Consider the following 71734-nt stretch of genomic DNA (forward strand, 5'->3'; position numbering starts at 1 on the left):
ATCCCACTTACCCGGAAAAATTCGTCGGAGAACTCGATGAATTCCGGAGTCTCTTTGCTTTACACACTTCTCGAGACCTTTAGCACGTCCTGAAGCATCGAGAAAACTAAAATCCGAAGTTAAAACTTCGTTAGTTATTGGATTCGAAACTACTTGAAAAGATAAGGTTCGTTGTCGGGACTAGATTCGAGTCGGTTCGGAATTCGAGAATTTAATTTACTATTCTCCGGTTTTTCGGAAGTCGTTTTATTCAAGACTCGCGTATTTTCGTATTGAGAATAATACGAAATAAAATCCAATAATATGATTATGAGTCTTAAATAAATTGATCCGAATTAAACGTAACCGAGAATTCCAAAGCGAATAATTAAATTAAATTCTTAAACGTTGTTAAATAAATAATCATAAATTATTTATTTAAAGACAGGAAATACATTACATAATCAAATCCAAGAGTATTTAAACGCTATAAGCGATTAAAAGACTCACGAGTTAATCAAGCTCTAATTTCGATAACACTTTTTCTTAAAATCTTCAAAACCCGGCTTCATCGCCTTCGACTCGTCCGGTTCCTGCTCGTTCGTCTAGATCTGTAATTGAATCGCGGAATCCGATAACAAGTCAATTTCATGATTCCAAACTCATAATCAATCCTGAAATTCAAATCCCGACATCCCGACCCAAAACCCGAACTAAACCAAATCAAATCCACACTAACCAAAACTCCAACATAAAGCTCAAAACACTCTAACCAACTCCAAACCAAACAAACACTTAACCAGCCCCGGCTGAACACACAAGAAAGGAACGCTCGACAAACATAAACAAGTCAAAAGAATATCCCGACAGCCTGACCCACTAGCGCTTAAGTCATCATAACTCGAGCTACAAAACTTCAAATCGATTAATTCTAGCGGCAAATGAAAGTAGACTCACGTAGCTTTCTAACGAGATATTACAGCATATATACGACAAGAATAGCTATCTCAAAAACAGCCTGTAATTCACTGTTACAATTCTGGAAATCCTGTATTTACTGCTGCAAAACACAATCTTTGAAAATTCATAACTCATTCAATACTCAATGGATTTACATGTTCTTGGTCATTTTAGAAAACTCATACAGTCTATTATCTATGAAAAATATCCAAAAATAAGAACTCAGATCATACCAGTCCGTCCACGGTGATTTACAGAGGCTGTACAAACAGTTTCTCTTTTTTCAAATTTCGGCCAAATTCAAACGACAACCAAGAAATTCCGAGTTCAATGAACAAAATCAAGCCATAACTATCAATAACCAAGCTCAATAAACAACTTAAACCAAACAATTTCTCAGAATTCTCACGGAATCCAAAAACCCCCAATTTTGGAATCTATGAACCCTAGAAACAAAAATCCATCCGGGACCGTCCGGACACGGCCGGATGGCGCACCACGGGACTGTCCAGACACAGCCAGACGGCTCGATAGGAGGCCCAGTCGACCATGGCTGTATGGCCGAACGGCTGGATGAAGAACCAACCGGCCATGGCCGGGCGGCTAGGCGACCAACCGGCGATGGGCGGACGGCTGAGCGACCAGCCGGCCATGGCCGGATGGTCATGCTGCTGACCCAGTCGGCCACCTCTCCCATGCAGTCCACACTCCATCTATAAATAGAGGCACTGACTCTATTTCCAAGGTAATCCGAATTTGAGCCCTGAAACGCTGCCGAACCTCTGAGTCACTCGTTTCACTCATCTTTGGCCTCTCAACCCCTAAACATCTTTCTTCTACCTCAATCCTTCTATTGTTGAGCGTCCGAGAGGTAAACAGAGGCAACCCCTCTGTTTTCCCTTTGTAGTTCACCATTTCCCTTTCTTGCAGGATCAACGGAGGATGAGAGAGACCAATCATAGCTAGGGAGAACTCGGGACACCGAGTTCAGGACACTCAAGCTCGAATGCGACTACTTGGTCCGGCCTTGGATCGAACCGTTTGGGGCTTCTAAATAGTTGTCCGAAGACACACGTGGCGGCCCCTCTGGCGCAGCCGCTTGGGCCAACGAGCCGATCTCATTCGAGGAGGCAGATCAGATGGTTTGCCGGAAAGCTGCACTGATGGAGACACTCCGGTTGTACCCCTCCGTACAGGAAGATTCAAAGCATGCTCTCCGAGACGATGTTCTTCCCGACAAAACCTTCGTCTCGGCCGGATCCGTTGTGACGTACTTGATCTACACCGCCGGAAGGATGAGGTCATCGTGGGGCAAAGATTGTTTGGAGTTTTGGTCGGAGCGATGGCTTTCGCCGGATCGGAAGACTTTTTTTTCGTCGGAGGGTTTCAAGTTCGTGGCTTTCAATTCGAGGCCATAGGATTTGCCTCGGGAAGGATGAAGTCGATTGCGACGGTGATGCTTCTCCGACACCAGCTAACAATGGTTGCTGATCATAGTGGGGAGGAGAAGATGTAATTTCATGGGCTTAGGGTTTTGGTTCGGCGTAGGGATTTGGAAGGAGTTTTGCGGAGCATGACTCAGAATTCTTCTTATTCTTCCGTCTTTGGTTTGAGTGTTTTTTTATACAAAGTGGATTAAATATTTTGACACTTTGTTGCACTCTCGTTGCTGATGACTAAGTCAAAAAAATACTTCAAACATTTTATTATCATTTTGTTGCTTGTTGGGGGATTCAAACTTAACTTTTAGCTAGATTTTTTTATGCTATAGAAGTGAATTAATTTTTTGAAGGTATGATTAAATATAACATGTATCTTGACTAAAATCATGTACCTTGTTTGTGTACTTTGAAACTGGATTAACAAAATTGAAGACATGACTAAATTTTTTGAAATTTTGTTGTGTAATTTTAGCGATGGAATTAATTTTAAAACTATTTGGTATATATAGAAAGTGCATTAAAAAATAGATGATTAAAATTTTTGACACCTTGATTAATTAGTTTGAAATCCTGAGAAAACGAGTTTTACCCAAACATAAAAGAGGATATCTTTATTTTTACACTATAAGTGACTACAATTGTCGAACGTTTTCGAAAATTATTAAATTCCTTGTGACTTTCATGGAATTTCAAGTCAAAGCCCAAGAAAGGCCCACAAAGAAGCCCGATCTGGGACCACAGAGGCGAAAAAGCCAAAAAGAAATGAAACGCGCCAAGGCACCAGCGCGACGTGCACATAGCGTAGGCGCGACATGCCAAGGCTCCAGCGTGATGCGTCAATGCGCACAAAGCGCTGGCACGACGCTCCAAGGCACCAGTGCGACGCGCCGATGCGGACGAGGGCATACGCGCTTGTATTTTCATGCACTCGCCACAAGCCTTCCTCGCGCCTTGCCTTCGCCCAATCCGAATTTCAGGGCTTTTTTCAGCCCCCAACTACTATAAATACCTCTCTCCTCAACGTGAAAAAGGTACACAACTCTCTTAAATACAATCACTCGATTCCAGAGTCATGAAACGCTTCTGAAGACCCTCCGCACGGACTTTCACGCTGATCAAGCCTGATTCTCTTAAATATTCTCAAAGAACGGAACACTCACCTCACACACATAACAATCAGACTCATGTTGATTGTCGGAGCGCGCGCTAGAGGCACCGCTTCTGCGTCTTTCTAGCTTAATATCGTCTTATTATTATTTTCAGATCTCCGCGACGAACGAAAAATGTTCTTGAGCAAAAAGAGGGAACTCGTAACTTTCGAGTTTCTACAAATCAAACTCGGTGCAGTCATTTGATTCGGCTTTGGGTCGAACCGTCAACTACTATGCAATGCATATAAAATTTTGACTATTTTGTTAAAGAGTAAGTTTAAATTAGCTACTTCATATAATTTTTTTTTAAAAAGAATCTTCTTAATTTTCTTTGGATTATTTCAATCCTTTCTATTTTTCTACCATGCATAGGGAGGAAGCATAGATGGTTCATAGGATGCACATTGCAATATATATATTAAAATCAAAGTAATATTATTATTAAAAAAATCAATGATTATTAAAAAAAAAATAAATAAATAAATAGACACTGACTGAGTCGGTTAAAAATACAGAAGAGAAGCTTAAATCAGTTAGTTATATTTATATAGATAAAATTAACACTACTTTGAACTACTCACTCAAGTGTTGACACGTGGACAGATTTGTCTATGTGTCAACAGTTGAGTAGATAGTTCAAAGTAGTGAGTAGTGTCAAATAGCATTGCTCTAAAATTAATTATAAGAAAGACGTGCCCGCACTTTTGTTTTTGTCTCTCTCTTTTCCAAAAAAAAAAAAAATAAACTTAAATAAAAAGAGCTTATGAAACCAATATATATATATTTAAGGTGGAAAGAAAGAGTCTGCGTCTTCTCTCTCCATATACTTACATGTTATTATATAGTATAACATAGCGCATATAATATATACATATTTGGGTGTTATTTGACCCAACTATATCACCCGACACGAAGAGCTCTACGGAGAGAGAGATGTATATGCATTACATACAAACACGGAGAATACATCAAGATAGAGAGAGAGAGAGAGAGCCTGGCTCTGGAATCGAGCCCGGATCCGGCATTGTCGGACCACAAACCTATCTCCATTGTTGCGTCGTCTTAGCTCTCTCTCTCTAAAATTGCATTTTCGATTTCTTAGGTTCGGTTTGGTTCCGAGATCTGTCTATTAAAGAGGTACGAATTCATCTGCTTCGTGATGTTGATTCTCTTCGTTACGTCATTTTCATACATTTATAAATATGTGTTTCTTTTTGTATTTGTTTGTGTGTGTATAAAGTGTCTGATACTTGTCTTCGTTTCGTTTCGTGTACGTTTTCATCCGTTTCTATTTTTCGTAAAGCTTTCACTTGTTCTTTTGACTAAATTGATTAATAATCAAGTGTATCCTCGTTTTTCTTTTTTTATTATTAGTTTGTTTACGCGTAATTTGTTTCTTCGAGCGTTGATTAACAGTTAAGAACGTGTATTTATTTTCTTAAAAAAAAAAAAAAAAAAAAAAGCGCGTAGGAGTGTTGTTCATCTTTTGTCTTCTTTAACCTCTTTTGATACGGTCCATTCTTTTCCAAGCTTAATTTTTTACTTTTTTAAAAGTTAAATTTGTATTTTTCTCATTGATGAATGACACAATAGCTATCCGGTAACTGTACTTACAGATACAGTCTCTCCTCTCCTGATCTCTAGCTCGGTTTAGATTTCTGTAAGAAATCATACAAAGCCTCCATTTTTTAGTCTTACAAGTATACATAAATCTTAAGGCGATCAATGTTTCTGTTTCTCGTTGTACTTGTGTTCTGGGTGTAGCACTAATATCTGAGTTCTTCATAGTATTATTAGAGTGGATTAGAATGATCCTTCTCTTAATAATTTTGTTTTAAATTTTTAAAGTTTAAACTGATTTTTCTTTCTTGTTTCTTTTGATCCCACCAGTCACACTGCCTAAATGATTAGTTTTCACACAAAGATAATCTCCTTGTTAATGTCAAGGTTCGCTCATCTTGGGCCGAATCCCATAATTTTTGGACCGATGTTCATCTCGAAACCAATTGGCAGTGAGAGGATTAGCCCATGACCTTATAAATATTTATAGGTTCAATGATTGGTAGAACCTAATGTTTCTGATGATAATTTTTTTTTTTTGGTTATCAGGGCCTGTGCTGTAATATCTTGAACAATGGGCGGGTGTGTGTCTACTCATTCGAACAAGGTCAAGCCGAGAAGAAGAAGAAAGTGTGTTTGCCGATTCGGGAAACGCAATGTGAAGATCTCGAGCTCATCAGTGGTCACCGAAGGAGGCAAGAGAGCGAGCGGCGATATAGTAGGAACTAATATAACGGACTACGCCGTCAGCGAGTTCGTTCAGATGGAGTTCGAGGAGAGCGAGACGACAACCACTTGCAGGAGATCCGAGCTCTCAAACTCGAAGTACCACCTGACTCAGTTGCAGTGGCACCGAAGCCAGTGTGACTCGAACGGTGAGACCGAGTGTCCGTTTTCAAATCATAAATTATAGCTCGTGAATCTTAAACTATGATAAACTTGTGTTACTTTGTCTTGATTTTTTTTTTAATGACCATGTGGTCCCATCAAACAGATATTTTGTTTTTTTGGTCAACAGGGAAATTGGAAGTCACTTTCTTAGGAGTTTCATACGTGCCAAATTGTAGCATCTTGATCTGATCTGACTAGTTGAACTATTAATTTGCCTTTTCAGTGATTTGCCAAGAAGAATCTTGGTATGACTCGGTCAGCATTTTGGAGTCTGACTCGGATGAAGAGTTTAGCAGTGTACAAGGAGGTGAGAAAAACATCAAGCCTCATATTTACTAACTGTTCATAACTTAGAGTCTCACTCACACAAGTAATCTAGAACAGAAAAAAGGAGTCCCTGGCGGCTTAAATATTAAGATCTTTACCATTTGAAAGCATGCTTGATATCTTATTTATCTTATGCCATTTATGATATTTTGACTCACTTTTAATTTTTTATTTTTCTTGCTGCTTCCCCACTCTGCAGATGGTTTTCCGATAGTGGCTAATCCAATCGGAAACATCCCATCAAGTCAAGTTCTTCAGTATGAAAGATCGGCGTGCTTTCTAGATAACGGCTGCAAATACGAAGAATACCAGAGCTTTGTCAAGATCAATGGAGGTATATAACAAAAAAAAAAAAATAACTACTCAAAGTTGTTACATAGAAAGAATGAATTTATTTATTGTTATTTTATTTTTTTGCTTATCAAGACCTTGGGATTTTAATTTTCTTGCTTAGGGAAGGCTGATGAAGTGTTTAGCAAGAAAAATAAGATATTAGACAACCCTCTTCAAAGCTTCAAAAGTTTCAAGGAGGACCGAATCGATTCCGATGAAAGAGTTTTTCGAGGAAGCAGCCGAAAATCAGGCCTAAGCAAGTTATTGCCCGCTGTGAGTTTCAACGACAAACTTATTCATCCATCGTCTTTGGTCTCACAGCAACAAAAAAAGTCTTCAACGGTTTTCAGACTCTCTTTCAAGAGGCGATCTTGTGAACGAGAAGAAACAATTGAAAAAAGTAGGTTTCTTTTCTTATTGCATTACGATGAGTGAACGAGCATAGCTTCTTGATAATCATATTTTTTTTGTTTTTGTTTTTTTGTTGAAACAAATTTAGGCCAATCGAAAAAGTATCTGTACCGTCCACGAGCAGGGCTTATCATACCACGCTGCACTGGGGATGATAAGCTGAACGCTGGAAGTTGGTCTGAGATTCCTCCATCAATATTCAAACTTCGTGGTGAAAGCTATTTCAAGTATGTATAAATATGATTCATTAAAGTAGGGTTTTTTTATTTTAACTCTCTTTGCTTTGTGCAGAATGTGATTAATCGCCTGTTAATTCTTTACTCCGTACAGAGATAAGAAAAAATCACCTGCTTCTAATTGCTGTCCATACACGCCGATCGGCGTTGATTTATTTTTCTGCCCAAAAAAGATTGATCACATTGCTCAACACCTCGAGCTCCCGAACCTCAAAGCAGAAGGAACAGTCCCTCAGCTCCTCATTGTTAATATTCAGGTACTATTTGCTCTTCAAAAAACCTTTTTATTTTTTACATTTTTCGACCGAGTTAGCTCTAAAGAAGGATTAAAAATGTCCCTCAATATTGGATTATGGATACTTATTTGCAGTTGCCCACTTACCCTGCTGCAATGTTTCTCGGCGATACCGATGGTGAGGGAATGAGTCTCGTACTTTATTTCAGAGTCTCTGACACGTTCAACAAAGACGTTTCTCCCCAATGCAAAGATAACATCAGGGTATTCTCTTTTCCTTACGACTATGTTTGGAGCCCGAATTTTACGATGGAAAATAAAAATTTGAAGGAAAATGCAAGGGGAAAAAAATCGATTTTGTTTGGAAGTCGAGGAAACTCTTAGCGAAAAAAGAATGGAAAGAGATCACACATGTGACACATGAAGAAACCAAAAGATTTCACACACGTGGCACATGTGGAAACCAAAAGATTTCCATCTTCAACACAAGTTTCCAAGGAAAATGAGATCTCAGTTTTAGTTAAAAAATTTCCCTGAAATTTTATTTCTCTCGAACATTACTCGATTTAAACAGAAGTAAAATACAATTTATTCTAATTTTACCCCCTCAGATTTTCCAGGTTCCAAACATACCTTGCATATTTGTATTTGTATATTTTTTGCTTGTTATTCTGTATTGGTTATTATATTCAAGTTCTGGTGACTCTACAGAAATTGATTGAGGATGAGATGGAGAAGGTAAAAGGGTTTGCGAAAGACTCGATGGTTCCATTTAGAGAAAGGTTAAAGATCATGGCGGGTGTGGTTAATCCCGAGGATCTTCAGTTGAGCTCTACCGAAAAGAAGCTTATAAGCGCTTATAACGAGAAACCGGTCCTTTCTCGACCACAACACAACTTTTATAAGGTTAATATATTGCAATGTAAATATGATTCTTAGAATCATCAGCATTGACTCTGTGGAACACTGGTGTCTACTTGCAGGGTCCGAATTACTTTGAGATCGATCTGGACATTCACCGTTTCAGCTACATAGCAAGGAAAGGACTCGAGTCCTTCAGAGAACGTTTGAAAAACGGGGTGCTTGATCTCGGTTTAACTATTCAGGTACCTTGAAAATCACGTTACCTAAAAAGGCTTGTTTACAAGTTTGGTGAAAGCCTTGTATTTAAACCAACACTCTCGTGCTTTGTGTTGTGAAACAGGCACAGAAACCAGAAGAACTTCCAGAAAAAATACTCTGTTGTGTGAGGTTGAGCAAGCTTGATTTTGTAAATCATGATCATAGCCAAATACCTACTCTTGTGACTCTTGATGATGATTGAGTAAAGAAAAAAGCCGATTTTTTTTTTTTTTTTTAATCGCGTTGAAACAAGTTCTTTATTTATTCCTGTCCGATCCAGCGCAGCCTTTTGTAAATTCAAAGAAAATGAATGAATATTTTCTGTGTTTAATAACGTATGTTGTGGTTCCCTTCAATGGCTTGTATGGTTTTAATGATCGGTTGGTTGCTTTCTCTTCGTAGATAATGCCTATGAAAAAACTGTTGATTTTTTTTTTTTTTTTTTTTAATTCATTTTCAGTGCTGGTCCTGATCACAATTAGAATTGCCTAAGCCTCGATCTTTGTTTGTTGTCAAATCAATGCTATTGTAGTAGTATAAAATTATATTAAACTGTGGAGCATTAATATATAAGAAATACATGAAAGAGTATAAAAGTCTATCATTCTAAAAAAAACATTTCTTTTCAAATATATCGTTTAGTGAAAATAAAGTAGTTACGTCTATAAAGTTTTGACATTAAACTCTGAAATAGAGGAAACGGCGTGCGCATGAAGTTACTTCAACGACTTTAACAGTCTAAGTGTTTTGACTAGTTTGGGAGGCTGTAAATGACTTGATGACTTGTTTATAAAGTCTCAAGTCATGAAGCTTAGATGTGTGAGTCCTCTTATATAAATACTTGGTCTTGGGAAGGGTTTTGATTATCAAAATGCAAGCTTATTATAATCAGGGAAACACGAGTGAAAAGATTGAGAGAAGTGATTCTTGAACTAGGTTATAAAGTCAAGAACACTGAGAGAAAAATCATTGAGAGTGTGAGTGATTGAATGAGAGATGTATTGTGTAAGAAAGATTAGAGATTGAGGGATTGTCGACTAGTGAAGCCACAGCTGAATTAGGTCTCGTTAACGACTGAACCAGGATAAATTCTCTTGTGTCTTTCTCTTCTTCTTCTTCTCTGATTGTTGATCTGTGTGGTCAATTCATTTTCTTGATTCCTAAGACATTGTTGTTAAGTCTTTTTTCGTGTAGGCTAAGCGTTTGAAACTCTACAATTGGTATCAGAGCTTCATAGTTAATAACAATGGGTTTCTCCATGATCGAGATCAAGAATTTCGATGGCCAAGGAGATTTCTCGCTGTGGAGACAAAGAATGAAAGTCATCCTTGTCCAAATGAAGGTGGCGAAAGTTTTGATGAGAAAAAGCCCTTACCAAACGCAATGAAGCCTGAAGAGATTTAAGAAATTCAAGGATTGGCGTACATCACCATAATTCTCTACAAAGTTCTTCGAGAAGTTTCAAAAGAGATCACCGCATCAAGCTTGTGGAAAAAGCTAGAGAAGTTGTATCTCACGAAGACTCTCTCCAGCAGAATCTACTTGAAAGAGAGGTTGTTTGGCTTCCAAATGAGCTCCTAGAAGACGATTGAAGAGCACCTCGCTGACTTCGCCATAATCGTCACTTGACCTAGAAAATGTGGGCAGGAAGGTAGACGATGAAGACCGGGAGGTTTTGATTCTCAAAGCTTTGCCTAAAGCGTACAACAATTTCGTCGATACTATCAAGTACGCGATAGAGAAATTGATGCATGAAGAATTCTTGGTAGCCCGTAAGTCAAAGCCGATCGAAAGTCAATCCATCGCTGAAGTCACAGAAGGCCTTGTGGCGAGAGGAAGATCGGATCATCGCGTTTCAAATAAAGACTAAAGGCTTGGAAGATCGAAGAGTGGCAACAAGTCAAAGTTGCTAGGGCCAAATGCCAAAGACCAGACAAAGTACAATTGTTTCCAATGCCACAAAGAAGGGCATTTTCTTATAAATTTCTGTAAAAGAAAGCATGAAGATCCAAAAGAGGCTGCTCTCGTCGAAGAAGGACATGAGAGCGCTTAAGTTTTGGGGTTATCAAAGAAAGACTCCACATCAAATTAGATCATGGATAGTGTATGTTCGTTTCACACGACTCCTAACCACTCTTGGTTTGAGGAGTTCAAAGAAGAAGATGGTGGCAAAGTTCTTCTTGGAAACAATAAGGCGTGTAAAGTGCTGGGGATAGGCACTATTAGATTCAAGATGTTCAATGGTCAAGAAAAGATCCTAGGGAAAGTGAGATTCGTCCCTAAAATGAAAAGAATCTCATTTCCCTCGGATTGCTTGATCAACAAGGCTGCTCGTTCAAAGCTGAAAATGTTAGCATTGATGCCCACAAGAAGAGTAGTAGTTGTTGCTTATATGCATTTGATATAATAAAGTCTCACAAAGACTCTTGCTTGTAACTGCTGAATAATTAATAAAGAGTTGAAACTTTCATTCATTCTTCTTTGTTTGTTTGAAGCTTTATGATAATCCTTAGTCTTTAGTCCTTAAACAAACCTAACAACAAATGAACAGTCAAATACAGATTTGTTGTCAATCGTGCCCACAAGAAGAGTTGTAGTGTGTATTTATGTACATTTGATGTAATAAAGTCTCATGAAGACTCTTGCTTGTAATTGCCTATTCATTCATTAATAAAGTTGAAACGTTCATTCATTCTTTCTTTGTTTGAAGCTTTATGATAAAACCTTAGTCTTTTAGTCCATAAACAAACTTAACAACTTACGAAGAGACAAATGTAGATTTGCATGAACAAACTCTTCGTAGTTTGCTTAAAATGATATATTCGCAATCTTAGGGTCAAAGGACTATTGACCTCAGTACGATTGTTAGAAGAATCTATGATGTCTGGTTATGAGGCATTGAGAGTTGGAGACTCTATAGTTCTTCTAGGTATCTTTCGAAGGTACTGAATTGACCAGTGCACTTCTAGAGACAAGATAAGAACAAACCATTTAACTTCTTATGTCTCGAAGTCACTATGTATGAATTACATCATGCTTACCTTAATCCTGAAATGAGACATGCCATTTCACAGCTTAGTATTCTCATTTGAGAAAGTCAGAGTTCGGACTCACTATGTGATTCCGAACAGGGCCTATTGGTGAAGTACTAAGTTGTGAGAATGTCATGAGTAACTTTGTGAAGTTCTCATAGATATGGAATTCATGTACAAGATTGCTGAAATGCAATGTATGTCACCTCATGCTTTGTTCCTTGGAGTGTGAATAAATGAACTGGCCAGTGTCCAAATCGAGTCCTGACTCTTTTGGATGAAACAATGTGACTTGTTAGGTCCTCGTCAATACATTGTTTCTAACTTATTCACAAGCGACAAAGGAGTTGAGGAAATAACAGCTAGAAGGGTAAAATGGTAATTTAGTAAATCCCGACTAGCTGATGACATTCATGAAGGGTAAACATAGATAATATTCAGTGGATCCGCTCATCATAATTAGGTTGAATTCTTGAGTAGAAAATAAATTCATTTGAACAGAGAGATTTTCAGTGTCAACTCTTTAGTGGAGTCAGTTGGCATTAAGCTAAACTTGGAAAAGGTTTGTGAACTTTTGAGTCCAAGTGTTTAGCTCAAGTTTTGTTCATTTGGGTCCATGAGGTCACTGTCACGAATCACATCGATAGGAATAGTTAAACTGGAAGCTAAGTCAAAACAAGAACGAAAATTGTCAAAAGGGTATTTTTGTCTTTTGAGACATAGGATGAAATGGATGTCAATAAATTTTGACAAGTTCATTTGATGACTTAATGTCACTCGGCCATATTGAAATAATTGGGCCTGGTGAATTAATTTCATTTCATAAGAATTTTATTGAAAATTCTTAATGGGCCTTTTTCATGTTGTCATGAACAAATGGAAAAGCTTCTAGAAGCCTTTTCTAGAAGGCTATAGGCGCCCAACATACCCAAGAGATAGAGAGAATATTTTGTGCATAAATGTATGAAGATACTTGCCAAAAGAAAAAGAGGAAACAAATTTCCTCTAAGGGAAATATGAGGTAGGCGCCCAAGTTGAGAAAGAAGCAAGGCAAGGAACAAAAAAGGAAACAAATCCAAGGCTTAATGAAGCCCACCTTGGCCGAGTGCATCATAGAGGAAAAGAGGAAGTTGGCTCATGAATATGTGATATTCTATAGAAGAGGAAACTACCTTATTGAAGGTGAGACCTCTCCTATAAATAGGAGCCTCATTCTTCTCATTTTTCTCATTCCACATAAGTTAGAGATTGAGAGCTTCTCTCTCTAGAACTTGTGGTTGCCGCCCCTCTTCTCTCTCTCTCTAGTTTATTTTCGATTTTTCTTGTTTTGGCACCTAGGTCCTCACTCGACCTAGTGTTTAGCTCTGCGACTTCAAGACTCGTTCTTAAGTCGTAGTGTTTAAAAGTGCCCACTCACTAATTCCTTTATTTCGAGTGATTTAGTGATAGAAACTTTCGTGGTTGCTCGAGGTGCCGAGGAAAGAAAGAGAGACGTGCTGCGAGGGGAGACGAGCGTTGCAAACTTTCCAAAAGCTTCTTCAAAGTTCAAGCTTCAAGAAAGGTTAGTGAACTTCTATGCTCATATTGGTTTTTAATTACATGTACTTGCTCTTTGTCTAGGTTAGTAAAAACTGTTTTTACTTGTAAAGAAATTTTTTAAAATTCCGCCGCTTCCCGAAGCGTTTAATCTTTTTCTTAAACCCTAGATCAATTCCAACAAATGGTATCAGAGCTATGGTCAAAGATTAGCATGTACATGTTTTTAAAATTATGAGCTTGAAAATCGTTTTCGAAAGTTTACTAATTTTGTGACAAGTTTGAATTGTTATCTTAGATTTTTTTTTAATTTATTGCTCTTGCCTTTAAATTAAAAAAAAACATGTTGATTTTCTATGAGTTTGGGATGTTTTTAAAAAACACATTAGAATCAGTTCTAAAAGTTTTTAATTTTTTATATTGAAAAACGTGTTTTAAAGGTTTGAGAAATTTCGAGTAAAATTTTGTGACTAGTTTTCTTGTCTTACTAGTTTCTTATTTTTACTTGAATCGTTTTGTGCTTGTTGTTATTTCTTTTATGCCTTGTTATTACCTTGCTAATAAAACACAAATAAAAGCTTTAACAACCTTCGTAAAACGTTCCGTTACACTCGATTCTTTTTCGCACCTAAAAAGGACCAAGCTTTAATTATTTCTTTTTCTTCGAGCTGGAGTAAACCCGCATTAAAAGTGGCATAACTCTCGGCTCAGAAATCTAAATTTAATGATTCTTGAATCAAATTAAAGCTCTGTCCGTCCTCTGTCCAATGCCACCGGTTTCGGCTCAAAAGGACATTGGAGCCTCCAGATATAGCGATTTTACTCTGAGGTGCGCGGCTGTGCTGAAACTCCAGTTTTTTAGAAATCCGGATTTTCAAACCCCACTACCATGAGTTATAGAACTCTAATGAGAAAATTTTCTTGAGAAAAATTGTTTTTTATAAGATTATAAACATGATGTGTAAGATTAAAAAGTTTTGATTTTTGAAAGATTAATTGAAATTGAGTTTTTACAAAACTAGTTTGAATTTTGAAAAACCGTTTTCACTTTCAAACTTGAAAATATTTTGTCATCCAAATCAAATAAGTTTTCAAAATGTTTTCAAAACTATATCTATATCACATATGTTCAAAATCTATATGCTCTTGAAAATTTGAGTGGGAGGTCTCTTTGTAGACAAGCCGAAAAATAAAAAGATGTGTAATCTCAAACTTTCAAGTGTTCGAGTGAGTTGAAGTTCACACTTCCCTCAAGCACTTTCCCGAAATAGAAAATAGGAAAAGATCGAGTATGTACCTTGTTCCTTTATGCACTAATACTACTCTGAACATGTCGATCTAGGATTCTCTTCTAGTTGTCCGCTCTGTCGCTCTCTAACTAGGAAATCTGTTTCCGAACTTATAAGAGTCGATGAACCAACTCCAAAAACTAAGTGGGAGGGTTACTTGTTGTTTGTAACCCACGATCCCCAACACTAATGAAAAGTGCAAGTGTCGCCGGACTAAGAGTCACCCTCGTGGCCCTCTCTTAAATGAGAGTATTCAAGGGCGCTTTGCTCTGATCATTGCTCAATGAGCTACGTCCGAGAGTGAGACAATGATGACAAGGCCTCCCCTCGGCGGATTGTTTTTCAAAGTCAATCTTTTGGACTAAGTGGTTGGTTACACACTTAGACTCAATCCTTAGTAATCCTCCCTCGAGGCCCTGCGAAAGGATGTGAGTGATCAAACCAATTTAAAAGGTGGCTAGTCAAAATTGATGTATTGACATCTGGGCTTAGCATTAATGATGTGTCATTTACTTATAAATGGAGATTTTTTGCGGCCTTCCCTCGAAGGAGTAAATTATCGTTTGGTTTATAACACCTTTGGATTTTATAAAGTCTTAAACAAACTTAAATCCTAAAGTAAAGACTAATCATAAACTTGTTTCAACTTTTATAGGCAATATGTCTCCCAACTCTCTCTCTTTCATTCTTTCCTCGAACAAACTCGAAAACGAAAACTACGTTAATTGGAAACATTACCTCGACATCATCGTTACCATTAACAAGCACAAAAAGGTACTCACCACCCCGTGTCCTCTTCTTACGAATGATGATTCGACTCAAGAGGACAATGACGCCTTAGCGGCCTGGCTTCGATCCGATGAGATTGTGAGGTGCTATATCTGTTGGAATCGATCTAGGGTTTGAGAAAATAATTAACGCTTCGGTAAGCGGCGGAATTTTAAAAATTTTCTTTTACAAGTAAAACAGTTTTTACTAACCTAGACAAGTGCAAGTACATGTAATTAAAAACCAATATGAGCTAATAGTTTACTAACCTTTCTTGAAGCTTGAACTTTGAAGAAGCTTTTGGAAAGTTCGCAACGCTCGTCTCCCCTCGCAGCACGTCTCTCTTTCTTTCCTCGGCACCTCGAGCAACCACGAAAGTTTCTATCACTAAATCACTCGAAAAGAAGGAATCAGTGAGTGGGCACTTTTAAACACTACGACTTAAGAACGAGTCTCGAAGTCGCAGAGCTAAACACTAGGTCGAGTGAGGACCTAGGTGCCAAGACAAGAAAAATCGAAAATATAAACTAGAGAGAGAGAGAGGAAGGGGCGGCCAAGTCTAGAGAGAGAAGCTCTCAATCTCTAGAACTTTTGATGAATGAAAAGTGAGGAATGGGGCTCCTATTTATAGGAGGGGTTTTACCTTCAATAAGGTAGTTTCCTCTTCTATAGAATATCACATATTCATGAGCAAAAATCCTTTATTTCCCATTCTATCTTGGGCGCCCAAGGCTGCCTCCTAGAGGCTTGGATTTGTTTCCTTTTTTATTCCTTGGCTTGCCCTTTTCTCACTTGGCCGAAATTCCCCATGCATGTGTGGGAAATTTGTTTCCTCTTTTTCTTTTGGCAAGTATCTAAATACATTTATGCACAAAATAAACTCTCCTATTTCTCTATAGGGTAGGCGCCCATAATCTTCTAGAAAAGGCTTCTAGAATTTTCTTCACTTGTTCATGACAACATAAGAAAAGGCCCATTTAGAACTTTCAATAAAATTCTTATGAAATGAAATTAATTCACATGGCCCAATGATCAAGTCATGGCCGAGTGACATTAAGTCATCAAATGAACTTGTCAAAAAATTTATTGACATTCATTTCTTCCTTTGTCTCAAAAGACAAAAATACCCTTTTCACTATTTTCGTTCTTGTTTTGACTTAGCTTCCAGTTTAACTATTCCTATCGATGTGATTCGTGACAGTGACCTCATGGACCCAAATGAACAAAGCTTTAGCTAAACACTTGGACTCAAAAGTTCACAAACCTTTTCCAAGTTTAGCTTAATGCCAACTGACTCCACTAAAGAGCTGACACTGAAAATCTCTCGGTTCAAATGAATTTATTTTCTACTCAAGAATTCACCTAATTGTAATGAGCGGATCCACTGAATATTATCTATGTTTACCCTTCATGAATGTCATCAGCTAGTCAGGATTTACTAAATTACCATTTTACCCTTCTAGCTGTTATTTCCTCAACTCCTTTGTCGCTTGTGAATAAGTTAGAAACAATGTATTGACGAGGAGCTAACAAGTCACATTGTTTCATCCAAAAGAGTCAGGACTCAATTTGGACAGTGGCCAGTTCATTTATTCACACTCCAAGGAACAAAGCATGAGGTGACATACATTGCATTTCAGCAATTTTGTACATGAATTCCATATCTATGAGAACTTCACAAAGTTACTCATGACAGACTCACAACTTAGTACTTCACCAATAGGCCTTGTTCGGAATCACATAGTGAGTCCGAACTTTGTCTTTCTCAAATGAGAATACTAAGGTGTGAAATGGCATGTCTCATTTCAGGATTAAGGTAAGCATGATGCAATTCATACATAGTGACTTCGAGACATAAGAGGTTAAATGGTTTGTTCTTATATTGTCTCTAGAAGTGCACTGGTCAATTCAGTACCTTCGGAAGATACCTAGAAGAACTATAGAGTCCCCAACTCTCAATGCCTCATAACCAGACATCATAGATTCTTCTAACAATCATACTGAGGTCAATAGTCCTTTGACCCTAAGATTGCGAATATATCGTTTTAAGCAAACTACGAAGAGTTTGTTCATGCAAATCTACATTTGTCTCTTCGTAAGTTGTTAAGTTTGTTTATGGACTAAAAGACTATGGTTTTATCATAAAGCTTCAAACAAAGAAAGAATGAATGAACGATTCAACTTTATTAATGAATAGATAGGCAATTACAAGCAAGAGTCTTCATGAGACTTTATTACATCAAATGTACAAAATAAAGACTACAACTCTTCTTGTGGGCACCATTGACAACAATATCTTGGCATCTATGAACAATACGCTGAAAGAGCAACATCATGACATCGAGACCGCTGCCGAAATGCTCTACAATCTCCTTGAGATGTTTGGAGGGCAAGGGCGTCAAACAAGGCAACAAGCAGTCCGACAGTTTATGAACTGTCATATGAAAGCTAGGACTCCTGTTAGAGACTTTATGATACTGATCATTAGTTTTCTAAATAAAATGGAAATCCTAGGATCTGAGACTGATGGGAAGAATGTCATAGATATGATCTTAGAAACTCTCCCCGCATCTCTTGATACCTCCAAGATGAACTACTCCATAAACAAGCTAGAGTACACTGTTACCAAGCTTATGAAGGAACTTCACACTGCTGTAGGTCTCACTAAGAGAAAGAGGAATCAAGGAGAGGCACATGCTACTGAGCAAAAAGCCTCCGCCTCTGGAACTAAGAAGAGACCTCACAAGGCCGATAAAAAGAACTGTCCTGCCAATCTCAAAGCAAAGGAACATAGTATTGTACTAGTTACCGAAGCATGCTTAGTAGCTGATAATGTATCAACGTGGATTCTTGACTCCGCTGCTACTAACCATATTTGTTGTTCCTTGAATGGTTTCAAGAAAACCAAAAGCTTAGAGGAAGGCGAGTTCTGTTTCAAATGGGGTGATGGGAGCCTGGTGTCTGCAAAGGCTGTGGGATCCGTGACACTGTCTTTTGAAGACCGCTCTTTAAACTTGAATAATGTTTATTTTGTTTCTACCTTTGGGAAGAACTTAATATCCGTTGCTCGTCTTCGTGAGCAAGATTATTGTTTAAAGTTTATCAAGAATGGAATTCGTATTTCGTTTCCTGATAATTCTTTTGTCACTGATGCATGTATGAAGAATGCTCTTTTCTACATCTATCCCACTCAACCTTCTCTTTTAGACACCAAAATAGATAATGATCTAATTAGGGAGCCAAAGAGGATCAAACTTTCTGAATCCTCCGATCTAACAAAATCAACACACCTATGGCACTTAAGACTTGGTCATATCAGTCTAGAAAGGATTAAGAGACTTGTGAGGGATGGTCCACTCCAAGCCTCTGCAATAGGTTCACTACCTACTTGTGAATCCTGCATAGAAGGAAAAATGACTAAGCGACCTTTCTCCGATAAGGGTCGAAGAGCCACTGAGTTGCTGGAACTGATACATTCTGATGTATGTGGTCCGCTCAGCCAACAGGCACGTGGAGGATACGAATACTTCGTTACCTTCACCGATGATTACTCACGATATGGGTTTGTCTATTTGCTCAAACACAAATCCGAGACCTTTAACGTATTTAAGGTCTTTAGGGCTTTAGTGGAAAAGCAAACTGGCAAAGTGATCAAAACCCTTCGATCCGATCGAGGTGGTGAGTATATGTCTGCAGAGTTCGATGACTTTCTTAAAGAAGAAGGATCGCTTCTCAGCTTACCGCACCTGGCACACCTCAACAAAACGGAGTGTCAGAGAGAAGGAACCGAACTCTAATGGAGATGGTTAGATCAATGATGAGTTACTCATCACTCCCTCCTTCCTTTTAGGGATATGCCCTCGAAACAACCGCTTATATTCTGAACCAAGTTCCGTCCAAGACGGTTCCTGGTACTCCTTATGAAAGATGGACTGGCCGTAAAGTAAGTTTGGGCCACATCCGAATTTGGGGTTGCCCTGCACATGTGCTAAGGCAAAAGACTAGCAAGTTGACTAGTAGGTCAGAATTGTGCATGTTTGTGGGATATCCAAAGGAAACCAAAGGTTTCATTTTCTATAGTCCCGAGGACGATAAGACTTTCGTTAGCACGAATGCTCGTTTCCTTGAGGAGGACTTCATGAAGGATGCGAAACCTAGAAGCAAAATTGTGCTTGAAGAAAAGTTGGGTGAGGAAGCTTCTACCTCATCTGTAAGAACTGTTCTTACCCCAACTGAAACACAACCTAACTCGTCAGAATCTCGTCAAGTAGTACTTAGACGTAGTGGGAGGGCTACTCAAAAGCCTGACAGGTACATGTCTTATAGAGACTCTCTTGTAGCCGTCTCCGACATGGATGATCCTGTTTCCTATAGCCAAGCAATGGCTTGTTCTGAATCAAACCTTTGGCTTGACGCCATGAAAGTTGAGATGCACTCGATGTATGTCAACAAAGTCTGGAAACTTGTAGACCTTCCTGAAGGGATTAAACCCGTAGGGTGTAAGTGGATATACAAGAAGAAAAGGGGTCCTGATGGGAACGTCGAGACGTTCAAAGCACGACTTGTGGCAAAGGGTTATACCCAACAAGAAGGGATTGACTATGAAGAAACCTTCTCGCCAGTCGCGATGCTTAAATCCATCCGCATACTCCTATCCATAGCTGCAGCTCTCGACTATGAGATCTGGCAAATGGATGTCAAGACAGCCTTTCTGAATGGCAATCTTGACGAGCGCATTTACATGGCTCAACCAGACGGTTTCGTGGATAAAGGTCAAGAGACCAAGGTTTGTGAGTTGCTTAAATCCATTTATGGACTAAAGCAAGCATCTAGGTCATGGAATATTAGATTCGATGAAACTGTGAAGAGCTTCGGCTTTGAACAGTCAATAGATGAGCCTTGTGTTTACAAGTTAATACACGAAGGCAAAGTTGTGTTTCTGGTACTATATGTCGATGATATACTACTCATTGGTAATGACGTGGGTAAGTTATCTGAGGTTAAGGTCTGGCTGGCAAAGCAATTCGATATGAAGGATCTAGGAGAAGCCGCATACATTCTGGGAATCCAAATCTTTCGAGATAGGAAAAACCGGAGCCTGTCGCTCTCTCAAGCATCTTATATTGATAAGGTGATGGATCGCTTCTCGATGCAAGACTGCAAGAGGGGTCAAACACCCTTTAGGCATGGAGTTTCACTCTCTAAGGACCAGTCTCCCAAGACTGCATAAGAGATTGAAGACATGAGGAAGATTCCTTACGCCTCTGCCGTAGGAAGCCTCATGTATGCTATGCTTTGCACTAGACCTGATATATGTTTCGCCGTTGGCGTAGTTAGCCGTTTCCAATCCAACCCTGGACCCGAGCACTGGATTGCTGTTAAGCATGTTCTTAAGTATCTTCGAAGAACTAGGAACTTGATGCTTACATACTCAGGTACTGACCTGACTATGACGGGATATACCGACTCCGATTTTCAAGCGGATAAGGATTCCAGGAAATCCACTTCGGGATCTGTGTTCATCCTTAATGGTGGAGCTGTTGTGTGGAGAAGTATTAAGCAATCTTGCATTGCTGACTCCACAATGGAAGCAGAATATGTGGCTGCTTGTGAAGCATCCAAAGAGGCTGTATGGCTTAGAAAGTTCCTTAAGTATTTGGAAGTTGTTCCAAACGTCGACGAGCCCATGACCCTTTATTGTGATAATAGTGGGGCTGTCGCTAACTCAAAGGAACCTAGAAGCCATAAGCGCTCTAAGCATATTGAGAGGAAATACCATTTGATTCGAGAGATCGTGCAGCGCGGAGACGTGGAAGTGAAGAAGATCTCAACGGTGGACAACCTCGCAGATCCATTCACCAAGGCCCTAGCGAACAAGGTCTTCGACCAACATCGTGAGGGATTAGGCATGAAAGACTACACACATCTTCTTTGAGTCAAGTGGGAGTTTGTTGTCAATGGTGCCCACAAGAAGAGTTGTAATCTTTATTTTGTACATTTGATGTAATAAAGTCTCATGAAGACTCTTGCATGTAATTGCCTATTCATTCATTAATAAAGTTGAAACGTTCATTCATTCTTTCTTTGTTTGAAGCTTTATGATAAAACCTTAGTCTTTAGTCCATAAACAAACTTAAGAACTTACAAAGAGACAAATGTAGATTTGCATGAACAAACTCTTCGTAGTTTGCTTAAAATGATATATTCGCAATCTTAGGGTCAAAGGACTATTGACCTCAGTACGATTGTTAGAAGAATCTATGATGTCTGGTTATGAGGCATTGAGAGTTGGAGACTCTATAGTTCTTCTAGGTATCTTCCGAAGGTACTGAATTGACCAGTGCACTTCTAGAGACAAGATAAGAACAAACCATTTAACCTCTTATGTCTCGAAGTCACTACGTATGAATTGCATCATGCTTACCTTATCCTGAAATGAGACATGCCATTTCACAGCTTAGTATTCTCATTTGAGAAAGTCAGAGTTCGGACTCACTATGTGATTCCGAACAGGGCCTATTGGTGAAATACTAAGTTGTGAGAATGTCATGAGTAACTTTGTGAAGTTCTCATAGATATGGAATTCATGTACAAGATTGCTGAAATGCAATGTATGTCACCTCATGCTTTGTTCCTTGGAGTGTGAATAAATGAACTAGCCAGTGTCCAAATTGAGTCCTGACTCTTTTGGATGAAACAATGTGACTTGTTAGCTCCTCGTCAATACATTGTTTCTAACTTATTCATAAGCGACAAAGGAGTTGAGGAAATAACAGCTAGAAGGGTAAAATGGTAATTTAGTAAATCCCGACTAGCTGATGACATTCATGAAGGGTAAACATAGATAATATTCAGTGGATCGGATCATCATAATTAGGTTGAATTCTTGAGTAGAAAATAAATTCATTTGAACCGAGAGATTTTCAGTGTCAACTCTTTAGTGGAGTCAGTTGGCATTAAGCTAAACTTGGAAAAGGTTTGTGAACTTTTGAGTCCAAGTGTTTAGCTCAAGCTTTGTTCATTTGGGTCCATGAGGTCACTGTCACGAATCACATCGATAGGAATAGTTAAACTGGAAGCTAAGTCAAAACAAGAACGAAAATTGTCAAAAGGGTATTTTTGTCTTTTGAGACATAGGATGAAATGGATGTCAATAAATTTTGACAAGTTCATTTGATGACTTAATGTCACTCGGCCATATTGAAATAATTGGGCCTGGTGAATTAATTTCATTTCATAAGAATTTTATTGAAAATTCTTAATGGGCATTTTTCATGTTGTCATGAACAAATGGAAAAGCTTCTAGAAGCCTTTTCTAGAAGGCTATAGGCGCCCAACATACCCAAGAGATAGAGAGAATATTTTGTGCATAAATGTATGAAGATACTTGCCAAAAGAAAAAGAGGAAACAAATTTCCTCTAAGGGAAATAAGAGGTAGGCGCCCGAGTTGAGAAAGAAGCAAGGCAAGGAACAAAAAAGGAAACAAATCCAAGGCTTAATGAAACCCACCTTGGCCGAGTGCATCATAGAGGAAAAGAGGAAGTTGGCTCATGAATATATATTCTATAGAAGAGGAGACTACCTTATTGAAGGTGAGACCTCTCCTATAAATAGGAGCCTCATTCTTCTCATTTTTCTCATTCCACATAAGTTAGAGATTGAGAGTTTCTCTCTCTAGAACTTGTCGTTGCCGCCCCTCTTCTCTCTCTCTCTATTTTATTTTCGATTTTTCTTGTTTTTGCACCTAGGTCCTCACTCGACCTAGTGTTTAGCTCTGCGACTTCAAGACTCGTTCTTAAGTCGTAGTGTTTAAAAGTGCCCAATCACTAATTCCTTTATTTCGAGTGATTTAGTGATAGAAACTTTCGTGGTTGCTCGAGGTGCCGAGGAAAGAAATAGAGACGTGCTGCGAGGGGAGACGAGCGTTGCAAACTTTCCAAAAGCTTCTTCAAAGTTCAAGCTTCAAGAAAGGTTAGTGAACTTCTATGCTCATATTGGTTTTTAATTACATGTACTTGCTCTTTGTCTAGGTTAGTAAAAACTGTTTTTACTTGTAAAGAAATTTTTTAAAATTCCGCCGCTTCCCGAAGCGTTTAATCTTTTTCTTAAACCCTAGATCAATTCCAACAGGAGACTCTATTGTTCTTCTAGGTATCTTCCGAAGGTATTGAATTGACTCTTTTGGATGAAACAATGTGACTTGTTAGCTCCTCGTCAATACATTGTTTCTAACTTATTCACCAGCGACAAAGGAGTTGAGGAAATAACAGCTAGAAGGGTAAAATGGTAATTTTGTAAATCCTGACTAGCTGATGATATTCATGAAGGGTAAACACTGATAATATTCTGTGGATCCACTCATTACAATTAGGTTGAATTCTTGAGTAGAAAATAAATTCATTTGAACCGAGAGATTTTCAGTGTCAACTCTTTAGTGGAGTCAGTTGACATTATGCTAAACTTGGAAAAGGTTTGTGAACTTTTGAGTCCAAGTATTTTAGCTCAAGCTTTCTTCATTTGGATCCCTGAGGTCACTATCACTAATCGCATCGATTAGGAATAGTTAAACTGGAAGCTAAGTCAAAACAAAAAGGAAAGTTGTCAAAAGGGTATTTTTGTCTTTTGAGACATAGCATGAATTGAATGTCAATAAATTTTTTGACATTGTCATATGATGACAAATGAAGTTAAAACCTCACGGCCAAGTTAAAGAATTTGGGCCTTGAAGATTAATTTCATTTCATGGAATTTTATGTGAAAATTCTTAATGGGCTTTTCTTATTTTGTCATGAACAAATAAAGAAACATGTAGAAGCATGTTCTAGACTCAAAATTTCGTGCATACCATAGTGAGAAAGAGGAAATTATTTTGTGCATTGATGTATGAAGATACTTGCCAAAAGAAAAAGAGGAAACAAATTTCCTCCATGAGGAAAGGGAATTTCGGCCACCAAGCAAGAGAGAACAAAAGAGGAAACAAATCCAAGCCTTCTAGAAGGTGTCTTGGCCGTGTGACTCTAAGGAAAAAAGGGAAATAATTTGCTCATGAAAATGTGATATTCTATAGAAGAGGAAACTACCTTATTGAAGGTAATCCCTCCCCTATAAATAGAGGCCTCATTCTCATTGTTTATTCATTCCACATAAGTTAGAGATTGAGAGCCTCTCTCTCTAGAACTTGTGGCCGCCCCTCTCCTCTCTCTCTCTAGTCAATTTCGTTTTATTGTTTTGGCACCTAGGTCCTCATTTGACCTAGAGTTTAGCTCTGCGACTTCAAGACTCGTTCTTAAGTCGTAGTGTTTAAAAGTGCCCACTCACTGATTCCTTTTATTTCGAGTGATTTAGTGATAGAAACTTTCGTGGTTGCTCGAGGTGCCGAGGAAAGAAAGAGAGACGTGCTGCGAGGGGAGACGAGCGTTGCAAACTTTCCAAAAGCTTCTCAAAGTTCAAGCTTCAAGAAAGGGTAGTAAACTTCTATGCTCATTATAGTTTTTATTTATATGTATTTGCTCTTTGTCTAGGTTAGTAAAAAACTGTTTTTACTTGAAAAGAAAATTTTTAAAATTCCGCCGCTTTGCGAAGCGTTAAACTTTTTCTTAAACCCTAGATCAATTCCAACAAGATTTGCATGAACAAACTCTTGATGGTTTGTTTAAAACAATATATTCACAATCTAAGGATCAAAGGGATATTGATCTCAGTATGATTGTTAGGAGAACCTATTATGTCTGGGTATGAGACATTGAGAGTTGGAGACTCTATAGTTCTTCTTAGGTATCTTCTGAAGATACTAAATTGACACTAGGACAAAAATAGTCATCCGGTGCGACGATTGTCGCACCAAATACGTCAGAAGTCGTACCTAATAACTTATTAGGTGCGACATTAGGTGCGACAAAGTCGCACCTAAAAGTCCGCCGCTAAAGGCACTAGGTGCGACATGTCGCACCTAATAATCATACCTTTAGGTGCGAAACTTTCAGGTGCGACATTGTCGCACCGAATATGTTATTTTAATTAAAAAAATTACAAAATCAGAAATAGAGGGCGGGGAGGCTGATCTAGGCGGCGGGGCGGGGGGCTGGTCCAGGCGGCGGTGGGGCGGGCGGGCAGGGGGCTGGTCCAGGCGGCGGGGCGGGGCTGGTCCAGGCGGCGGCGGGGCAGGCTGAGAGAGATAGACAGAGTGAGAGACGACCGGTGAGACAGAGAGAGGGAAATAGAGGGGGACATACCAGGGAGGGCAGGCAGCGGCGGAGCGGAGAGGGATGGCGGCGGGGGCTGGCTAAGAGAGAGAGACAGAGTGAGACGGTGAGAGAGAGAGAGAGAGAGACGGCCGGTGAGACAGAAAGAGAGAGATGTGGACGTACCAGGGATGGCCGGCAGCGGCGGAGCAGGGAGGGATGGCGGCGGGGGCTGGCTGAGAGAGAGAGAGAGAGAGACAGAGTGAGACGGTGAGATAGAGAGTGAGAGACGGCCGGTGAGACAGAGAGAGAGAGGGGGACTTACCAGGGAGGGCCGGCAACGGTGGAGCTAGGAGGGACGGCGGCGGGGGCTGGCTGAGAGAGAGACAGAGAGAGACGGTGAGAGAGCGAGACAGAGTGAGACGGTGAGAGAGAGTGTGAGTGAATGTATGAAAAAAGGAGAAAGGTCGGGTTTAAAACCCTAAACTTATTGGGTGCGACATTGTCGCACCTAATAATCATATTGGGTGCGACAATATCGCACCCAATATGAAATCCCAGATCCAAAAAAAAATTCGGAGGGATTCGCTGACAACGTTAAATTTAAAACCCATTAGGTGCGACAATTTCATATTAGGTGCGACACTGTCGCACCGAATAACACTAAACATTAGCGAAATTTTTAGTCGTCCGGATGAGTATCCGGTGCGACATGTCGCACCGAATATGGTCTTAGGTGCGACATGTCGCACCTAATACCCTTCCGCACCAGAAATGTGAATTTGAAGTAGTGTGACCAGTGCACTTCTAGAGACAGTGTAACAACAAACCATTTAACCTCTTCTGTCTCAAAGTCACTATGTATGAATTGCATCATGCTTACCTCAATCCTGAAATGAGACATGTCACTTCATAGCTTACACACTCTCATTTGAGAAAGTCAGAGTTCTAGAATCACTATGTGATATAAACAAGACCTATTGATGAAGTACTAAGTTATGGAGATGTGATGAACAACTTTGTGAAAATCTCATAGATATGAAATTCATGTACAAGATTGCTGAAATGCAATGTATATCACATCATGCTTTGTTCCTTAGAATGTGAATAAATGAACTGGCCAGCGTCCAAATTGAGTCATGACTCTTTTGGATGAATTAATGTGACTTCTTAGCTCATCGTCAATAAATTATTTCTAACTTATTCACAAGTGACAAAGGTGTAAGGTCAAGTTTCTGCGTCACTCGTATTTGGAGATTTGGAAATAATTAATGAGTTTCCGTTGTTACAACTAAATTCTCGAGTAAACTATGGACCAGTGGATTTATCGAATTAATTTTAAATATGTTAAGGTTATGAGAAATCTCGAATAAATAAAGGAATTATCGAGTTTATCTCGATTAATAAATTAATTCCGAGGAAATATTCCGGAAATTAATTTAAGAAATAAATTTTCAAAAATGAGAATTAATTCCGAGAAACCTTAAATATATTTTAATTTATCGTTAACGAACGAGAAAATTCTCGGTTCAAATCATATAATTATAGTCCGTTTGGTTATGAATTTAATTAAATAATTATATGAAAAGGACATGGTTGTAACAATTTTTAAGGGACCCATTTGAAAAAAAAACAAGGAAAAGAGATTGGTTTGTGAATTAGAGGATTATTTTGAGGTTGCCACGTCATCAATCAAAGAAGTGGGATATTTTTAAGTGATGTTTATCCCTTTGCCGAGTGAAAGAAGGGGAATTGACACAAATAATATCATCTCAATGTCACTTACCATATTTAGCTCAAAACCAAAAAATTGACACATATAATACCTATCCCAATGAGTAAAGACTATTATACCCCCAAATTTCATTTAAACGAATAAAAAAAATTCCCTCTATTTTCTCTTCACTTCCCTCGCGCCTCTTCATCTTCTTCACCTCTCTCAGCCCTCTCTCGCCGAAAATTTCGCCCATTTCTTCACCCCCAAATCTCAGCCATTCTCTCGCCGAAAATCTCGCCCATTTCTTCACCCCCAAAAATCTCTCAACTTCATCCTTACTCTCTTTCTCTTTCTTTCTCTCTCAACCCACGCAAGAACATACCCATTTCAATCTCGCCCATTTCTTCACCCCCGATTTCGGCGAAGGGTTTACCCATTTCGGTGACCAAGGCTATTACCCATTTCGGTGACCAAGAGCTATTACCCAGTTCTTCACCCCCGAGGCTTCAACCTAGATTTCGGTAGCGAGGCTTTACCCATTTTGGCGACCAAGATCTACTACCCATTTTGGTATGTGATTGTTTTGTGTGTGTTTGATTGAATTTGGGTATGGCTTTTGTGTTTTCTTGCATGTTTGTGTGTGTTTGATTGAATTTCGGTAGATTTTTATGTTTGTTTGCATGTTTGTGTGTGTTTGATTGAATCTCGGTAGGGTTTTTGTGTTTGTTGCATGTTTTTGTGTGTTCTAGATTTCGGCGACCAAGATTTAGGTATGTGTTTTGTTTGTGTGTGTTTGATCTTGGCTGTGCTTTAGATAGATCTCGGCGACCCATTTCAAATTTGCATGTGTGTGTGTGAGACTAATTAACTCGAGAATTCAGGATTAATTTTTGGGAGTTGCATGTTTGTTCGGTATTGTTGAGATTAATTATATTGTTGCCGAATTAATTTTTGTATGTGTTTGTTTGTGTGTGAGATTAATTAATTTGTATTCTCAGGTTTTTTGGACTATAGGTTTTGTTTGAAATTGTTGAGTTGAAATTTGGTCTTGAAGTTGTTTCGGCGACCCATTTCGGTATTGTTGAGATTAATTAATTTGTTGGTGGATTAATTTGTTTCTGGATTAATTAATTTGTATATGTTTATTTGTGTGTGAGATAAATTAATTTGTATTGTTGGTTTTTTGCACTGTAGGTTTTGTTTGAAATTGTTGAGTCGAAATTTGGTCTTGAAGTTGTTGAAATTTGGTGACTTGATTTGTTTTAGGTTTTAAACTTAGTCTATAATGACAAAGTCGAAATCGACCAAGGCCGATGAGGAGGCCTCAAAAAAGTGTCCGACGAAGTCCTAGGACGGCTTCGAAAAGGAAAATTATTTCGCCGTCCAAGACTTCCGATGATGACGACGCGTTCATGGTCGCACCACCAAAGATAAAAAAAAAAGGTATAGAATAAAAAGTAAGTGGCTTATTTAGAGTAATTTAAAGTGACGCATTGGTTTGTTTTGTGTTTGATATAGACTAAAAACAAGGCCGAGTCCTCGGGCATTGCGGCGACCTCGAAAAGTCCTACCACTTTCATTTCCCGAAAGGTGAGTGTCACAAACCCATTTGGATCCTGGTTCGTGACATATTGGTAACGAACTGGTTGAGTTCGTGACCGATGTGTCGAGAGCTCGCTAACTTCGTGACATATGTGTCACGGACTGACCCACTTCGTGACACTTCTGTCACGAAGTGGGTGACTTTGTGACACATCTGTCACGGAGTGAGCGAGTTCGTGACACATCGGTCACAAACTCAACCAGTTCGGGCCACATAGTAGATGTAATTGAGTTTATGTAATGGTTTCATTAATTATGTCATTGACTCATGTGTGTAGGAGTGGAAACGGTGTATACCAGAGGCCAACGTTGAAGGTTTTTCCTTTAACTTCCACGGGGGATTGGAAAATTTCCTCGCTCTCTTACTCGGCCGTAGCACCGAAACTCAAGCTGGCTTCGCCCAATCATATTTTTGGCAGTTTGTGGGGCAACCCAAAATAGTCCGGTCATCGGCGATTATAAGTCACCTGGTGTTGAGGACTGGGAGCTTTGAGGGAGAAACCACAGATGGGCTTCTAATTGAGATTGGAGGCCAAGTTCGGGAGTTTACGAAGAAAGACTTCCAGGAGATTACATTCCTCAAAGTCGTCGATGACTACAAGGAATTCAAGTTCGAGGGGGTTGTTTATGATGACAGCCTCTTCAAAAAATTCTTCCCAGGGAAGTATTTGAGTCGTAACTTGGTCAACCAATTCTTGGAGCCGAGCATGGATTGACCGATTGAAGTTCAGTTAAATTACCTGAAATTTTACTTTGTCTTGAATGTCCTCCTGGCGAACGACGTGAAGAACAGGACACCGTGCTTATAGCTCATTAAGGCGGTGGAGGACACGGACACATTCGGTCGCCATCCATGGGGCAACGTGGTGTGGAACTACCTTCTCGGCGAAGTCCGGAAGTTTGTGGAGAAAGGTGGCGAGCCATTGGAGCAAGGCAAAAAAAAAAAGCTCCATCTCCCCGGATTCATCGAGCCGCTTCAGGTTTGGGCGTACGAGTGTCTTCCTTTCCTGACAAACATGGGGGTTTGTCAGAGAGTCTCCACCACAGCTCGGCTAATAATGCGTCGGTGGAAGTCTATCAGACTTGTTCAGGATGCCGCCATGAGAGGAATCAACTTCAATGAGGTAAGAAATTTGTAGGTTAATTCATACTTAATATTGATCACACTCATTTGTTAACTTGTCCCACGTATAGGTTGAATTTCACGGACTCGACGACACTTCTTCAAGCGTTGCCATAGATAAGTTGTATATGGTCTTTTGCTTGAGAATCATACACTGGTATTCATGCGGATAACTGATGCAAGTTCTTTTTATAGAACTTTCATTAAATTGGTTTCCACTCAAGTGAAGTGGGAGAGCCGTGTTATGGGTGACCTTATTGCACGGTTCAGAGAGCACTTGTGTATGTGATGCAAGTGAACGTGTACGAAAAAGCTGTCGTAAAGTTTCGTTGTTCGTTCTGTCGTCGACCACCCCTTCTACGACGCTAGCGGTGGTGGACAAACGCCCGGAGAAGAAACCCAAAAAAGACGCCCCACAACCACAAGCACCACCACAACAACCACCATAACAACCACCACGACCACAAGCACGGACAGTTGAGGTAACACAATTTTGGGTTTCTATTTTAAGTTAAATAACCATTGCCCGTGACAGATGTGTCACGGAGTGAATCACTTCGTGGCACATCTGTCACGAAGTGGATCCACTCAGTGACACATCTGTCACGGAGTGGATTCACTTCGTGACACATTTGTCACGGAGTGGATTCATTCGTCAGCCAGCTTACGTTGTTATTTTGCTCATGGACAGTCCCGGCTCGACTATCTCGAAAATTCAGTTGGAAATCTCCACGATCGTTTCCTCTATATGCAAGAGGACTACATGAAGTTCAAAAAGGAGATTTTGGGAGCGGTGAAGAGCTACAGAGGAATGGGACACAAAATTCTATTGTTCTCTGACCTCACCATCAATTGCTCATCATATGAACTCGGAATGAGATATTTTAATTTTTTAAAATTTTATTTTATATTATCAGATATCTTACAATCAAACAATAAAGAAGCCATGTATGCTTCCAAAATCAAACCACACGTTGTACCTTAAATCAAAGAAAAGAAATAGATTTGTGCTTGAGAGAGAAGAAGACCTAAGTTCGTGGTTGAGGATGAGTCGGGAAGGGCGATAGAGGCAAAGTAGGGGAGGTAGAGCTGGGCCAAAGGAAAAGTCGTTTCTAGTCGAAGCATTTATCTTTCACAATAAAGTTATTTGGTTTCCCTTACACTCGTGAAGACCCAAAAGAGCTAACACAATGTCGATTGAATGGGAAAGTATCGTCTACAATGGTCCTTTAAAAAGATGATACATAATAATTGAATAACCGGATGAATAAACAAATTGAAATAAAGTGAGGAGGGTTGCGAGAAGATAACAAGATGAGAGAGAGAGAGAGAGAGAGAGAGAGAGAAGAAGAAGGACAAGGAGATAAATTGCAGGTTGATTTGTGAAAAGATTATTCCAACTTCAAGACTACGGGAACGGAAATACAGAGGATTTTTCTTACCTTACTCACGAAGATAACAGTGATAACGATTAATATCCAACCCTAGAAGGAAAGCCCCAATTTATTTTCAAATTTCAAATCAATGTCTAAGAAATTTGTTCAGCGTATCTCAGTCCCTAAATTTCTCTGCATTTATCTCCACTAGTACAAAAAAGACTTTTGGGTGCGAATTTTTTCGCACCCAAAAACACCTTTAGGTGCGACTTTAGGTGCGACTTTTCCGCACCCGAAAGTCCGCACCTAAAGGTCTTGGGTGCAAAAAGTCGCACCTAAAAGTCATAACTTTCGGGTGCGAATTTTAGGGGCGACTTTTCGCACCCATATTCGCACCCAATTAAGATTGAAAGTATGCTGAAAATAGTGGGAAAGTATTTTGGGTGCGAAAAAGTCGCACCCAAATTTGGCGGGTAAGCTTTTGGGCGCGACTTTTCGCACCAAAAAGTCATTTGCATTTACCTTTGAGTGCGAAAATGTCGCACCCAAATTTGGCGGGTAAGCTTTTGGGTGCGACTTTTCGCACCCAAAAGTTATTCCCCCTTGACTTTTAGGTGCGACAAGGTAAAAGTAATTTTTTTTTAAAATCTTTGTGCTCATATTATAAATAGCAGTAATTAAGATATTCATTAAATAAAATTGACTACTACATTCATTTGAAAATTCATTAGTTAATTTTAGTTAAAATATTCATTAAATAATATTAATTACATAATTATAATAAAAATTCCGATGTTTGATAAATAATTAAATAAACGTTTAATCCTATTCTTTTTCTTTCCATTTTCCCCTTCTTGGGGTTCTACGCCACTGCTTGATTGCACTACCTCCTCTTCCGCTAAATCTTCCTCGTGCGCTGTTCCCGCTCATCGTTCGCTCTCGGTGGAACTCTGCTGAAGTTGGCGGCGTCGTCTAAGCATCTGCCATTAAAACTGATGGTGGCGTCGTCTGAGGCATCGGCATCGGCATCATCTGAACGAATGAAGGAGAGATTATGAATTTTACGTTATTTTGAAGTCGGAATGAAAAAATTAGGGTTTTGAGATTAATTGGTTGGAAACTCTACCGAAATTTCGGCAGAGTTTCCCCTATAATACGAACAAACCAAAAACCTGCAAACTCATTTAAAAGCATATACAAATCATCCAAACACTATCCTTATAATTAACTAAACCTTAAACCGAGCCTCCGTGGCTTGGTTACAATGTTTTAATCTTAATATCCAACAAATCATGTAACTTAAGCATTTTACTAACCATAAATCTAACCATGTTATTTACTAAACAATTTCAAACTAAGTAACTAATAATATTATTTACAATTTACTTGAAAAATTAACAAACTAACTAATTATATCAACTTAAATTAGTTCAAACATAACATATGTTAATTCAATCCAAACATATCATTTACTAAATTACAAACGTAAACATGTTACTATACAATCTAAACGTGTTATTAAATTAATTCAAATTAACATTACTAAAATTAACATAACATTTGTTAATTCAATCCAAACATATCATTTACTAAATCACAAACCTAAGCATTTTATTATACAATCTAAACATGTTATTAAATTAATTTAAATTAACATTACTAAAATTAACATAACATTTGTTAATTCAATCCAAACATATCACTTACTAAATCACAAACCTAAGCATTTTAGTATACAATCTAAACATGTTATTAAATTAATTCAAACTAACATTACTAAAATTAACATAACATTTACAATATAACATTACTAACAAACTAAAATGTCTAATTAACATTTCAAATTAAGTAACTAATGATATTATTTACAATTTACTAATGTCATCAAGTAATAATTTCAAATTACAATTTACATATAAAACTAACCTAACTAAACTAAACTAGATATCTAATTAACTTTCTAATTAATTAGAGTACATATAAGAATATAAATAAATGAACTAATTACCTCTTGAAGAGCCGACGAGCAAGGACAGTGGCTTGAGGCTGTGAGCGACGGACAAAAGCTCGGGGTTGCGGTGAGACGTGCTCGGACGAAGGGAGAGAGGCTGTCGGAGTGGGACTGTCTCACAGGGAGAGCCTGTTTTGGGCAGCGGCACCGGGAGCCTTTTTTGGTAGCGGAGACCGTCTTCCTCGGGGTTGTCCCGGAAAACTATTTTCAGGGTGTTTTTGGACAGTCTCGAGGTTGAGACAACGAGGGACTAGGTTGAGACAACAAGAGACGGGACAGAGAGTTAGATTGAGAGGAAGAGAGAGAGAGAGAGAGAGAGAGAGAGAGAGAGAGAGAGAGAGAGAGAGAGAGAGAGATTACCGGTCGGAACTGGGTCGTGGAGATTGTGACTCGATCTCGATCTTCAGCCGGGACGCGCGAAGGGTGAAGACTCTGACTCGGCTCGTCGCTGGTGAAGCACGCCCGTGTCTCTGTGGCGGCGAGAGGCTGGAGGTCAGTCACTATCGGGGAGAAAGAGAAAGAGAACACTTACCGGATTGGTTGGTCGGTGAAGCACGCCTGAACACTAGTGAAGGCGCTGTGCATGACTCCGGTGAAGGCAAGAAATTTCTGCGACTCCGGTGAAGGCGTTGTGCAAGCTTCAATGTGGCTATGGAGTTCGTGAAGAAATTTGGGTTGTGGAGGTCGGAGATTGAATATTTTGCTGAGGGAAAAAGTGAGAGAGGCGGAGAGAAATGAAGAAGGCGAAGTGAAAAAATTGATTTTATAGAAATACCTAGAATTTAGGTGCGACTTTGTCGCACCCAAAGATCTGAATTGGACTTTTGGGTGCGACCAAATATAATGAACATAAATTAAAAAGAGGGAATGCAACGTAGAAAAAAGTGGGGGAAAATCGTGCCGCTCAAATTTTTGACTTTTGGGTGCGACTTAATCGCACCCAAATATCTGAATTGGACTTTTGGGTGCGACCAAATATAATGAACATAAATTAAAAAAGAGGGAATGCAAAGTAGAAAAAAAGTGGGGGAAAATCATGCCGCTCAAATTTTTGACTTTTGGGTGCGACTTAATCGCACCCGATGGACCTTTTTGGTGCGAAAAGTCGCACCCAATGGACCTTTGGGTGCGAAAAGTCGCACCCATTGTTTTAACCGGTCAAAATTTATACAAAAGGGGGGGAAAAGACCGCTTAAAACATTTGGACTTTTGGGTGCGACAAAGTCGCACCCAAAAGTTAACCTTAATTTTTAGGTGCGACTTTGTCGCACCCAAAGGTATTAATGAACTTTTGAGTGCGACTTTTCGCACCAAAATTTAAAAAAATCAGCGAAAATTTTTAGTTGGTTCAATGTCTTTTGGATGCGACTTTTCGCACCCGAAAGTCTTTTTTGGTGCGACTTTTAGGTGCGAAAAGTCGCACCCAAAAGTCATCCGCACCGAAAAACTGTATTTGTAGTAGTGCTCTTTCTTTCGATCTCTATCTCACCGTCTCTCTCTTCTTCTCTGTTCTCTGTGTTTTCAAAAACCTTGTGAACGAAGAAAAAAACCTCGTGAATGAAGAAAAAACCGTCCAAAACAAGAGAATCAGCACAATATATGTAAGTATGTATCAACGAAGGAATGACAACCAAAGCCACCCAAAAAAAAAACTGAAGTATCTCAACATTATTGGGTAAAAATAGTTATGAAAGTAACTTTGCATTCTAAGTTATTCTATTATATAGATATAGATTATCTTTGAAGATTTTGCTTTTATTTATCTAGTGATTTGAAGTTTTTGTCTCTATCTTTCTAGCCATTTCAAAAAAATTTAACAAAAATATTTTGACGTTTTACTTACTAATTTTTTGTTTTTTTTTTTTGTTTTCATAAAGTGTTCAAGATTGAGATTAATTTTCAAATATGAAGTACCATTAAACTTAATTTCTCATGTTTCCCATCCATTTACCATAGCCATATAGCTCAACTTTTTTTAAGGAGACGATATTTTAAAATCCAAGTTTTAATTTGTCAACTTTAAACTAAGTGAAAAAAAAAGGTGTTGTAAATTTGCAGTCAAACTCAAAACTAAACTATGAAATTGTGATGTAGCCAACGTCTCCAAACGTTTAGGAAAATATTCAATGACAATTATATTTGACGTAAATATTTTTATATTAAACATGTTATATTTAACAAAAAAAATGTAAATAATATGACAATTAATGTCTTAATTAGTGAACTCCGGCGGAATCACTCAATTTCGAGTTCATATGAGGAAAATATGGATTTTTGAAGTTTTGATGAGGAAAAAAACCGTATGAGAGAAAAAAAAATTACTGTAGCAAAAAACAACGGTTGGAAGAACAAAATGAAATTTTTTTAATGGCTTATTCAAATGTCACCTCATCTGTTTGATTATTTTTTTTAATAAGTTTCCAAATGTTGGATATATCGTGATTGTTGGATCTTTAATCCAACATCGTGATCTTTAGAATGACCTAGTAAGTTACAAATTTCTTTAAAAAAAAAAAAAACTCACTGCTACTATTATGCTATTGATATTTAATGATTACTCGAACAAAAATAAGGCAATTAGATCAATTGGTCAATATTTCACTTTTGTTTTTTAAATAATAAAAAGTTTGTTTTATTAATAAAATAGTTTACGAAGCCCGCTAGTAACAATTAATTAAAGAGAACACGAAATAATGATAAAAGTGTAGTGAATTTTTATTTTATCTTTTAACCATTTTCTAACGCGATAAAGTACTTTATGTTAACCGGAATTGTTTTATTAAATAAAAGAGTAAATGGCGGCAAAAATCTCTGAAGTTTCCAGAAACAGTTAAGTTAGTCCCTATTCTTTTTTTTTTAACGGCGAAAGTCCTTGATGTTTAGTTTTCCTAATTCCGTAGGTCCTTAACCCCATTTTGACGTTAATAAGTAACGATGTTAGGTAAAAAACGTTAGTTTTGACTGAAAACATATTTTAAGTTAGAAATTAAACAAATAAAGGAAATAAAAACAAATAAAACAGCAGGCAAAGATCCGACGATGGCTCCGCCGAAGCAGCCGGCGGCGATGGACCACTCCTCGGCCGCCGGAGAGAAGGAGACTTTCCACATGCTCCTTCCGACAGCGCCGATGGCGTCCGCAAGGTCCTCGCTCGAGGTTGACGACGACCTTCGTCGCAGGTCCGGGCAGGGCTGATCTTTACCAGACAACCACGGGGAGATCAGGCGAGAAGATGTCGAACCCAAGCGGGGGCGACTTCCAGCGCGCGGCCACGAAGAACCCGGGCGAGGGAGAAGATCCGGTGGACCCGGGATGGCGCTTTCCACCAAGCCGGGCGCGACCTCCGAGCGGTCGGGATCTACGAGCTTGTCCCCGCTGGCGCTCTTGTCTCGGCCGAGTCCAACGCGAAGGAAGCTCGCGCCCCCGTCCCTGCTGGCACTCCCGTCCCGGCCGAAGCCCTCGTCCCGGCCGAGCCCAGGACGAAGGAAGCTCGCGCCCCCGTCCCGGCCGAGCTCGCCACTGAATGCTTCGCCGACACGACGGTGGTTAGGGTTTCGGGCTCGTGGAGGGTCCACTGCTTCAGTCTGAGTCAGGTAAGTTATTTCCTTTATTTGTTTAATTTCTAACTTACAATATGTTTTCAGTCAAAACTAACGTTTTTGACCTAAAATCGTTACTTATTAACGTCAAAATGGGGTTAAGGACCTACGGAATTAGGAAAACTAAACATTAATGACTTTCACCATTAAAAACAAAAAATAGGGACTAACTTAGTTGTTTCTAGAAACTTTAGAGACTTTTACCGCCATTTACTCTAAATAAAATTGTAAGATATGTCGTATTCTACGCCAATAGAATGCTATTATTAAGAAGATATTCCGTATGAATTTATCGTAATATTTGGGAGAAAGAAGGGGCGAAATGGGAAAGGAAGGATTAGGGTTTGTGTTGGGAAAGGCATGTATATAAGGAGGCAAGGAAGCGAGGAAGAAGAAGAAAGCGCCCAAGGCCGAGCGCTGACCTCTTGAGGTAGAGGCGGCGTGGTATTTCCACTGGAGATAAGGTATCATCCAACTATGTGGCGCACGGTAACTCGTGTGTGGGCGCACATTCACACTGGGCCTTCCATGGCCACTCTCCTGCTTTTTCTCCATTGCAGCTCTGAGTGACCATTCTTGCCCTACATACACACACACACCTCTCTCTCTTCCTATATTCTCGCTTCACCCATTGCTAACACAATTTATTTAAAAAGAAAAAAAATAGCCTCTTTGCTTAGAACTCTCATTCATTTAGATTAGTTTACATTTATCTCTGTATGATTTTTTGCTTTTCTTTTTTTGCGGGTTTCTTTCTCTGTGTGTATAGTGTAATACAGTGGCACCAAACCCTAAATAATTTGGGGTCCAAAATTTAACCTCAATTTCTCTGAGCTCTGACCCTCGAACCGTATTTACATGTATCATCGAGTTTGGAGTCATATGAAGAGGATTTGATGACTTTACTTTTAGTTCGTTAATCTCCCTCTCCTTCATTTCTCTACCAAAAAAAAAAATATAAAAGATAAATGATTCATTTAGCATCACCACTTTTTGGAATTTGACATGACTAAATTCATGGTAGTACCTCTCTCGAATCTCGATTTCCGAGCGGCTTGTCGTATATGATTCTCGTTGCTGTGCAACAGTTCGTCGATCCTCTGTGGTCGTAGCAACAATGGTCCCGAGAACTCAATGTGGTTTTCCTCGTTGTCGAAATCCTATGAAAAAAAACAGATTGGTTTAGGACGATGAGAAAGAGATTGATAATTGGAAATGGGTGTCGTTGTTTTTTCTTACCATGCTCTTGGGCAGAGACGCCATGTGGGATATCTCCGGCGACCTGTACTCGAAATCAGCCGACTCATGGTGATGGTGGAGACTCAAACCCCTCGCAGGCTTTCTCATCTCGCGCCTCGAACCGGCTCTGACCATCATCGTGTGATGGTGATCATGATCTTGAACATGGGTCCCATTTTTTGTGCCGTAAGTCGGGTTGGCAAAAGACGGGTCAAACCGTGACCCGTTTGAGACCACAGAGGTGGTATCGTCTTTTCTCCGCCCGGTCGCTGCTGTGGATGCTGCTGCCCACGCGAAGCCACTCGATGCTGAAACCGGCACTGGCCCTGAGAATGCCCCGTTGCCTCCAGTGGTGCCGCCACCTTCGCCGGTGCCCATCCGGTAGCTCTCGGACACTGTGTCGAATGTTGGCTTGAAAGTGTCGTTGCGCCGGTGGTGGGCCGGTGGTTTCTCCGCCTGAGTTTGGCCTTCGACCGATGCGTTGTTCTCTCGTACTTCCTGCGGATGAGGACAAGATTAAAACCGTTGAGCCAATTGATAATCCGGTGTATTGAGTTCAAGTTAAGAAGGAAAACCAATTGAACTAATTACTTAATCGTCCACTTTGCAATCTTATTAAACAAGAAAAGAATTTCCTCCATCTATCAAGAGTTTAATTTTTTTGCTAGTATGATGATCATCATCTACTTGGTGTTAACTATCCAAATGAACGGTTCAGAAGCTAGAGACTCTTACAACGATTGCAGTGAATTACCAGTTTTCTTTATAAGAAGAAAAATCTTTGTGATATAACTTGGTTAATCAAGTTGTAACCTAAAAGAAAATTGGTTGGAAGAATGAACCTCTTTTGGTGCGAACTTGGTCATCAAGGTTTGTTGTTGCAGGGTTTGACGGGATCTCCGTGGTTTCCTTGTTGCAACAGGGTGTCTGATGTTACCGTGCTTTCTTCTGTTGCAAGTAACACGATTCATCTGGTTAGGGTGGTATGAAGTGGGAGTGAAATAAATCTTGAATTCATCTAAAAGTAAAAAATTACTTATGTGCATCATCGCGGTTCTTGGCATCCATTTCCTTGGTTGGCGGATACTTTGGGAGGCTTGAGGGGTCGCAAGCGTAAGGCTGAGTTCTGAAGTACTGTACTTTGCACATATATATATATATATATATATATTATATATCAACCGAAGGACAATCATAAATGTGCAGAGGAATCAGAGAGAGCTTCTCAGGTCTACCTGAGAAATTAGGGCTGAGGAGGCGGTCCCGCGCTTGCAGGGCTCCACGGAAAGGAAGATCTCGATCAATTCGAGAGCCGTGGATGGGACGTCTCTGAAACGCTCCTTGAGAGAGCTCTCGTAAGGGTGTTGGGGTCTGAACATGGTCGTGTGAGGGAGCCTCGATTTGGACCAGTAATCCTCCGAGGGAGACCCGCACAGCTTGAAGATCTTGTGCAGTTGTTCAACCTTTTGACACCAATCACCAAGAGATAAATAAGCAAGCAAACTCTCTTAGTCTCTAACATGATAATATCTAGTTTTGTGTTATACCTCAGTTCTTCCTTTGAGTACGGGTCTCCTTGCGAAGAGCTCAGCGAAGACGCAGCCGATGCTCCAGAGGTCAACGGAGACACCGTAGGTGGTGGAGCCCATGAGAAGCTCGGGTGGGCGGTACCACAGAGTAACCACTCGGCTTGTCAGAGACTGCCTGTTCTTGGTGGTCACGATGTTGGCCAACCCGAAATCTCCGAGCTTGAGGACTCCTTGGTTGTTCAACAGGATGTTGGACACTTTGATGTCTCTGTGGATTATGCCTCTCAAATGGCAGTGCTCCACTGCAGATAGTAGCTGCCTCATGTAACACTTAACCTATGCAACAAGAAATATGAACACACACAACTTTATTTCTTGCCAATTCTTATTAAATGGCAAAATCCATATATATATATATATATATATATATATATATATATATATATATACATTGGACCCTTTAAACTAACCGTGGTTATTAAAAAAATGATAAATGACATTTTTGGTCCCTCATCTTTGACCACTTTAACAAGTTGCATCCCGAACGAAAAAAACTGATTTATCAATCCTTTATGATAGTCATTTTTTCACTTTCAGTCCTTTTGTTAGCATTGTTGTTAAAATTGACTGAAAATTCTCACGTGTAGAACAAAAAAAAGGAAATTATCAAAATACCCTTAACTATTATACTTCCTAATATTGTTAATAGATAAATAAATAAATACATCTTCTTTCTCTGACTGGGCAAGAAGAAGAAAAAAAGAAGCTTGGCGAAGGAAAATCGAGACGCTTACTTTCCGAAGGGAAGGGAAATTCGCGGAGCTGAGCTGATCTGAGGCTGATCGAGGTATTTCAGTTTCGTTTTCTTTAGTTCCGATGCACGATCAGAGAAATTTTAATTTTAATTGCGTGGATTTTGATTTCGCAAGGTTCAACTATGGCGTCTGTGTTTCTATACCACGTGGTGGGCGATTTGACGGTGGGGAAGCCGGAGATGGTGGAGTTTTACGAGAGCGAGACTGTCGAATCGGCGATTCGCGCGATCGGAGAGTCGACAGATGGAGGGATAGCGGTGTAGAAGAAGAGATCGACGGTGGTCGGGAAGATTGAGAACGCGAAAATGAAGCAACGAACAAAAATGACGAGACATTTGAGGGATGATTGAATTCGAAGAAAAAACAGAGTAAAAAGACTACAATGCAAAGAAAAACGAATTACCTGTAGAAGGTTTTGGTTGAGGAGATTGTAATTTGGACCTCGCATCTCGGTGACTCCATAGCTGCGGGGCGTCTCAGGTCGGTCCTCGTCCTCGTTGAAATTCTTCCAGCTGTAAGCCGACATTTTGAGACCGACCTTGGCAATGAAGTTTCTTCTTTGCTGATGAGAGGTTTGTGAGTTTTGGTCTGGAAATTACTGATTCCCTCGTATTATCGTTGTACCTGGAGCTTGATCGAAGTTTGAAGCATCTTCTAGAATCCCTCAATTTTTTTTTTGTCTTTTTTGAATTACTTCAGAAACATGTGCGAGGGTGAGAAATTGGATACTGGGTTTGTGGAAACAGACAAGGAATTTTTAGAACTGTTGAACTGTGGTGGGGATAGCAACGGAGGAGGAGGACAGATATTTCGCGATTTGTCTTGGGATTTCACTTTGAGAGAGCACAGAGAGACGAACAGGACGAAGGATTTGGAGATCCTGGTCGATAATGGCGGTTCTACGATGAGGGCTAGTTTGAAGAAGGCCAAGCGAAAGTCCATGAGCGAAGAACCCGACGTTTACATGGAGAGCAAGAGCGAGGATTTCGAACCACCGCTCGCTGTCGGCGGCGACAGAGCCGAGGATGAGGATTTCGAACCACCGCTCGCTGTCGAAGAGGATACTGTGATGGTTTATTTTTTATTTTATTAATTTTAATTGTAATATGATTTGTTTTTTAATTTATTATTAAATTACGATTTTGTCCTCATTTAAAAAGCACATGATAAGCACATGATCCATTTTTCATCTGTTTTGACGGTTTTTTTAACAGAATGACTGAAAGTGAAAAAATGACTATCATAAAGGATTGATAAAGCAGTTTTTTTCGTTCGAGGTGTAACTTTTAAAGTGGTCAAAGATGAGAGACCAAAAATGTCATTAATTCTTAAAAAAAAATGGTCCAGTAGATATATAGTCACATAAAACAATGGATTTTACTATTTAGTCAACTTTTTGTAAGTTTTTAATAAACGGCCACGAAAATTTATTTACAAGATCAAATTAATGTAAATCCTCTAAAATTATCAATTGATAAATTCTTAGATAAGATTGGCTAAATGGGTAAGTTATCTAATTATTTGTAGTTGAAAATATATCACAAGAAGTAGGTCTTCATTAGTGTCAAAATAAGTCTCAGATCGTCTTTGTGTTGATACAAAGCTTATAAAATTAGTCGTCCAGATTACCAATTATGCATTTTTTACTCTCCTCTGAGAAAAGAGAATGAACATATGTTTAATTTGTAACAATTTTCATTATTAATTTTGTGCACCTTTAAAAATTGAAGTTGTATTCAAAATTATTGTATACTTATAAAAGTTATTTAAGTTTCTAAATATGTTTTAGGTTCGGCAGCTGTTCAATTTCATTAAAAGAAAAGTCGTCGAGGAAATTTCTACAATATTACGATAAAAAATAGTTCGAGGACTGTTTGTTCAAAAATTTAATCTACAGATCAAATAGTTCTGAAATTATTTGCTCTAAGAACATTGCAACTACAATCTATATATATTATTTCACGCACTTCTATTTATGGTTCCTATGAAACTAAATTGCAACAAATAGTATTGCATCTATGTTTTTAAGAGAAGAATGAATTGAAAAAAAAGAAAGAAAGAAAAAAAACCTGAGATTCGGTGAATTTGACATCCGGAGAAGAAACAAGACCAGCGAGGTCGTGTTCCATGTACTCGAAGACAAGGTAAATGCTGTTCGAGGATCCGGATGTGATGACTCCTTCGAGTCGCATGATGTTGGGGTGGTCGAGCCGCCGAAGAATTGTGATCTCGCGAGCCATGAACCGAACGCTCTCCGGCTGAAAATTGTCGAACCGCACCTTCTTCAGGGCAACCATTCTCCCGGTTTCAACCTCCCTCGCTCGGAACACACTGCTATACGTCCCTTGCCCGATCTTCACAAGTGGCCAAAAAGAAGAAAGTTACTTCCTTTAGAAGAAACGAAAAACGGGGTTGACAATAAATTTGGAGTCGCCAACTAAACTTAAGTGGGTCAATTGCTAAAAAGAAGGTGCAAATAAGAATTTAGAAAAAAAAAGAGCATGTATAAATATTATATTGTAACTATTTAAGAAATAAGAATAATAAAAAGTTTTGTTACCAAAACAAAATAGTTGGTACTTAGTAAGAAGGCAATGATTAATTTACAATACAAAATTTAAACAGTTAGGGGGGCCAAGGAACCCTCTCTATTGGCTGTGTAGTGCCGTGTCGACCACCGAACTTGAAATGTGTTTATTTTTTGTTCAGTAAAAAAAAAAAAAAAAGAACAACACTTGACTACAAACATGAAAAAATGTTATGTAAGTACCGTGTCTAAGTGACAATGATTATAATATTTGATACCAATAGGCAATAGTCTTAGGTGATTGTTTTGAAATGTTTACGTGTTATATTATAACTATATGATGTGAAACTTTTGTTTACGCTAAATCAAGAAGAAGAAAAAAAAAATGTATATTTAGAGGTTTTGTGTGGCCGAAAAATATGTGAGGAAGTAGACAAAGACGATATTTAAAAAAAAAAAAAAATTATATCAAGATATGCAAGTAAGATTTCTATTCATTATTTGGAGTTAAAATACAAACACACTAAAACTGTTGATATAAGCAGTTTAAATGTCTTTATCCTTTTTTTATTTATTTATTTATGCAAGTGAATATAAGCAGTCCTGAATATAAGCATTAAATTTTCTGATAGCCAGCCAGCTCTATCGATGCAACATTTTTTATTTTAACAACATTCGTTACGTATACCAGATTCTAATTTTTGAATATTAGAAAAAAGCTATGAATACGAACAGAATATAACACAGCGATTTTGATCACCACAAACCGAAAACGATAACCAATTTCGGCTCTTTTTTTGCCCGTGTTACCTTTTCCAATTTGGCGAAGGAATCGGCTCGGAGAGGAATCCAGCCGTGGATGGCCTCCCCGGCGGCGGCGCTGAGCCACGGCGGCCATCCGGCGGAGACCTGCTCGGCGTTCACGTGGCGATAAGACAGCCCTACCTTCACCCCGAACGGCGCCGAGGCCGAAGCCGTCGACGACGACGAAACCCTAGCCTGAGATCCGGTCTCCTTCCTCGACTTCCTCGCCTCCGCCGGTCGATCGAAGCCTCCCTTGAGCGACGGCGAACTCACCGCCGCCGGAGGATTATCTTCCTTCGAGCTTATGCAACCCATACATCCAATATTTTGGCGCCACAAAATTATTCCCTGACCCGAAGAACCGATCAACAGAGGAAGAAGGAAAAAGAAAAAGCTCGACAATGTAGGATCATGAAAGAGAGAGCGACATTTGGAAGAATGAAAACAGAAATGAGGCAAAGAGAGAATCGGATTACGAATCAGAATCCATCTCCGCCTACATTACCAGGATTTGATTGCCCTAAAAAAAGAAAAACCCTGAAGAACAACGAGACCACAACGAAGAAGAAGAAGATAGAGCCAAAAATAACAACAAAATAAAAGTCATAATTAGTTGTTTTATTAGAGGTAATTAAAAAATAAATAAAAATGATAAAAGAAAAAAAAAAGGCTAAATTTGCAATATGAAGTGTTTAATGTGATTGGGATTTGGCGAGACGAACGGAGAGAAGAGATCGAGCGGAAAAAAGAAACTGTCCGAAAGGAATGGAAAAAAAGAATAAAAAAGAAACGACAAGAACAACGCTATTGTCTTTTTTTTTTCTTCTTCTTTTTTTTCTATTATTTTGTTTTAATTTTTTTTCCGTGGGACCATATTTGGGTGATCACTCCATTTGTGGGGTTTTCGCGCTTTAATTTATTTTTTCAACTAGAGAGAAGAATTATAAAATGGAGGGAAAAGGTGAAATGTAACGGTTTACTTGTTATCTCTCTCTACAGAGATGTAATTATGAGCTGAGGAGAGAGAAAGAGAATATTAATTAACACTTAACAGCTCCACAGAAACATAAATGATATATTGGACCATGCCACCATGGAATAGAATTGAAGAACTGATGTACTTCGATTTAATGGAAAGTTTGACTCTAACTACTCGTATACATTTTTTTTCATTAACTATTTGTTATTAAGACATTAAACTTTGATTAAGTTTTGATTTTAGGATCTTGAACGACGGAGTTGCAAACGAAATTTTCCTGATACGCACACATTCCAATAAAATAAAACAATCTGCTTTAGTAAATTTAGGGATTAGATTTATCTTCTAAAGAATAAGCAACTTAAATTTCTTTTCTTATAAATCCTTGATTCTAATTTATACATGAAAGAAAAAGAAATATTGACAAATTTGAGCGCAACATATTAGCACACGCCTGTTTTTTATTGCCATAATCAATCATGGAAAGCAATGCACACTTCAATGTCCCGTATGTTTATACAAACAAAATAATTAGGCTAAATTATATGCGATTAATGATCAGTTATGAAGTTCGTGATCCGCCAGTCACTTTTGTCGTTGAATAATTTCAAAAGTTGGTCTTCAACGTTTCTCTCTTTTTCCTTTTTCCTCTTTTTAGTCCTTTCTTTCTTGGTATAACCACCCTATGTTTGCTTGCTATTTAGATCTTGATTCTCCCTCAAAATAATATAAAGAAAGGAAAGAAGAAAAAAAGTTTCATATTTGGTCGTATGAGAAACATTGCAAGTTTGCAACTAGAGATATTAAAGAAAAAGTAGAAACAGAAATAGAGCTGTGCTGTGACTTGAGATGTGAAGCAGATTATAATAGAGCAGACATAACATATCAAATATGTTGCAAAGTTGGTTTGGTTACAAGATACAAGTACAACCAAACCATAGATATTTTACATAGTGGAAAATATAACCAATAGATTTCAAGGAATTTTGTTACAACTGTTTCCCAATCAAGATGGGTAGCAATATTCATTATAATAATCATTATTATTATAATATTAACATAAACATTTCTGAATGCAAATGTACAGAGAAGATCTCATAAAAGGGTATACCATTCCTGTGCATTAGTAAATACAAGACAACAAAACAGGCCCATCACAAAAAAAAAAAAAAAAAAATACAAAACATCAAATACTAAACCCCCTTTTGAAAGAAAAAAAAAAAAAAAAACCCTGTCAAAATGATCTCATTCTTTTTTCCTATAATTTTTTTTTTGGACCATGTTAGTCAGTGATCGAAATCGACTGGTAACCTTACCCGGGGGGGGGGGGGGGGGGGCAGATTTACCACCGTGATTTGCTCTTTTTTACTTCTTCTTTTAGCCAGAAAAAAAGTATTTGCACTAACGACCTTGTTTTGATTTTTTTTTTTAAATAATTGACCAACCGGTTTCAAACACGAGCGTTATTATTTGCCGTGCTGTGACTGCTGTTTCTTGCGGCGGGGACATCGTGATTATGCTTTCCCTCATATGTTGTGATCACAGCTTTGGCATCGGTCGAAGCTCTTTCGACATGTTTTCGGACATTGCAACCCGGGCTTGTGCATTTGTAATAGCTCCTGTCGAAAAGAGAGCGACATTTCATACAAAAATTATCCCAAAAAGAGATATAGATAAATTAACGGGATATTCACAACCGAAATTATCAAGGAGAATATGATGTCAAGTTCTGATATGATCACAAGCAACAACACCGTATGAAGGAGAGGTCATCATTGATGATGAACCACATGGATAAAGATAAATGGTTAGCTTAAACAGAACATAGATAATTTTCTCTACCCAATGTAAGTTAGAGAAGGGCAATGTTTACATTCCATCACTGTATTTAGCAACCAACCAGAGAGAGACAGAAGAGAATTCAGATTGAAAAGACAGATTTGTAATTTCTTCCCTAACGGATAGTAAATTAATAAATCCAAGATACCTTTTAAAACAAACTTCCGTCAGTTCATTGCCAGTAGATTAGAACCACATAACTTGAAGTAAATTATATTAATTAAAAATGAATTAAATCTTTTTAAGAACCTAGTCACCCTATGCTAAAATAAGTAGTCAATATATGCAGCATATTTTGGAAATCTATAATTAGCTTCTTACTTCTATAAGATCTTTGGGTTGATGATGCTAAATCTGTTAGCATTGCGCTATTTTTAGCAAAACCAATGACACTTTAAGAAGATAAAAAAAAGTTAGGGAATTATGTTCATTTTTCAATGAGAATGTGGCACTGATCATAAGCGTGGCACTGAAGAGTTCGTAACGGTGACCGAAACCAAATCATATCACGAGCTGTTATTTATGTTGATAGAAGCCTGGAAATCATACAAACCCATGCACATTTAAACAAAAAAAGGCGATACATGATTCTTATCTCAGCTTACTTACCTTTTGCTCTTTTAACAAACCATCTCTATCTCACTTATTCAATTTGAACCCGGCAACTAACCATAAGTAACCACACACTATATGTGAAAAAACACGAAGGTCCTAGTTCCTCTACCATTTAATAGACTCTTGTTAAGAAAATAGGCAAGGAGCTAAAAGAAAACTTCATAGCCATTCAACTGATCTGGTCAACAACGAAGTTCAAATAATGAAAATTCAAATAAATTAATGCTTGGGTAATTCTGTTTTCTGTACGCTAGCTGGATACAGTGAAACAGAATATGCATAAAAAAATCACAGAGAGATGTATGAATGAATGAACGGAGAAAGAGCAAACCTTGGATGAGGATTTCCTTTGACCACTTTCTGTCCATACTTGCGCCATCTGTAGCCGTCATCCAAAAGATCAACTTCACTTCTTGTTTGAACTATGATTTTGGGCTCCGTGACGGTCTTGTGCGATAAAGATGCCTCTGACGGCCCAACCTCGACATTTCTAAATTTCGGCAAGTTAAACATTTTAGCCCTCAATAAATAACAAGATTTAAAAGGTCACAAGTTAATCTCACGACCAATGCATTCTGAGATGAAAAAAAAAAAACTATTCAAGTTGAATATCACCTTCTCTTGGCATTTGGTCCATCAGCATCAGCGTCATCTTCTCTTACCTCTCCATCACCCAAATCTTCGCTGTCACTCGGCGCTTGCCCGGCTTCTTGATCCCTTTCGGAGACCGACCGGGTCAACGAAGCTCCGTTAGAGACGTGTATATTCGCCGCCGCCCTATTTTCAGACTTGACATTGTTGGGGTCGCCACTATCTCTGGAGCGCTTCCCGGGCTGAGGCACGTCGTGGTTATGCTGCCCTTTGTAGATGATCTCGGTGATCTGTCCGTCCGGAGACCGCTCCACCTTCTTCTTCACGGGACAGTTCAGGTGCGTGCACTTGTAATAGCTCCGCGGGAATTCGCTCCCTTTGACCTGCTTTTGACCGTACTTTCGCCAGTTGTACCCGTCGTCGGCGGGCTTGTCGGTGGCGGCGTTGGACGGGCCTTGCTGGTGCTTGCGATCGGACGACTCCATTCTCAGGCCCGACGTCGACGGCCCTGCATGTTGACTCTGTAAAGGCTCGGTCTTTACGAAAGACGGGTCTGTGGGTCTCGTCATCTGCGCCGCCGAGGAAGAAGCCGGGTATTCAATTTGCATAGCCGGCATTTGGGACTGCGCAAAAGCCGCTTGAGCTGTGACTTGTGCCAAAGCTTGCTGGTGCGACATTCCAAACGGGCTCTGTGTAGGTTTTCAGGCAAACAAACTGAGGAATGAACCAACACTCACACACACAAACACATTAAAGTCTTCATTTTTATTTTACTAATTTTGTTTGTAATGGTTTTCAACGTGAATTAGTTCTGTGACATTAGTTTGGTTGACCAGAATTCGTGATTATCTTGCCGGAAAACAAAAAAGATACATACAAAAAAAACCTAACATTTTCAAAGTAGAATAGAACATATACCAAATTCATAGAACCACACTGAAATTTTCATTTTTATTCCTTCTTTCTGCTTTTTCTCAAAATTTGTAACTAAAAGGGACTTAATTTAGCATGAAATGGTTCTATAAATTGAGTTTGGTTTATCAGAACTCGTACTTCTCAACTTTATCATCGCACAAAGAAAAAAAATATTTAAACCCTAACATTTTTCAAAGCCACGAAAGAACAGATGCCAAAATAGAAGAATCACTCTACACCCACACACACACTTACGTTTACGCAAATTAGAAGCTGAAATGGACTCTGTTAAACATAAATTGTTCTATAAGTTGACTTTAGTTTATCAGAATTGATTATGAACATTATCATAACAAGAGTAAACATATTCAAAACCCTAACATTTCTAAAGTCCAAAACAATAGACACCACAGGATCGTAACTTACCGGCGGCGAGAAGAAACCCGGCGAGTTCAACAGCCCGGAAGGACTTAACCCCGGCGACATCATGAAAAGCGACTGCGGATTCGCCACCACCAAATTAAACGGTCTGCTCTGCTTGAACCCAAACGACGCCGGAGAAGCCGAGGAGGAATCCTTCTCTCTCTCCTTATCCCAAGCGCCGTCAAACGCAAGGGTCGGCCTGGCCAGCGGCGACGCAATTGCTCCGGCGAGAAGCTGAGTGAAAGATCTCTGGTCCGAATCCGGAGTTCCATCGGCGAAGAATCGCGAGACCAAGGTCAACGGTCCAGGGCTCGCTCCCGCGCCGGAGAAGAACGCGTCCATCGAAGGTCTCGGAGGAAGCGTGATCGTCGGTCTTCCCGCCGTCGCCGCGGAGGCGTGACCTGGACCTCCGGTGAAGGAAAACCTCTCTGGGTCTTCGTTCTTCGCCATTAATGGAATATCAAATCAAAGGTGTGGATTATTGAGTTTATCCGAAAACCCTTGATTTAGTTCTCTTTTAAAAGAAGAAGAAAACGAAGAATAAATATACAAATAGAATTGTCTCTTCGTAATTTCGTATAGAAAGAGAAAGAGAAAGAGAGAGAGGAGAGGGAAAAAAAAAGGTTGAGCTTTTTGGCGATTTCTTGCTATCCTGGAATTCAAGTGGAAAGTCCACCAAGTAATTATGTTGAAAATGACATTTTTGTTTCTCCTTTTTTAATTAATTGTTTTCTTTTTTTATTTATCCACTTGAGTTGAGTTTCTCTTCATTTGTTTTTTGTTTTTGTTTTTTTTTTTTTTATTATTGTGGGGAGTTGTCGGTAATTGGCGGCGGCTTGAGCTTTGGTCTTAAGCTTTTGTGCCCAAAATGAACAAGAATATCTGTGCTTCGCTATTTTATTATATAAAATATAAAGAATTATCATTTTAAATAATGGTGAAAAATATGTAGGCTAAGTGGCTAACATTATAACAGAAGATGTAGACACAAATTTTAGAAATCATGTGAAAATTCATACTTTTCTTTTTATAAATTTATTATATTATTAATTATGATTAATTAAAAATATATAATACATAAAAATATAAATTTTATGGATGTCAATAATTTTACTATACCCAAATATATTGTAATTTATGATATAAATTAAACTTATCATCTAATTTATTAAGTTATGGATTTTCTTAAATATAGTGAATAAACATATTTATTTAAATTACGAGAAATTATGGAAATAAACTTAGCTAGATATTGATAATTACTTGCATCCAGATTTCTTGAACTTTCTATTTTATCATAGCATGTTGTAAACAATGGTTACAAATATGTACAAAAATCGACTTGAATATAAAGTAATGTTGTTGTTATTATTGGAAAATAAATAGATGGTGAGAATTGGTTGACTTTATTACCCAATAAGATCGGCACTTAATAAATAGATTATACTACCAAATGTTTATTCATGAGATTCAGACAAAAGGAGTTGTCCACCACCAAACATGTCACAAAATTCCATTTCGTATCTTTCACATCTAATGCCGAGCTACTTTCTTCTCGTATGTATTTTCATTATTTGTTCATTTATTTCCTAATCGTATATATTTATATTATTTATTCAATATTATATTTCCTTATAAAAAAAACTCGTATTATATTTGCAGTTATTAAATTCACATTGAAGAAATAAATCTACGAATTAAACTTAGTTTTGCAATAAAAATAAATTTAGACTTCTTCGTAGTATACATTTAATTTCATGCCATTTTTTTATATCTGAAATTAAGAAATTCATTAATCAGCTAGGCATCATTCAAAGCTTATACTCTTTTTCTAAAAAAAAAAAAAAAAAAAAAAAAAAGCATCGAGCTATTTTTATCAAAAAAAAAAAAAAAAGTTTGCTCATTTATTTTATCGATGCTCATGCTTATCTCACTAAGCAATTGGAATAATAGATGAGACTCCATGATAGATTTGAACAAAAACTACATTTCAAAACTGAATAATACTTTCTTTAATGTCTTTTTTTTTATCAAAATATTGAAAATAAAATATAATACAAATTTGGCGCCTATAAAAATAGCCATTTAAATAAACTAATTAACTAGAAAAATAGTCAAAATTTTAAGATTTGAACAAAATATCTAAAATTATGTTGTCCAACTTCTTTATTTTTTATATTGTTAATAAAAAAAATTGACACATGTATATAACCAATTTATGATTGTCAATAAACTTTGCAAAGGTAAAAATTTTAAACTATTTCACTAATTTTAGACAAATGCTGGCTATTTATTATTATTTTCAATTGAGTTGGGAGTTAGAACTTTGAATAACCAAAAAAAAAATATTAATATAGTAGTATTCATGCTCATTTCTCTAGCCGCATGGTTGAAAAAAAAAAAAATTCACAAAACAAAATGTCGATAATTTTTTTTTCTCATGTATAATAAATAATATACGGTAAAATCTTATATATTGGTGTCAATATTTTTTTTATTAAAAGCTTACAATTTTGACTATTTTCCTGAAATTTAAAAACTTTTGAAGGGTGTATAATTTTTCTTAGAATAATATAAAGATAATTAAAATATGTAATGAAATATCTCTAAACCAATTAAGAATAATATATCTATTATATTTATTTTAAATATATAATTTAATATATGGATGCTGTCCTCATCTTTTTCAGATGTGCACATAAATCATTAGTTTATTAATTAGTTAAGATCAAGTTTTGCTTAATATCGAATGAATTATAGTATATATAAGCTTATAGATACTTCACAATGTTGAGCTAAGTTTGATAAAATAATAATAATAATATTGTTGAACTCTAAGTACTTATTGGACATATCTTGCAAGATTAAATGAGCCGATATAATTCTCTTGTTGATCAAGTGAAATACATTAACGCATATTTCAAGTTTACTCTAACAAATTCATTCAGTATTAGTACTAAGATTACCTATTAGAAAACAGAAACTAATAGATAGTGGTGATTTTCTTTACACACACACACACACACACACAAACAGCGTTTGTGTATTACACTTATATTTACGTGATCTCGTCGGCTAAGTTTACTCATATACGTTATAAAAAACGGTAACTTGCTGTTGTAAACAAGTTCCAATTAAGTTTAAAAATTAAAATAAAGAAATCTTCAGAGGTCTTGGCGTGTTTCTTTTTAATTCCTATATGTTACATAGATATTGATTAGTAAATGATGATTTTAATTACTTCCGTTGACATTTTTTTTATTAAAATTAAATACTAATCGAAATCGCTATGATTTGTTTAAAACTCAAATCGAGCTAATGTTAAACGAAATGTCAACTAAGGGTTTTTAATTGGTTGACTTCTTTGTCTGTCAGCGTTATATGTTCTCATGTAGTGCCTCGTGTATACTTTAGTATAAGTAGTAATTTAAGTAACTAGTTTTTTCTTTAATAGTAATCGGTTTTGTTGTTCATAGCTTGTTTTGTTGGTTTATTATGTTATACACCTTAACAAAGGAAGGCTTTCAAGGGGCTACTAACTAGAAAAATAGTTTGGAAGAAAAACTAGCAAAATATAGGACAGCATTAAGGAAAAAAAAATTGTACACGGAATATCTACTCAAAATTTATTAATTTGCAAATAGCTAAAATTTTAAATTTTAAAATAAAATAATATTTTGCACCACTAAATACTATGAATTAATTGAACAATATTTATAAGAAATTACAAATTGTCGAACCGTGGAGCCGAATCGATCACCAAGTTTGCGAGTTGGAAAAGGGTACCGAGTAGAACTGGCCGAAGACGGAAGTTGGCATGCCGAGCAGGAGACCACCAAGTTGGCTAGGTCGGGTCGCAAACCAGACGATATTTTGTGTACGTCGTTTAGGTCAGAATTAGGTCAAGGGTATTTAGGAGTTTTCAGGCATATTTGTTACCCTAATTGTTCTATATTAATAACTCATGTAGCTGTCATTATTGAGGTTGTGCAAAGAGTGAAAATTGTCTATTGGTTTATAGTGATTTTTGCAATGACAAAGTGGACTTAGATCTCACGTTGAGATTGAACCACTATAAATTTTGTGTCTTGTTCTTCGGGGTTATTTATTTCGTTTTCTGATTTGTGAGAGGGATTCAATTTGAACATTCGAACCACTGGTATCAGAGCTTCTCAGGCTGAGTCGCGGCAAAGAAGACAATGAGAGGCGAAGAAGGAACTACGCATTCTGAGCACGAAGCCAGAGAAGATGGATGACGCAAAGTGAAATCTCCTTGATAGAGCTGTGATCGGAGTCATTCGGTTGACACTGTCGAAGAACGACGCACACAACGTGACGAAGGAGAAGACCACCACGTGCATTATGAAGGTTTTGTCTGATATGTATGAGAAACCTTCAGCGAACAACTAAGTTTTTTTCATGAAGAATCTCTTTCACCTGAAGATGGAAGAAGTTGCTCGGGTGGCCACGCACATTGAGTTCAACACGATCATCAACCAATTTTCATCAGTTGAGATAGAATTCGAAGACAATGTGCATGCACTGATCATGCTGGCGTCACTACCGTACAACCTGAAGCCGATGAGGGCAGCCATTATCAAGTCGGTTGGAAGTGTAAAGTTGAACTTTAACGACCTGTGAGATCGCATTATTTCAGAAGATGTGTGAGTAATAGATTATGGTGAGGTTGCATCGAGCTCGGTCTTGCATGTGGAGAACATGGGAAGAAACCACGACTAAAATCACAACAACGGAAGGGTAGATCGAAGTCACGCAATGGCCAAAGTCAGTCCAAGACTGGACAACTGTTTGAGTGATGGAATTGTGGCTAGACCAGCCACATCAAGAAGTGCTGCAAGGCACCGACCAAGGAGAACAAGGCTGGTGTTAATTCCAAAATGGAGGACCTAACCGATGCATTGTTGTTATCGATCGACAACTCAATCGATCATAGGTGCTCGACTCGGGAACATCCTTTCACACCACAACACATCACGACTTTATGGAGAACTACATCGTTGAAGATCATGTCAAGGTCTACCTGGTTATGACGAGCCTTTAGACATTATTGGCATCAGTAATGTGAGGTTGAAGATGTCAAATGGGTAAGTATGGAAGATCACGAAGGTCAGACATGTGCAAAGTTGATAAGGAACCTGATCTCGATCGGTCAGCTCGAAAGTGACTGTCACACCAAGATATTCAACAGTCATTCGTGGAAGGTGACGAAGGGAGCTATGATAGTAGCTCAGGTTCAGAAGTTGGGCTCGCTATACATGACGTCAAGCAGCTAAGACATGGTCTTGTGGTCGACAACACCAAGAAGGCTGAGTTGTGGCACTATAGGCTCGTGCACATGAACAAAAAGAAATAAACTGGCGACGAACAACATGATTTTCGAGCTAAATTCAGTGAAACATCACAAATGCAAGAGCTGTTAGGAATTATTATCCATATAACCGTAAGAAATATAAATAATTACACTACTCACTACTACAAATGTTGGATTTTACAACCCACTTTCTACAACGATTACGACTAAGTGTTGTAGAAACTGGGTGTTTCTACAATGCTTATGGCTAAGCGTTGTAGAAACTGAGTGTTTCTAGAATGCTTACTATAAATGTTGTAAAATTTCACATATTTCAGATATCTCACAACGCTTAGACTATCCGTTGTACAATCTTCACCGCAGCGACGTGTGTTTTATATGTTGAAATAGATCTCGGGTTTAAGAAAAGATTATCGCTTCTAGCAAGCGGTGGAATATAAAAATTTCTTTAAAAACTCGTAAAACGTTTTTACTACCTAGACAAAGTGCATGAGCGTATAATATAAAATTTTAAAACTACTTTGACTTTTCACTGGGTACCAACCTTGAATGGAGCTTGAGCGTTGAGAAGCCTTAGGAAGGTTGAATCGCTCGTCTCCCTACTTAGCTCGCCTCCCACTAGTCGTCTTGAACCTGTGAGTAACCACGAACGTTTCTACCACTGAGTCTTTCGAGTATGGTTAGGATTTAGTGTGTGGGCACTTTTAAATACTATGACTCAAGAACTAGTCTATGACCCAAAGAGCTAAAACAAAACGCTAGGTCTAATGAGGACCTATGTGCCAAAACAAAAGAACAAGAAGAGATCTAGGGAGAGAGGCTCTCAATCTCTAAAATTTTGTATTACGAATTGTGAATGAGGTGGGGTATTTATAGGAGGAGGTTTTGACTTGAAAAGGTAGTTTCCTCTTTTCCATTGAATATCACATATTCATGAGCAAATCATTGTTTCCTCATTTGCTTTGCCTCTCTCTTTCCACGCCCATCTAGTTTCTTTTTCTTTTGGCAAGTATCTTCATACATCAATGCACAAAATAATCTCTTTTTCTCTCTTGGGTTGGACGGTTTTAAGCCTTCTAGATCATGCTTCTAGATGTTTCTTTATTTGTTCATGACAATATAAGAAAAGCCCATTTATAATTTTCACATAAAATTCCATGAAATGAAATTCAATCCTCAAGGCCCAATTATTTAATGTGGCCATGTGACACGAATTCATGTCATCATATGAAAATTTCAAAAAACTTATTTATTGACATTCATACCATCGTATGTCAAAAAGGACAAAATTACCCTTTAGACAATTTTCGTAAAACTTGTCTAGTTCAACATTTGAACTTGTTTTGACTTAGCTTCATGTTTAACTAATCCTACTCTAATGACTTGTGGTAGTGACATCATGGATCCAAATGAACAAAGCTTGAGCTAGCATACTTGGACTCAAAAGTTCACAAACATTTTCCAAGTTCTAGCTTAATGTCAACAGACTCCACTAAAGTGTTGACACTAAAATCTCTCGGTTCAAATGAATATACTTTCTACTCAAGAATTCTACTTAATTGTAATGAGTGGATCCATTGAATATTATCTATGTTTACCCTTCATTGGATTTACAAAATTACCATTTTACCCTTCTAATTGTTATTTCCTCAACTCCTTTGTCGCTTGTGAATAAGTTAGAAACAATGTATTGACGAGGAGTTAAGAAGTCACATTGATTCATCCAAAAGAGTCATGACTCAATTTGGAAACTGACCAGTTGATTTATTCACATTCCAAGGAACAAAGCATGAGGAGATATACATTGCATTTCAACAATCTTGTACATGAATTCCATATCTATGGGACCTTCACAAAGTTGTTCATGACATCTTCATAACTTAGTACTTCACCAATAAGTCTTGTCTATATCACATAGTGAATCTAGAACTCTGAATTTCTCAAATGAGAATACGTAAGCTATGAAATGACATGTCTCATTTCAGGATTCAGGTAAGCATGATGCAATTCATACATAGTGACTCCGAGACAGAAGAGATTAAATGGTTTGTTCTTACAATGTCTCTAGAAGTGCACTGCTCAATCCAGTACCTTCAGAAGATACCTGGGATGAACTATAGAGTCTCAAACTCTCTATGCCTCATAACCAGACATCATAGATTCCCCTAACAATCATACTGAGACCAATAGCTCTTTGATCCTTAGATTATTAATATACTGTTTTAAGCAAACCATGAAGAGTTTGTTCATGCAAATCTATATTTGACTCTTCATTTGTTGTTAGGTTTGTTTAAGGACTAAAGACTATAGTTTATCATAAAGCTTCAAACAGAAAAGGAAGAATGAATGAACGTTTCAACTTTTATTAATTATTCAGCAGTTACAAGCAAGAGTCTTCGTGAGACTTTATTACATCAAATGTACATGAGTAATGACCACTACTCTTCTTGTGGGCACCATTGACAACAAACTCTCATTTGACTCAAAGAAGATGAGAGTAGTCCTTCATGCCTAATCCCTCCCGATGCTAGTCGAAGACCTTGTTGGGCAAAGCGTTGGTGAATGGATCTTCCAGGTTGTCCACCGTCAAGATCTTCTTCACCACCACGTCTCCGCACTGCACGATCTCTCGAATCAAATGGTATTTCCTCTCAATATGCTTAGAGCGCTTATGGCTTCGAGGTTCCTTTTAGTTAGCGACAGCCCCACTGTTATCACAATAAAGTGTCATGGGCTCGTCGACATTTGGAACGACTTCTAAATACTTAAGGAATTTTCTAAGCCATACAGCCTCTTTGGATGCTTCACAAGCAGCCACATATTCTGCTTCCATCGTCAGCAAATGCATGATTACTTGATACTCCTCCAAACCACAGATCCACCATTAAGGATGAACACAGATCCTGAAGTGGATTTCCTAGAATCCTTATCCGCTTGAAAATCGGAGTCGGCATATCTCGTCATAGTCAGGTCAGTACATGAATATGTAAGCATCAACTTCTTATTCTCCGAAGATACTTATGAACATGCTTAATAGCAATCCAGTGCTCGATTCCAGGGTTGGACTGAAAACGGCTTACTATGCCAACTGTAAAGCAAATATCTAGTCTAGTACAAAGCATAGCATACATGAGACTTCCTACAGCTGAAGCGTAAGGAATTTTTCTCATGTCCTCAATCTCTTGTGAATTCTTGGGAGACTGATCTTTAGAGAGTGGGACTCCATGCCTAAATGGTGTTTGGCCCTTCTTGGAGTCTTGCATCGAGAAGCGATCAATCACCTTATCAATATAAGATGCTTGAGAGAGCGACAAAGTCCAGTTCTTCCGATCTCAAAAGATTTGGATCCCCAGAATGTACGCGGCTTCTCCTAGATCCTTCATATTGAATTGCTTTGCTAGCCAGATCTTAACCTCAGATAATTTAGACAAAAAGGAAGAAACTTGGACAAAAAGAAAGTGAGTGACTTAGACAAATCTTTTTTGTCGATAACCTGTTAGGCTTTTGAGAAACCCTCACACTACGTCGAAGTACTACTTGACGAGATTATGATGAGTCGGTTATTTTTTAGTTGGGGTAAGAACAGTTCTTACAGATGAGGTAGAAGCATCCTCACCCAACTTTTCTTCAAGCACAATTTTATTTCTAGGTTTTACATCTTTCATAAAGTCCTCCTCAAGGAAACGAGTGTTCGTACTAACGAATGTTTTGTCGTCCTCGGGACTAAAGAATGTGAAACCTTTGGTTTCCTTTGGATATCCAACAAACATACATAATTCTGACCTGCTATCCAACTTGCTAGTCTTTTGCCTTAGCACATGTGCAGGGCAACCCCAAATTATGATGTCGCCTAGATTTACTTTACGGCCATTCCATCGTTCATAAGGACTATTAGGAACCGTTTTAGATGGAATTTGGTTCAGAATGTAAGCTGCTATTTCGAGGGCATATCTCCAAAAGGAAAGAGGGAGTGATGAGTAACTCATCATTGATCTAACCATCTCGATTAGAGTTCGGTTCCTTCTCTCTGACACTCCGTTTTGTTGAGGTGTGCCAGGTGCTGTAAGCTGAGAAGCGATACCTTCTTCTTTAAGAAAGTCATCAAACTCTCTAGACATATACTCACCACCTCGATCGGATCGAATGGTTTTGATCACTTTGCTAGTTTGCTTTTCCACTAAAGCCGTAAAGACCTTAAATACGTTAAAGGTCTCGGATTTGTGTTTGAGCAAATAGACAAAATCGTATCTTAAGTAATCATCAGTGAAGGTAACGAAGTATTCATATCCTCCATGTGCCTGTTGACTGAGCGGACCACATACATCAGAATGTACTAGATCCAGCAACTCAGTGGCTCTTCGACCCTTATCGGAGAAAGGTCGCTTAGTCATTTTTCCTTCTATGCAAGATTCTGTTGTCAATGGTGCCCACAAGAAGAGTAGTAGTGTCTATTTATGTACATTTGATGTCATATAGTCTTACGAAGACTCTTGCTTGTAATTGCTTATTCATTAATAAAAAGTTGAAACGTTCATTCAATCTTTCTTTGTTTGAAGCTTTATGATAAAACCCTAGTCTTTTAGTCCATAAACAAACTTAACAACTTACGAAGAGACAAATGTAGATTTGCATGAACAAACTCTTCGTAGTTTGCTTAAAACGATATATTCGCAATCTTAGGGTCAAAGGACTATTGACCTCAGTATGATTGTTAGAAGAATCTATGATGTCTGGTTATGAGGCATTGAGAGTTGGGGACTCTATAGTTCTTCTAGGTATCTTCCGAAGGTACTGAATTGACCAGTGCACTTCTAGAGACAATATAAGAACAAACCATTTAACCTCTTATGTCTCGAAGTCACTATGTATGAATTGCATCATGCTTACCTTAATCCTGAAATGAGACATGCCATTTCACACCTTAGTATTCTCATTTGAGAAAGTCAGAGTTCGGACTCACTATGTCATTCCGAACAGGGCCTATTGGTGAAATACTAAGTTGTGAGTATGTCATGAGTAACTTTGTGAAGTTCTCATAGATATGGAATTCATGTACAAGATTGCTGAAATGCAATGTATGTCACCTCATGCTTTGTTCCTTGGAGTGTGAATAAATGAACTGGCCAGTGTCCAAATTGAGTCCTGACTCTTTTGGATGAAACAATGTGACTTGTTAGCTCCTCGTCAATACATTGTTTCTAACTTATTCACAAGCGACAAAGGAGTTGAGGAAATAACAGCTAGAAGAGTAAAATGGTAATTTAGTAAATCCCGACTGGCTGATGACATTCATGAAGGGTAGCATAGATAATATTCAGTGGATCCGCTCATCATAATTAGATCGAATTCTTGAGTAGAAAATAAATTCATTTGAACCGAGAGATTTTCAGTGTCAGCTCTTTAGTGGAGTCAGTTGGCATTAAGCTAAACTTGGAAAAGGTTTGTGAACTTTTGAGTCCAAGTGTTTAGCTCAAGCTTTGTTCATTTGGGTCCATGAGGTCACTGTCACGAATCACATCGATAGGAATAGTTAAACTGGAAGCTAAGTCAAAACAAGAACGAAAATAGTTAAAAGGGTATTTTTGTCTTTTGAGACAAAGGATGAAATGAATGTCAATAAATTTTTTGACAAGTTCATTTGATGACTTAATGTCACTCGGCCATGACTTGATCATTGGGCCTTGTGAATTAATTTCATTTCATAAGAATTTTATTGAAAATTCTTAATGGGCCTTTTTCATGTTGTTATGAACAAATGGAAAAGCTTCTAGAAGGCCTTTCTAAAGCATAATAGGCGCCCACTACCCAAAGAGAAAGAGAGTTCCTTTTGTGCATTAATGTATGAAGATACTTGCCAAAAGAAAAAGAGGAAACAAATTTCCTATTCAAGGCAATGGGAATTTCGACCAAGACAAGTCAAGGGAGAAGAAAAATAAAAGAGGAAACAAATCCAAGGTGTCATGAAGGCTTATGTGGCCGTGTGACTTGGATAGGAATGGGAAATAAAGGGTTGCTCATAAAGGCTTGGAAAATAAGAGGAAACTACTTCTTTCCAAGGCCAACCCTTCTCCTATAAATAGGACCCTCATTCCCCTCATTTTATTCATTCCACATAAGTTAGAGATTGAGAGCTTCTCTCTCTAGACCTTGTGGTGGCCGAAAATCCTCTCTCTCTCTCTCTAGTTTATTTTCGATTATTTCTTGTCTTGGCACCTAGGTCCTCACTCGACCTAGTGTTTAGCTCTGCGACTTCGAGACTCGTTCTCAAGTCGTAGTGTTTAAAAGTGCCCACTCACTGATTCCTTCTTTTCGAGTGATTTAGTGATAGAAACTTTCGTGGTTGCTCGAGTTGCCGAGGAAAGAAAGAGAGACGTGCTGCGAGGGGAGACGAGCGTTGCAACTTTCCAAAAGCTTCTACAAGGTTCAAGCTTCAAGAAAGGTTAGTAACTTTAATAGCTCATATTAGTTTTTATTTACATGTACATGCTCTTGTCTAGGTTAGTAAAAACTAGTTTTACTTAAAAAGAAAATTTTTAAAATTCCGCCGCTTAACGAAGCGTTAAACTTTTTCTTAAACCCTAGATCGATTCCAACAAATGGTATCAGAGCTATGGTCAAAGGAATGCATGTGCATGTTTTAAAATTATGAGCTTGAAAATCGTTTTCGAAAGTTTACTAATTTTGTGACAAGTTAGAATTGTAATCTTAGTTTTTTTTAATTTATTGCTCATGCCTTTAAATTAAAAACCATGTTGATTTTCTATGAGTTTGGGATGATGTTAAAACACATTAGAATCAGTTCTAAAAGTTTTTAATTTTTTATATTGAAAAACGTGTTTTAAAGGTTTGAGAATTTTCGAGTAAATTTTGTGACTAGTTTTATTTTCTTGCTAGTTTCGTTTATTTACTTGAATCGTTTTATGCATGTTGTTATTTCTTTTATTCTATGTTATTACCCTGCTAATAAAACACAAATAAAAGCTTTAAACAACTTCATAAAACGTTCCGTTACACTCGATTCTTTTTCGCACCTAAAAGGACAAAGCTTTAATTTATTTCTTTTTCTTCGAGCTGGAATGTAAACCCGCATTAAAAGCGGCATAACTCTCTGCTCAGAAATCGAAATTTAATGATTCTTGAATCAAATTAAAGCTCTGTCTGTCCTCTGTCCAATGCCATCAGTTTCGGCTCAAAATGACATCGGAGCCGCCAGTTATGGCGATTTTACTCCAAGGTGCGCGGCTGTCTGAAACTCCAGTTTTTTAGAAATCCGGATTTTCAAACCCCACTACCATGAGTTAAAGAACTCTAATGAGAAAACTTTCTTGAGCAAAAATGTTTTTCATATGATTATAAACATGATGTGTAAGATTAAAATGTTTTGATTTTTGAAAGTTTAATTGAAATTGAATTTTTACAAAACTAGTTTGAATTTTGAAAAACCGTTTTCACTTTCAAACTTGAAAATATTTTGTCATCCAAATCAAATAAGTTTTCAAAATGTTTTCAAAACTATATCTATATCACATATGTTCAAAATCTATATGCTCTTGAAATTTTGAGTGGGAGGTCTCTTTGTAGACAAAGCCGAAAAATAAAAAGATGTGTAATCTCAAACTTTCAAGTGTTCGAGTGAGTTGAAGTTCACACTTCCCTCACGCACTTTCCCGAAATAGAAAATAGGAAAAGATCGAGTATGTCCCTTGTGCCTTTATGCACTAATACTGCTCTGAACATGTCGATCTAGGATTCTCTTCTAGTTGTCCGCTCTGTCGCTCTCTAACTAGGAAATTTGTTTCCGAACTTATAAGAGTCGATGAACCAACTCCAAAAACTAAGTGGGAGGGTTATACTCGTTGTTTGTAACCCGCGATCCCCAACACTAATGAAAGATGCAATAACGTGGGACTAAGAGCCGCTCTTGCGACCCTCACTTAAATGTGAGTACTCCAAGGCGTTATTGCTTCGATCATTGCTCAATGAGCTACGTCCGAGAGTGATGCAATGATGGCAAGGCCTCCCCTTGGGGGATTGTTTTTCAAAGCTGATCTTTTGGACTAAGTGGTTGGTTGCACACTTAGGCTCAATCCCTAGTATCCTTCCTTAAGGCTCTGCGAAAGGATATGAGTGATCAAACCAATTTACAAGGTGGCTAGTCAAAATGATGTACTGACATCTTGGCTTAGCATTAATGATGTGTCATTTACTTATAAATGGAGATTTTTTGCGGCCTTCTCTTGAGGGAGTAAATTATCGTTTGGTTTATAACACCTTTGGATTTTACAAAAGTCTTAATGAAACTTAAATCCTAAACCAAAGACTAATCATAAACCTGTTTCAACTTATATAGGCAATATGTCTCTCAACCATCTCTCTATCTTTCTTTCCTCGATCAAACTCGAAAACGAAAACTACGTAGATTCGAAACGTAACCTCAACATAATACCTACCGTTAACAAGCACAAATGGGTACTCACCACCCCGTGTCATCCTCTGACGAATAATGATTCAACTCAAGAGGACAATGACGCCTTAGCGGCCTGGCTTCGATCCGATGAGATTGTGAGGTGCTATATCTTGGCATCTATGAACAATGTGCTGAAAGAGCAACATCGTGACATCGAGACTGCCGCTGACATGCTCTACAATCTCCTTTAGATGTTTGAAGGGCAAAGGCGTCAAGCAAGGCAACAAGCAGTCCGACAGTTTATGAACTGTCATATGAAGGCTAGGACTCCTATTGGAGACTTTATGATATTGATCATTAGTCATCTGAGTAAAATGGAAATCCTAGGATCTGAGATTGATGGGAAGAATGTCATAGATGTGATCTTAGAAACTCTCCCCGCATCTCTCGATACCTTCAAGATGAACTACTCCATTAACAAGCTAGAGTACACTGTTACCAAGCTTATGGAGGAACTTCACACTGCTGTAGGTTTCACTAAGAGAAAGATGAATCAAGGAGAGGCACATGCTACTGAGCAAAAAGCCTCCGCCTCTGGAACTGTGAAGAGACCTTACAAGGCCGATAAAAAGAACTGTCCCGCCTATCTCAAAGCAAAGGAACATAGTATTGTACTAGTTACCGAAGCATGCTTAGTAGCTGATAATGTATCATCGTGGATTATTGACTCCGCTGCTACTAACCATATTTGTTGTTCCTTGAATGGTTTCAAGAAAACCAAAAGCTTAGAGGAAGGCGAGTTCTGTTTCAAATGGGGTGATGGGAGCCTGGTGTCTGCAAAGGCTGTGGGATCCGTGACGCTGTCTTTTGAAGACCGCACTTTAAACTTGAATAATGTTTATTTTGTTCCTACCTTTGGGAAGAACTTAATATCCGTTGCTCGTCTTCTCGAGCAAGATTATTGTTTAAAGTTCATAAAGAATGGAATTCGTATTTCGTTTCCTGATAATTCTTTTGTCACTAATGGATGTATGAAGAATTCTCTTTTCTACATCTATCCCACTCAACCTTCTCTTTTAGACACCGAAATAGATAACGATCTAATTAGGGAGCCAAAGAGGATCAAACTTTCTGAATCCTCCGATCTAACAAAATCAACATACCTCTGGCACTTGAGACTTGGTCATATCAGTCTAGATAGGATTAAGAGACTTGTGAGGGACGGTCCACTCCAAGACTCTGCAATAGGTTCACTACCTACTTGTGAATCCTGCATAGAAGGAAAAATGACTAAGCGACCTTTCTCCGATAAGGGTCGAAGAGCCACTGAGTTGCTGGAACTAATACATTCTGATGTATGTGGTCCGCTCAACCAACAGGCACGTGGAGGATACGAATACTTCGTTACCTTCACTGATGATTACTCAAGATATGGGTTTGTCTATTTGCTTAAACACAAATCCGAGACCTTTAACGTATTTAAGGTCTTTAGGGCTTTAGTGGAAAAGCAAACTGGCAAAGTGATCAAAACCCTTCGATCTGATCGAGGTGGTGAGTATATGTCTGGAGAGTTCGATGACTTTCTTAAAGAAGAAGGTATCGCTTCTCAGCTAACCGCACCTGGCACACCTCAACAAAACGGAGTGTCAGAGAGAAGAAACCGAACTCTTATGGAGATGGTTAGATCAATGATGAGTTACTCATCACTCCCGCTTTCCTTTTGGGGATATGCCCTCGAAACAGCCGCCTACATTCTGAACCAAGTTCCGTCCAAGACGGTTCCTGGTACTCCTTATGAACGATGGACTGGCCGTATAGTGAATCTTGGCCGCATCCGAATTTGGGGTTGCCCTGCACACGTGCTGAGGCAAAAGACTAGCAAGTTGGCTAGTAGGTCAGAATTGTGCCTGTTTGTAGGATATCCGAAGGAAACCAAAGGTTTTACTTTCTATAGTCCCGAGGACGATAAGACTTTCGTTAGCACGAATGCTCGTTTCCTTGAGGAGGACTTTATGAAGGATGCGAAACCTAGAAGCAAAATTGTGCTTGAAGAAAAGTTGGGTGAGGAAGCTTCTACCTCATCTGTAAGAACTGTTCTTACCCCAACTGAAACACAACCTAACTCATCAGAATCTCGTCAAGTAGTACTTCGACGTAGTGGGAGGGCTACTCAAAAGCCTGACAGGTACATGTCTTATGGAGACTCTCTTGTAGCCATCTCCGACATGGATGACCCTGTTTCCTATAGCCAAGCGATGGCTTGTTCTGAATCAAACCTTTGGCTTGACGCCATGAAAGTTGAAATGCACTCGATGTATGTCAACAATGTCTGGAAACTTGTAGACCTTCCTGAAGGGATTTAACCCGTAGGGTGTAAGTGGATATACAAGAAGAAAAGGGGTCCTGATGGGAACGTTGAGACGTTCAAAGCACGACTTGTGGCAAAGGGTTATACCCAACAAGAAGGGATTGACTATGAAGAAACCTTCTCGCCAGTCGCGATGCTTAAATCCATCCGCATACTCCTATCCATAGCTGCAGCTCTCGACTATGAGATCTGGCAAATGGATGTCAAGACAGCCTTTCTGAATGGCAATCTTGACGAGCGCATTTACATGGCTCAACCAGACGGTTTCGTGGATAAAGGTCAAGAGACCAAGGTTTGTGAGTTGCTTAAATCCATTTATGGACTAAAGCAAGCATCTAGGTCATGGAATATTAGATTCGATGAAACTGTAAAGAGCTTCGGCTTTGAACAGTCAATAGATGAGCCTTGTGTTTACAAGTTAATACACGAAGGCAAAGTTGTGTTTCTGGTACTATATGTCGATGATATACTACTCATTGGTAATGACGTGGGTAAGTTATCTGAGGTTAAGGTCTGGCTGGCAAAGCAATTCGATATGAAGGATCTAGGAGAAGCCGAGTATATTCTGGGGATCCAAATCTTTCGTGATAGGAAAAACCGGACCCTATCGCTCTCTCAAGCATCTTATATTGATAAGATAATGGATCGCTTCTCGATGCAAGACTGCAAGAGGGGTCAAACACCCTTTAGGCATGGAGTTTCACTCTCTAAGGACCAGTCTCCCAAGACTGCACAAGAGATTGAAGACATGAGGAAGATTCCTTACGCCTCTGCTGTAGGAAGCCTCATGTATGCCATGCTTTGCACTAGACCTGACATCTGTTTCGCCGTTGGCGTAGTTAGTCGTTTCCAATCCAACCCTGGACCCGAGCACTGGATTGCTGTTAAGCATGTTCTTAAGTATCTTTGAAGAACTAGGAACTTGATGCTTACATACTCAGGTACTGACCTGACTATGACGGGATATACCGACTCCGATTTTCAAGCGGATAAGGATTCCATGAAATCCACTTCGGGATCTGTGTTCATCCTTAATGGTGGAGCTGTTGTGTGGAGAAGTATTAAGCAATCTTGCATTGCTGACTCCACAATGGAAGAAGAATATGTGGCTGATTGTGAAGCATCCAAAGAGGCTGTATGGCTTAGAAAGTTCCTTAAGTATTTGGAAGTTGTTCCAAACGTCGACGAGCCCATGACCCTTTATTGTGATAATAGTGGGGCTGTCGCTAACTCAAAGGAACCTAGAGGCCATAAGCGCTCTAAACATATTGAGAGGAAATACCATTTGATTCGAGAGATCGCGCAACGCGGAGACGTGGAGGTGAAGTAGATCTCTGGAAGATCCATTCACCAAGGCCCTAGCGAACAAGGTCTTCGACCAACATCGTGGGGATTAGGCATGTAGGACTACTAACATCTTCTTTGAGTCAAGTGGGAGTTTGTTGTCAATGGTGCCCACAAGAAGAGTAGTAGTGTCTATTTATGTACATTTGATGTCATATAGTCTTACGAAGACTCTTGCTTGTAATTGCTTATTCATTAATAAAAAGTTGAAACGTTCATTCAATCTTTCTTTGTTTGAAGCTTTATGATAAAACCCTAGTCTTTTAGTCCATAAACAAACTTAACAACTTACGAAGAGACAAATGTAGATTTGCATGAACAAACTCTTCGTAGTTTGCTTAAAACGATATATTCGCAATCTTAGGGTCAAAGGACTATTGACCTCAGTATGATTGTTAGAAGAATCTATGATGTCTGGTTATGAGGCATTGAGAGTTGGGGACTCTATAGTTCTTCTAGGTATCTTCCGAAGGTACTGAATTGACCAGTGCACTTCTAGAGACAATATAAGAACAAACCATTTAACCTCTTATGTCTCGAAGTCACTATGTATGAATTGCATCATGCTTACCTTAATCCTGAAATGAGACATGCCATTTCACACCTTAGTATTCTCATTTGAGAAAGTCAGAGTTCGGACTCACTATGTCATTCCGAACAGGGCCTATTGGTGAAATACTAAGTTGTGAGTATGTCATGAGTAACTTTGTGAAGTTCTCATAGATATGGAATTCATGTACAAGATTGCTGAAATGCAATGTATGTCACCTCATGCTTTGTTCCTTGGAGTGTGAATAAATGAACTGGCCAGTGTCCAAATTGAGTCCTGACTCTTTTGGATGAAACAATGTGACTTGTTAGCTCCTCGTCAATACATTGTTTCTAACTTATTCACAAGCGACAAAGGAGTTGAGGAAATAACAGCTAGAAGAGTAAAATGGTAATTTAGTAAATCCCGACTGGCTGATGACATTCATGAAGGGTAGCATAGATAATATTCAGTGGATCCGCTCATCATAATTAGATCGAATTCTTGAGTAGAAAATAAATTCATTTGAACCGAGAGATTTTCAGTGTCAGCTCTTTAGTGGAGTCAGTTGGCATTAAGCTAAACTTGGAAAAGGTTTGTGAACTTTTGAGTCCAAGTGTTTAGCTCAAGCTTTGTTCATTTGGGTCCATGAGGTCACTGTCACGAATCACATCGATAGGAATAGTTAAACTGGAAGCTAAGTCAAAACAAGAACGAAAATAGTTAAAAGGGTATTTTTGTCTTTTGAGACAAAGGATGAAATGAATGTCAATAAATTTTTTGACAAGTTCATTTGATGACTTAATGTCACTCGGCCATGACTTGATCATTGGGCCTTGTGAATTAATTTCATTTCATAAGAATTTTATTGAAAATTCTTAATGGGCCTTTTTCATGTTGTTATGAACAAATGGAAAAGCTTCTAGAAGGCCTTTCTAAAGCATAATAGGCGCCCACTACCCAAAGAGAAAGAGAGTTCCTTTTGTGCATTAATGTATGAAGATACTTGCCAAAAGAAAAAGAGGAAACAAATTTCCTATTCAAGGCAATGGGAATTTCGACCAAGACAAGTCAAGGGAGAAGAAAAATAAAAGAGGAAACAAATCCAAGGTGTCATGAAGGCTTATGTGGCCGTGTGACTTGGATAGGAATGGGAAATAAAGGGTTGCTCATAAAGGCTTGGAAAATAAGAGGAAACTACTTCTTTCCAAGGCCAACCCTTCTCCTATAAATAGGACCCTCATTCCCCTCATTTTATTCATTCCACATAAGTTAGAGATTGAGAGCTTCTCTCTCTAGACCTTGTGGTGGCCGAAAATCCTCTCTCTCTCTCTCTAGTTTATTTTCGATTATTTCTTGTCTTGGCACCTAGGTCCTCACTCGACCTAGTGTTTAGCTCTGCGACTTCGAGACTCGTTCTCAAGTCGTAGTGTTTAAAAGTGCCCACTCACTGATTCCTTCTTTTCGAGTGATTTAGTGATAGAAACTTTCGTGGTTGCTCGAGTTGCCGAGGAAAGAAAGAGAGACGTGCTGCGAGGGGAGACGAGCGTTGCAACTTTCCAAAAGCTTCTACAAGGTTCAAGCTTCAAGAAAGGTTAGTAACTTTAATAGCTCATATTAGTTTTTATTTACATGTACATGCTCTTGTCTAGGTTAGTAAAAACTAGTTTTACTTAAAAAGAAAATTTTTAAAATTCCGCCGCTTAACGAAGCGTTAAACTTTTTCTTAAACCCTAGATCGATTCCAACAAATGGTATCAGAGCTATGGTCAAAGGAATGCATGTGCATGTTTTAAAATTATGAGCTTGAAAATCGTTTTCGAAAGTTTACTAATTTTGTGACAAGTTAGAATTGTAATCTTAGTTTTTTTTAATTTATTGCTCATGCCTTTAAATTAAAAACCATGTTGATTTTCTATGAGTTTGGGATGATGTTAAAACACATTAGAATCAGTTCTAAAAGTTTTTAATTTTTTATATTGAAAAACGTGTTTTAAAGGTTTGAGAATTTTCGAGTAAATTTTGTGACTAGTTTTATTTTCTTGCTAGTTTCGTTTATTTACTTGAATCGTTTTATGCATGTTGTTATTTCTTTTATTCTATGTTATTACCCTGCTAATAAAACACAAATAAAAGCTTTAAACAACTTCATAAAACGTTCCGTTACACTCGATTCTTTTTCGCACCTAAAAGGACAAAGCTTTAATTTATTTCTTTTTCTTCGAGCTGGAATGTAAACCCGCATTAAAAGCGGCATAACTCTCTGCTCAGAAATCGAAATTTAATGATTCTTGAATCAAATTAAAGCTCTGTCTGTCCTCTGTCCAATGCCATCAGTTTCGGCTCAAAATGACATCGGAGCCGCCAGTTATGGCGATTTTACTCCAAGGTGCGCGGCTGTCTGAAACTCCAGTTTTTTAGAAATCCGGATTTTCAAACCCCACTACCATGAGTTAAAGAACTCTAATGAGAAAACTTTCTTGAGCAAAAATGTTTTTCATATGATTATAAACATGATGTGTAAGATTAAAATGTTTTGATTTTTGAAAGTTTAATTGAAATTGAATTTTTACAAAACTAGTTTGAATTTTGAAAAACCGTTTTCACTTTCAAACTTGAAAATATTTTGTCATCCAAATCAAATAAGTTTTCAAAATGTTTTCAAAACTATATCTATATCACATATGTTCAAAATCTATATGCTCTTGAAATTTTGAGTGGGAGGTCTCTTTGTAGACAAAGCCGAAAAATAAAAAGATGTGTAATCTCAAACTTTCAAGTGTTCGAGTGAGTTGAAGTTCACACTTCCCTCACGCACTTTCCCGAAATAGAAAATAGGAAAAGATCGAGTATGTCCCTTGTGCCTTTATGCACTAATACTGCTCTGAACATGTCGATCTAGGATTCTCTTCTAGTTGTCCGCTCTGTCGCTCTCTAACTAGGAAATTTGTTTCCGAACTTATAAGAGTCGATGAACCAACTCCAAAAACTAAGTGGGAGGGTTATACTCGTTGTTTGTAACCCGCGATCCCCAACACTAATGAAAGATGCAATAACGTGGGACTAAGAGCCGCTCTTGCGACCCTCACTTAAATGTGAGTACTCCAAGGCGTTATTGCTTCGATCATTGCTCAATGAGCTACGTCCGAGAGTGATGCAATGATGGCAAGGCCTCCCCTTGGGGGATTGTTTTTCAAAGCTGATCTTTTGGACTAAGTGGTTGGTTGCACACTTAGGCTCAATCCCTAGTATCCTTCCTTAAGGCTCTGCGAAAGGATATGAGTGATCAAACCAATTTACAAGGTGGCTAGTCAAAATGATGTACTGACATCTTGGCTTAGCATTAATGATGTGTCATTTACTTATAAATGGAGATTTTTTGCGGCCTTCTCTTGAGGGAGTAAATTATCGTTTGGTTTATAACACCTTTGGATTTTACAAAAGTCTTAATGAAACTTAAATCCTAAACCAAAGACTAATCATAAACCTGTTTCAACTTATATAGGCAATATGTCTCTCAACCATCTCTCTATCTTTCTTTCCTCGATCAAACTCGAAAACGAAAACTACGTAGATTCGAAACGTAACCTCAACATAATACCTACCGTTAACAAGCACAAATGGGTACTCACCACCCCGTGTCATCCTCTGACGAATAATGATTCAACTCAAGAGGACAATGACGCCTTAGCGGCCTGGCTTCGATCCGATGAGATTGTGAGGTGCTATATCTTGGCATCTATGAACAATGTGCTGAAAGAGCAACATCGTGACATCGAGACTGCCGCTGACATGCTCTACAATCTCCTTTAGATGTTTGAAGGGCAAAGGCGTCAAGCAAGGCAACAAGCAGTCCGACAGTTTATGAACTGTCATATGAAGGCTAGGACTCCTATTGGAGACTTTATGATATTGATCATTAGTCATCTGAGTAAAATGGAAATCCTAGGATCTGAGATTGATGGGAAGAATGTCATAGATGTGATCTTAGAAACTCTCCCCGCATCTCTCGATACCTTCAAGATGAACTACTCCATTAACAAGCTAGAGTACACTGTTACCAAGCTTATGGAGGAACTTCACACTGCTGTAGGTTTCACTAAGAGAAAGATGAATCAAGGAGAGGCACATGCTACTGAGCAAAAAGCCTCCGCCTCTGGAACTGTGAAGAGACCTTACAAGGCCGATAAAAAGAACTGTCCCGCCTATCTCAAAGCAAAGGAACATAGTATTGTACTAGTTACCGAAGCATGCTTAGTAGCTGATAATGTATCATCGTGGATTATTGACTCCGCTGCTACTAACCATATTTGTTGTTCCTTGAATGGTTTCAAGAAAACCAAAAGCTTAGAGGAAGGCGAGTTCTGTTTCAAATGGGGTGATGGGAGCCTGGTGTCTGCAAAGGCTGTGGGATCCGTGACGTTGTCTTTTGAAGACCGCACTTTAAACTTGAATAATGTTTATTTTGTTCCTACCTTTGGGAAGAACTTAATATCCGTTGCTCGTCTTCTCGAGCAAGATTATTGTTTAAAGTTCATAAAGAATGGAATTCGTATTTCGTTTCCTGATAATTCTTTTGTCACTAATGGATGTATG

At 38.4% G+C, this 71734-nt stretch overlaps 3 protein-coding genes and 1 long non-coding RNA gene across 6 annotated transcripts; 2 read left to right on the forward strand and 2 right to left on the reverse strand.

Moving 5' to 3' along the window:
- Nucleotides 1-4253: 4253 nt before the first annotated feature.
- LOC149407809 (DUF1336 family protein (DUF1336)) lies at nucleotides 4254-9003 on the forward strand. Of its 3 annotated transcripts, none has more exons than XM_089615542.1 (11): nucleotides 4254-4669; nucleotides 5642-5967; nucleotides 6207-6290; nucleotides 6510-6644; nucleotides 6765-7043; nucleotides 7143-7281; nucleotides 7385-7547; nucleotides 7661-7789; nucleotides 8237-8431; nucleotides 8509-8631; nucleotides 8730-9003. In XM_089615542.1, the coding sequence occupies exons 2-11, from the start codon at nucleotides 5667-5669 to the stop codon at nucleotides 8847-8849; spliced, it is 1668 nt and encodes a 555-aa protein (XP_089471668.1). In that variant the 5' UTR covers nucleotides 4254-4669; nucleotides 5642-5666; the 3' UTR covers nucleotides 8850-9003. The 3 variants fall into 3 exon arrangements, with proteins under 3 accessions (XP_089471668.1, XP_089471675.1, XP_089471660.1); XM_089615549.1 differs by lacking the exon at nucleotides 4254-4669 and adding an exon at nucleotides 5062-5192; XM_089615534.1 differs by lacking the exon at nucleotides 4254-4669 and adding an exon at nucleotides 5272-5544.
- A 28494-nt stretch (nucleotides 9004-37497) lies between these two features.
- LOC149407810 (cyclin-dependent kinase C-2 C-like) lies at nucleotides 37498-44554 on the reverse strand. The gene is made up of 9 exons (XM_089615562.1): nucleotides 43803-44554; nucleotides 42535-42819; nucleotides 39669-39986; nucleotides 39357-39584; nucleotides 39158-39255; nucleotides 38964-39069; nucleotides 38122-38619; nucleotides 37910-38042; nucleotides 37498-37822 (listed from the first exon to the last, which is right to left on the reverse strand). Exons 1-9 carry the CDS (start codon nucleotides 44109-44111, stop codon nucleotides 37815-37817), a joined length of 1983 nt encoding a protein of 660 aa, XP_089471688.1. The 5' UTR covers nucleotides 44112-44554; the 3' UTR covers nucleotides 37498-37814.
- On the forward strand, nucleotides 40384-41635 carry LOC149407811 (uncharacterized). Its single transcript, XR_016301567.1, has 3 exons — nucleotides 40384-40497; nucleotides 40580-41037; nucleotides 41165-41635. It is a non-coding gene; the product is annotated as an uncharacterized LOC149407811 (long non-coding RNA).
- A 1113-nt stretch (nucleotides 44555-45667) lies between the features above and the next one.
- On the reverse strand, nucleotides 45668-49775 carry LOC149407812 (putative WRKY transcription factor 3). The gene is made up of 4 exons (XM_089615571.1): nucleotides 49162-49775; nucleotides 47845-48509; nucleotides 47561-47719; nucleotides 45668-46394 (listed from the first exon to the last, which is right to left on the reverse strand). The coding sequence occupies exons 1-4, from the start codon at nucleotides 49606-49608 to the stop codon at nucleotides 46226-46228; spliced, it is 1440 nt and encodes a 479-aa protein (XP_089471697.1). The 5' UTR covers nucleotides 49609-49775; the 3' UTR covers nucleotides 45668-46225.
- Between the last annotated feature and the right edge of the window lie 21959 nt (nucleotides 49776-71734).

This window comes from Urtica dioica, chromosome 1 (genome assembly GCF_054948205.1).
Source record: "Urtica dioica subsp. dioica isolate 48M chromosome 1, U.dioica_male_clone48M_v1_H2, whole genome shotgun sequence".
Taxonomy (NCBI): domain Eukaryota; kingdom Viridiplantae; phylum Streptophyta; class Magnoliopsida; order Rosales; family Urticaceae; genus Urtica; species Urtica dioica.

Excerpts from the sequence above, each read along its gene's own strand:
- LOC149407809 (XM_089615542.1), top strand. The coding sequence starts at position 5,667 with ATGGGCGGGTGTGTGTCTACTCATTCGAACAAGGTCAAGCCGAGAAGA. Across the intron at positions 6,645-6,764 it reads CTTTGTCAAGATCAATGGAG|GGAAGGCTGATGAAGTGTTT; the intron begins GTATATAACAAA and ends TTTCTTGCTTAG. Across the intron at positions 7,282-7,384 it reads CGTGGTGAAAGCTATTTCAA|AGATAAGAAAAAATCACCTG; the intron begins GTATGTATAAAT and ends TACTCCGTACAG.
- LOC149407810 (XM_089615562.1), bottom strand. The coding sequence starts at position 44,111 with ATGGGTTGCATAAGCTCGAAGGAAGATAATCCTCCGGCGGCGGTGAGT. Across the intron at positions 42,820-43,802 it reads CCTTCGCCAAATTGGAAAAG|ATCGGGCAAGGGACGTATAG; the intron begins GTAACACGGGCA and ends CCACTTGTGAAG. Across the intron at positions 39,256-39,356 it reads CCTCAGCCCTAATTTCTCAG|TACTTCAGAACTCAGCCTTA; the intron begins GTAGACCTGAGA and ends TGCAAAGTACAG.
- LOC149407812 (XM_089615571.1), bottom strand. The coding sequence starts at position 49,608 with ATGGCGAAGAACGAAGACCCAGAGAGGTTTTCCTTCACCGGAGGTCCA. Across the intron at positions 47,720-47,844 it reads GGACCAAATGCCAAGAGAAG|AAATGTCGAGGTTGGGCCGT; the intron begins GTGATATTCAAC and ends GCCGAAATTTAG. Across the intron at positions 46,395-47,560 it reads AAAGGAAATCCTCATCCAAG|GAGCTATTACAAATGCACAA; the intron begins GTTTGCTCTTTC and ends TCTTTTCGACAG.